The sequence below is a fragment of the Microcebus murinus genome, chromosome 5 (assembly GCF_040939455.1).
Source record: "Microcebus murinus isolate Inina chromosome 5, M.murinus_Inina_mat1.0, whole genome shotgun sequence".
In the NCBI taxonomy this organism is placed as follows: domain Eukaryota; kingdom Metazoa; phylum Chordata; class Mammalia; order Primates; family Cheirogaleidae; genus Microcebus; species Microcebus murinus.
In genome coordinates this window covers 93,474,466-93,532,468 of record NC_134108.1, presented here as the reverse complement: position 1 = coordinate 93,532,468, position 58,003 = coordinate 93,474,466, and the positions used below count along the sequence as shown (strand labels likewise).

At 37.9% G+C, this 58,003-nt stretch overlaps 1 protein-coding gene across 1 annotated transcript; it reads left to right on the top strand.

Annotated features, from left to right (window-relative positions):
- The first annotated feature begins 1,597 nt into the window (after nt 1–1,597).
- EFHC1 (EF-hand domain containing 1) lies at nt 1,598–57,745 on the top strand. Its single transcript, XM_012760851.3, has 11 exons — nt 1,598–1,778; nt 6,092–6,313; nt 15,210–15,497; nt 20,160–20,309; nt 21,524–21,716; nt 27,510–27,730; nt 33,359–33,499; nt 40,757–40,970; nt 41,371–41,518; nt 53,761–53,968; nt 57,499–57,745. The coding sequence occupies exons 1-11, from the start codon at nt 1,716–1,718 to the stop codon at nt 57,568–57,570; spliced, it is 1,920 nt and encodes a 639-aa protein (XP_012616305.1). The 5' UTR covers nt 1,598–1,715; the 3' UTR covers nt 57,571–57,745.
- Nucleotides 57,746–58,003: the final 258 nt, after the last annotated feature.

Genomic DNA, 58,003 nt, shown 5'->3' with positions numbered 1-58,003 from the left:
CCAGCCACCCATCCTAGGTTGGTGGCTAAGGTATAATGCAATGGACAGTTACTTTTAAAGTTTTCAGAAACTTCAACAATGCTAATCAATTTATTGAAGTTTTAAAAAACACATTAAATGTTGCATTAAGATAATGTACCAACAGATAATGAAAAGGAAAAAGATTTTTAAAGGTTAAAAAAAAAAGGACAAGGAAACAGAAGTAGTAAGGGGAGAGGAAGAGTTAGAAAAGAAACTTTGGGGGCAGGGTGTGGTCGACCTTCATTTATAACTGCTTCAGGTGTCACTTAGTGCATTCATGTCCTGGGCCTCCTGAGCTTCACGCCAATTTGTGAAACCTAACAGGGGGGATTTTCTCTGACAAGCAGTAATAAAAGTAGAGCTGCTGTCTGTATTGGCAGTAAACTAACTATGACACTGAGCTATGCCTTCTGTGTCAGGCTTAGTACTCTAATCATGTTCCTAAGCTGGCTTGTCAGAAACACCTGTTATAAAAATCAGATTCCTGGCCCCGACTTCAGACCTAATGAATCCAAATCTCCAGGCACCTGGGTTTTGTTTGCTTTTTGTTTTTATTTTTAAGCTCCTGGGCGCTGATGAGTTCCCAGCCCCATCCCCACCCCCAAAAATGTTTCAAAGAATAGGATTACATTTATTTCAAGAAAAAGTAATTTAAATAGGTTTTGTGAAAAGCACCAAAGGCAAGAATGCTGCCGATAACGTTTCACCACACTTATTTGATTCTTTCTCACAATTCAGTTTTTCTCTTTGAAGGAGCTGCGTTTCCCTTTGTGGTTCTCGCATCGCAGATGCAAGTATAAACGAGAGACTGAGATGAGCAGCCTCCAGCTCCTCAGTCAACAAACACTAAGTGTCTCCTGGAATGCACCGCGTCCTGCAGCAAATTTTCAAAACCTGGTCTACAAGAAGGCCTACGAGAACGGAGAGGGTGTTGAGTAGAATAAAGAAAGCTGAAGGAGGCGAGGGAGAGAATGCTGCAGTAGGAGAATTAGGGCCGAGATGGTTGCATTAGTTCACTGACCATCCCTTATTCATTGAATAATTTGCAGCCTGAATAATAATAAATCATTTGAATTGTGAATAATTCAAATCATGAATAATTTGAATTCATGAATAATTTGCAGCTCCTGCCTCTAAGAAGCACGGGTCTGGGGTAGTAACACTTTCACCCGGACCAACCATTTACACTTCCAGGACATACCTGGGCGGTAAGAGAGCCTGACCTCACAGCGCCGGCGGCGCGCAGTGAGATGGGCGAGGACTGGGGTGGAGGAAAAGAAGGAACGTCCCTTCCTTTGCAACTTATCTAACGGCTCGCTCGGACCCGGGTTATCACCGTAAGAACTAGCCCCTCACTAGCCCCTCACTAACCCTGCCCCACCCGAGGGCACCCACGTCGCATTCTCTGGGAGTGCGGAGGGGCGGGGCGAAGCGGAAGAGGCGGGGCCAGGCCCTCAGCACCCACCAACGGGGCCTGGTTGCTGCGACCACCCTACCGCGAGAGTACGGAGTCCCGCGGTTGGCGCACGCGCAGATCCGCCACGTCGGCGCCTCAGGCCCCGCCCTCCGGTAGCGGGCGCCTGGAATGTTTGGCGTTACCATGGAGCCAGGAAGGGCCAGTGAACGCGTCTCGTCGCCAGGGCAACCGGAGAGGACGAAGCTGGACCGTGGTGGCCTGGACCGTACCGGCTGCAATGGTGTCCAATCCTGTCCATGGACTACCTTTTCTCCCGGGCACGTCCTTTAAGGACTCCACGGTGAGGATATATCTACCCAACCTCAACCTGTCCCCACCTCCGGGCATCCCAGAAAGTGGTCGAGGATCAGTGCACCTGGTTTCTCCTCCACTCAAGTCTGTCCTTTCTTCCTTCAAATCCGTCCTCTTCCCTGGCCCTATTCTTTCTCCTCTGCCGGACTTTTATCATCTTTCCCCCGCCAGCCTCATTTTTTTCTCCCATCCTTTACCTTCCGCCTTATTCCTCTCATTAAGTTTTTCTGCTCCATCTTTGCAGCGTTGGTCCCCTCTTCCTTCTTATCCCTCGAGCTGCGCCACGTTCCTGCTTGCTGCTGTGCTCCTCCAGCCCCCTACCTCTTCTCCTTCTAGGTCACTGTTTCCCCCAGCCCACTCCCAGGCTCTCTAGGCCATCACCCTAGCTGATTCCCCCACACCACACACCGTCTGCCCAGCTCCATCCTTAATCCCTTTATCCTCTCTTCACCTTCATCTTCACTCCCACAGCCCCATCCTACCCACTTTCCCAAGGCCCATTAGTCTCGTCCCGCTTCTTTCCTCTTCTGAAACTTGGACCCAGGAATCTTTTCCCATTCCCACTTCCATTTCCTGTCTTGTATGTATGTTGTTTCCACTCATTCTCTTCTTCCCGCTAAATCCTTTTCCGAAGTCTCTGCTCTTTTGTGTACTTCTGCCCAACCCCATCCCTTTTCTTTCCACTTTTGTCTTTTCTACAATTTAGTCCCACCCTCTCCCCATTCTTGTTTTTGTAAACTGCAAACTTCATTGCAGTTTCTCTTTGAAACTTGCCCATCTTCCTCCCATACCATCTTTCCCTGCTTTGTAAGAGATACTCCCTTTCAGTTCCCTCAACCACAATTTAGTTGCCGTTTTCTCTTCCCCTAGCCTTATTCTTTTACTCTTAACATTTTTGTAAAAGATTCTTGATTAGATTTTATTTTGCTCCTTCCCCCAACTTTAATTATTTTTAGTCACATTTTCTAGACAAAATTGAAGCAGCAGCAGGAGCTTGGGTTCTTTTTTTTCTCCCAACATAGTTTAACTCTTAAAATCATTTAGTATTTGTTTTTAATACTAACAGTATTTGTTTTTAATACTATTTGTTTTTATTACTAATACTAACTGAAATATATATTTTGGGAAATCAATAATGAGATTCAATAGACTGATTATCACAGATGAGCTAACAATAGTTTATATATTATTTATTTAAACTCTTAAGTTCCTCTCCATGTTCATAAAGATGAAATATTTAGTCAATTTATTTTCTTTGAGAGAATGAATTGAAATTGAAATTGAAAGTTTGGTGAGAGAATTTGGATTCTGAATCTTTTCATAATTATTCCTACATTAAGATACAACATCATAGATTTTTAATTTCAGTGGACTTTTCAATTTTATGTAATTTAGAAAATGTTATAGGTACTTTCTTGCCCCATAGAGCTTAAGCGTCTGGTGTCATTGAGTATGGGTTTCCCACGAGGCAGGGTTAAGTTGATTTGGGGGATTACAGAAATGTGAATGGAAGTACCAGGCTGTAAAGACATATATTGCTGTATTACAAGTAAGAAGATGAACTGTGCATTGGACATATTTCATAGTTTAAATACACTGGCCAATCATCAACCAATTTGCCTTATTTGTAATTTGAAAAACATGGTCACTGTATCTTCAACAGTGAAGGACTAGATAGTGTAACTCTAAAGGTACTGAGAAGGTAAACCATAATGAATAAAAGAGGTGGAGAGGCCTGAGTTTGACTTGCCTGGGCTGAGTAAGAGTCATGGCCAAGTGATGGTAGAGGTATTATCAAAAATGGGGAAAGCAAATTAGTAACTGAAGTTACTAATGTTTCTTCTGTCTTTAAAGGTAGAAAAAGAGGAGTGTAGACAGCAATCGGACAAAAAAAAAAAAAGAAAAAAAAACAATAAAAAAAAAGAAAAAGAGGAGTGAAGTTACACAAATTATCCAATGAGGACATTAACTCAGCCCATTTTGTTCTACGTCATATGTGTTAGTTACTTAGAGCAGTTCCTATCTACTGACTTATGATCCTGAATACATAACCCTTAAAAATAAAAGCCTGCAGTTCATAATTATTTTAGCAAAAGAAGTTTATTCTATCATACCTTTCATGTTAGTACAAATCTTGAAAGATGGTAGGCTAGGCTCCAAAGAAATTAGGATGTAAACAAGTAAGTTTTATTTTTCATAAAAATAATATATTTTATGATTAATCCTGAAGTTTATTATATATAATTAAATACTATATATAAAATTTTGAAAGTAACTTTAAAAATAACAGAAAAAGGAAAACCATCAAATTAACATAACCTCTAATTTGCCTTTCTACTCTTTTTTAAAATGTAATCTTTTATTTTTTCTAACCATCAATATTTATTGATTCATCAGTATTCATCATAAAAAATCAACATAATTCAGAAATATATAATACAAAGGGCATTTGCCAAATTGAGTTTCTTTGTGTATATATTTTCATGCTTGTAATTGTATACATAAATTTTGTGTGTTGCTTTTGGGGTTTATTAAATCATAAACCTTTTTTCTAGGTTGCTAGATGGTCTTTATTTATTTTACTAATTTATTTATTTTGAGACAGAGTCTTGCTTTGTTGCCCAGGCTAGAGTGCCATGGCATCAGCCTAGCTCACAGCAACCTCAAACTCCTGGGCTCAAACAATCCTTCTTCAGCCTCCTGAGTAGCTGGGACTACAAGCACACGCCACCATGCCCAGCTAATTTTTTCTACAAATTTTTAGTTGTCCAGCTAATTTCTTTCTATTTTTAGTAGAGACAGGGTCTCACTTTTGCTCAGGCTGGTCTGGAACTCCTGACCACAAGCGATCCTCCAGCCTCGGCCTCCTAGAGTGCTTGGATTACAGGCGTGAGCCACCACACCTGGCCTGCAACATGGTCTTTAAAACCGATGTTTCAATGGCTGCATAATAGTTCATTGAGTGAGTTTTCCATTATTTACTCACATATTCATATGTTTGTCTCATAAGTTGTTTCCAGTGTTTATTATTGTAATAATGGGCAGCTTCAGGCATATAGTTCTTTTTTTTTTTTTTTTTTTTTTGAGACAGAGTCTCGCTTTGTTGTCCAGGCTAGAGTGAGTGCCGTGGCGTCAGCCTGACTCACAGCAACCTCAAACTCCTGGGCTGGAGCGATCCTTCTGCCTCAGCCTCCCGAGTAGCTGGGACTACAGGCATGCGCCACCATGCCCGGCTAATTTTATATATATATATATCAGTTGGCCAATTAATTTCTTTCTATTTATAGTAGAGACGGGGTCTCGCTCTTGCTCAGGCTGGTTTTGAACTCCTGACCTTGAGCAATCCGCCCGCCTCAGCCTCCCAGAGAGCTAGGATAGGCATATAGTTCTTTTCCATAATTTTGGATCATATCCTTAAAATAAATGATCAGGGATGGAATTATTAAGTTCAAGACTTTATACAGTCAGTTGCTTTCCAAAGAGTTGCATGAGTGTATCGGTGTCACTGTTAACAAGAAGAGCAGGTGAAAATAAATTCATTGTAGATAAAAATAAAATTCACAGAACCAGATCTTCTGGGTTTTGCAGATTTTATAACCACAAGATAAGATTGAAAACATGGAATGACTAGTGAAAAATTAAGAGCATAGATGAGATATTATTTTAGTCTCTCATGTAAGGTGAACCTGTAGTTTGAATTGGGCATTGCAGAACAGGGCTTTAAATTTTATTTTAAGCTCAGGTAGCACCTTCTCTCCTTGATCCTGTCCAACTGTTTTAGCTTAAAATACAGAACCTTTTTTTTTTTTTTTTTTGAGACAGAGTCTCACTTTGTTGCTCAGGCTAGAGTGAGTGCCATGGCGTCAGCCTAGCTCACAGCAACCTCAATCTCCTGGGCTCAAGCGATCCTCCTGCCTCAGCCTCCCGAGTAGCTGGGACTACAGGCATGCGCCACCATGCCCGGCTAATTTTTTCTCTCTCTCTATTTTTTTTAGTTGGTCAATTAGTTTCTTTCTATTTTTAGTAGAGACGGGGTCTCGCTCAGGCTGGTTTCGAACTCCTGATCTTGACAATCCACCTGCCTTGGCCTCCCAGAGTGCTAGGATTATAGGTGTGAGCCACCGCGCCCGGCACAGAACCTTTTTTTAAAAAAATATAGAATCTTTTAATGTAGGTAAATTTTTTGATCTAAGATTTGCGATGTTTATAAGCAAAGGTTTAAGTTATATTTTTAAAAGTTAGTTATTTTTTCTAACAAAAATTTGTATAATGTTATAATGATATACTTCTTTTCTTCTTCAGAAAACATCCTTCCATAGAAGCCAGACACTGGGCTACAGGAATGGCTATGCAATTGTTCGACGTCCAACAGTTGGAATAGGCGGGGACCGGCTCCAGGTCAACCAGCTGTCCCAGGCTGAGCTGGATGAATTGGCTAATAAAGCACCAGTTCTAACTTATGGGCAACCTAAGCAAGCCCCACCTGCAGAATTTATCCCTGCGCATGTGGCTTTTGACAAAAAGGTATCATCTGGGATTTTAGGGGTACCCCTTGAATTAAAGTGTCTGAGAGCCAACTGCTTGCAGAAAAGTTAACAGTAAACCACAGGCTTCCCAGAGTGCTCCGAGAGGAAAATTGTTCAAATGCCTCAACCCTTAGTCATAGACAGCTGAACTTGGGCTTAAAAGAGGCTTTCTTTAGTCAGGAAGCCGATTACAGAAAGTAATTCCCTGTAGACTTCACTGGAATACTTTCCAATACAGTTGAAGAAAAGTTGGATGAATTCTAAATTCTTGAGTTTGTATTGCTCTATATTTACCTGCTCTGTGTTTCCTGCCTTTTAAAAGTATTATATTCTATAACGATGACAAATCTTTAACTTCTTTAAAATGAAAAATATAATCATGAAAACAATGACTCCATGTATTGTCAGTTTTCTCCAGGCTGTATCCTTAAGTTTTTATTTTTCAAGGAACATTTCAGGTGTGATATTACATGACCAACGGGTGTTATAACAGTTTTCTTTCTCATCTATCCTTATGCTTTTGCAATGTGAGTTGCCTTATTTCTGTCTATTGATATTACTGTATCATTCTTCCTTTCTTTGACAACAAGCCTCCTCTTTTTATTAAAGTAAAATAATCCTAGCCCTGGCCATGCAGCAGAATCACTGGTGAGACTTTTAAGATAATCAGATGTAATTCCAACCCTTATCAATCCTAATTTCCAGATGATTTAATGTAGACCTACTGACTAGTTTTTATAAGTTAACTTTCTTGTTTTGTTGTTTTGTTTGTTTTGGTTTGTTTTTTTTTTTTTTTTTTTTTTTTTGAGACAGAGTCTCGCTTTGTTGCCCAGGCTAGAGTGAGTGCCGTGGCGTCCTAGCTCACAGCAACCTCAAACTCCTGGGCTCGAGTGATCCTTCTGCCTCAGCCTCCCGGGTAGCTGGGACTACAGGCATGCGCCACCATGCCCGGCTAATTTTTATATATATATATTAGTTGGCCAATTAATTTCTTTCTATTTATAGTAGAGACGGGGTCTCGCTCTTGCTCAGGCTGGTTTTGAACTCCTGACCTTGAGCAATCCGCCCGCCTCGGCCTCCCAAGAGCTAGGATTACAGGCGTGAGCCACAGCGCCCGGCCTGTTTTGGTTTGTTTTTGAGAGAGTGTCTTGCTCTGTCACCCAGCTAGAAAGTAGTGATGTCATCATAGCTCACTGCAACCTCAAACTCTTGGGTGCAAGTGATCCTTTTGCCTCAGCCTTCTGAGTAGGTGGGAGTACAGGTGTGTGCCACCATGCACAGCTAATTTTTCTATTTTTTGTAGAAACAGGGTCTTGCTTTTGCTCAGGCTGGTCTAGAACTTCTGACCTTAAGCAATTGTCCTGCCTTGGCCTCCCAGAGTGCTAGAATGATTATATTATAGGTGAGATGACCTTTTCATCTAGCTAGCCAACTTTCATTGAGAACTTATTGTAAGCTAGAAGCTAGGGAGGAACTATGCCATTTGTATTAATAATCACTTAGTTTAAAAAATGTTTAATCCACCAATCAGAATCCATATCATCTCTTCTTCCCCATTTTAGTTAACTTGTTTATAGGAACATGTTCACATAGCCATTCATAGGCTAAACCTAAATATCCACTAAATAGTATAAATTATATAATTTGGTATAGCTTTTCCTTTTGCTTTTTTCTCTTGGTTATTCACAGAGGTGATGCAAAATCAATGGATAAGGGAAAGGACTGAAAATACAAGAGAGAAGTGGGATAGACATTTAATAATTTATCAAGATATAAATCCTTTTCAATTTTTACTGAAAAGAATAGCAAACAACTATTATTAAGTAGAAAGTGATAAAGTGATATATGTTATAAGAAATATTAATGCAATTCAAAGAGGGAGAAATTGTGCCTGGCTTTCTCTTTTTATACTGTCATTATTTAATTTATAATTATTTAATATTATTAATAATTCATTTTGTTAAGGACAATGTACATGAAGAATATTGTTTATATTTTTTATTTTCTGATTTATTTTACTTGAATTGTCAGAGTCTCTAGGTAAATGATTCTTAGCATAGAGAATAAAGTAGAGTAGTTAAATGAATAGCTTTGAAATTGTTTGTTTATAATAAGGGAATTACAGTTTTTTTCTGAATTAAATTAGAGTTCAGATTTTTTTAGGAGTATCCAGAGGTTCATTTAATAGACAACATATTCGTCTATATTTTGGAAATTCTTAGTACTCTTCCTCATAGTCAGAATATAACTTCATTTCTTACTTTAGTGATAAAGACCAAGATACTCACTTAAAATCTGACTTCTCCCTACCCACAAACCCAAAACTATTAATACTTTTTCCTAGGCATCCAGTGATGTCCTTTTTGTCAGTTCTAGAGGGGATTATTTTTCTATCATTCTCTCTGACCTCCAGCATTGCTCCATCTGACAGTGTTGACCATCCCTTCCTTGAAATGCTGCTCTTCTTTTGCTTCCAGGACTCTCCACTCTCCTGCTTTTCTGCCTCCTTTCTATAATATCTGGTTGCTCTTTCTCTGGCCTCCGTTTTTTCACTTCTTTACTGTAAGCATTTTCAAAGTTCTGTTCTCATTCTTTATACAATCTTCTTGAGAGATCTTGCCCACTTTTGTGGTTTCAGCCATCACCTCAATGTGACAACTGTCACTATTTCCAACTGTGGACTCATTGACATTCCAGACCTATATCCCCCTGCCCATAGGATATCCTTACCTGGATGATCTGTTGGCACCTCAAGTTCTATATGTCTCTAACTCACCTTATTGCCTTTTTCCATAAATCCGCTCTTCCTGTATGGTTGCACGAGGTAATCCAAGCTTGAAACATGAGCCCACTTATTTGGCTTTTTCTCCTCTTGTTTCCCCACATCAGTGTGTCGACAATTCAGAGAAGTATCTCTCACTTTCATTTACTCTATCACTATCATAGTGCCATATAACCACTTAACTGTTGTGTTAGTCTCATGCTTAATTTTCATGCTCATAATAGGTCTGCTGCCTGGTTTATTTTCCAAAGCACAGCTCTGATTATGTCATTTCTTTGGGAAGATACCTTCAAACTCTCTTAACCACTACAGGAAATGTTACCACCATCTACTTAGCTTCTCTAGCCCCTAACTTCTAAGTCATCTTTGATTCTTCTTTCCCCTTACAACCCACATCTAATCTATTAGCAAACTCTGTCATTTCTGCCTCTAAAATATATACCTAATCCATCCACTTATTTCCATCTCTACTATTACTATACATTCATTATCCATAGAGCAGCCAGGCTTACTTTTTAAAAATAAGATTATATCACATACTGGCCTGAAACACTTCCATGGCACCCCTATTATATACAGAGGAAGATCTAACTGCAGTTTCCCTATGGCCCTACTGGAGATGGCACTCTTAACTTCATCGTGGGCCCCTCTTTTTGCTGTTTACTATGTTTCAACCATACTGGACTTATTTTTCCATATTTCCTTGAAATTGTACCCCTTTTTTTTCCATGTCTGGGCCTTTGTCCCTGCTGTTTCCCCTACCTGGAATAGCTTTCCCTCCATCCTTAAGTGCCCAACTCCATCTCTTCTTTCAGTGAGGCTTTTCCTGGCCACTCTACCTGGAGTTCCCTCCCTATTTTTCTGTATCACTCCCCTTTCTTTGTTTCCTTCACATCACTATATTACACTTTGTATTGCTGACTTTGTTCAGTGTTTATCTGCCCTACCTGAGTGTAAACTTCATGAGGAAAAGGATTTGTTTGATTTATTGTATAATCAGTGCTTAATAAATATTTTTAAATGAGATAATTATTTAATAAATAAAATTTCTTACCTGTGTCACTGATGAAAATTGACAAGCTGAATTTGCAACATACACATAACTGAGTAAAATAAAAAATGTGGCTAGTCTTTTTATAATTCAAATTTCAAATAATGAAAATATTTGTTCAGCATTACCCCCTTCAATCATAAACCAAATACAAATATTTTAACGTTTGTTGTGGCATTCTGAGTACTTCCTGGGAGTTAGGACACCTGGTTTCTAATTCTGGGTCTTCTACCAACTAACATTGTGACCTTGTAGAATCACAATCTCTAGTTTCCTCATCTATAAACTGCAAAGCTTAGAATGCAGGATCACCAGGAGCCTAGCCTGCTACAATGAAAAAAACCATTTTAAAACACATTATCTATATATTATTTTTTCTTGTCTACATAATCCATCAAGTTCTTATTCAACCTGGGAAAACTAATGTTATTCCAACTACTTGTTAAAGAGCTTTCCTATAGTAACTTCTTTCCCATTCTTTATGAGAGGAGCACAGAACTCTTAAGTCTATTCTTAATAAATAAATAGATAAGCACCTTTTTGATTAACATAAGTATTTTTGGAAGTTAGATTATTCTTTACCCGAGACCTTGCATATTAGCTTGGCTCTCTGTAACATGAATTACATGTTGAAAATATATCGTTTTAGCCATATGTGTAGATCATATGCCAAAGGAAACCCAAGTGTTTTATATAGCAAACTTATACATATTAAGTGATTAGAGATGAATGTACAATCAGAAAAACTTCTCAAATTTGTCTTAATAGGTAAATTTTTTACCACTTACAGTTTATGTCAGACAATGAATTCCCCAATAATTGGAGAACTTGGGAATTTCGTGCCCAAGTTAATTGAATAGTCAGTTTCTTTACCACATATACCATATATATATTACATCCTTTTCCTTACAGAATATGAACATACTATTATAAAATGCATATAAAGCAAGAACTGAGATGCAAATTATTTAGTCTTTCTTTGCTTCAAAAGGAATTTTTAGATTTTACAAAATGGTCACAATTCACTTCTATGGATGTATAAAGATAGGAGATTGGGATTAATCTATAGTGATCATATAGCAAATCTAGAAGGTTTGTTTTTAAACAAATTATTATTTAATGATTAAATTATTTGAATTAAAAAACAGAATATAAAAATTATGCCTATTTGAGCATTTCAAATATATATACACATATATCCTCCCTGTCTCCCATTCTGAGGCCAAGTTCCTACTGCCATAGACATTTTCATGTCTTCCAATATTAGAAAACTGATAGTTTAGGAACATAGCTGTGGCCCTGGACTTAGTCTTTGGTTCCCTTCTCTGTGGTTCTCTTCTCAGTCCTTTGGTGTATTGTCCAGATTCATGACTTGAAATGTCCTCTTTGTGATAATGAGTTATTCTGTGAACATATATATATGCAATTGCCTGTTTGACATCTTCTCTTGAATGTCTAAAATCTCAAACTAAACATGTCTTAAATTGAATTCCTAATTTTGTCTTCTCACTAACCAAATCTGCTCAATGGCAATCTTCCTCATATCAATGTGATGTTTTAAAATTTAATTTAATATTTTATTTTTTTAGAGACAGGGTCTTGCTCTGTCAATCAGGCCAAAGTGCAGTGGCTTAATCATAGCTCACTACAGCCTTGAACTCCTGGGCTCAAGCAATCCTCCTGCCCCAACCTCCTAGGTAGCTAAGACTACAGGTGTATACCACCATACCCAGCTAATTTGTTTATATTTTTGTTTTTGTTTGAGACAGAGTCTCACTCTGTTGCCCGGGCTAGCGTGCCGTGGCATCATCATAGCTCACAGCAACCTCAAACTCCTGGGCTCAAGTGATCCTCCTGCCTCAGCTTCCCGAGTAGCTGGGACTACAGGCATGCACCACCATGCCTGGCTAATTTATATATATATATTTATATATATAAATTTATATATATATTTATATTAAATATATTTATATATTTATATTAAATATATATTTATATTAAATATATATTTATATATTTATATTAAATATATATTTATATATTTATATTAAATATATATTTATATATATAAATTTATATATACTTATATTAAATATATATTTATATTAAATATATATTTATATATATTTATATATTATATATATATACTTTTTTTTTTAAGTTTTCTAGCTAATTTCTTTCTATTCTTTTTAGTAGAGACGGGATCTCGCTCTTGTTCAGGCTGGTCTCGAACTCCTGAGCTCAAATGATACTCCCACCTTGGCCTCCCAGAGTGCTGTGATTACAGATGTGAGCCACCACACCCAGCCCCAGCTAATTTTTAAATATTTTATAGAGATGGTAGTCTTGCTATGTTTCCCAGGCTGGTCTTGAACTCCTGGCCTCAAGTGATCCTCCTGCCTCAGCCTCCCAAAGTGCTGGGATTATAGGCGTGAACTACTGCACCTGGCCCTTCATGTTTAATTTGATAGTAATGCCATCTTTCCAGTTGCTCGAGTCAAACGTGTTTGAGTTATCCTGACTATTCTCTAATATCAACCTCTTTCCTAAAACCTAGTCTTGCATCTCAAATTACCCCCTGCAATATCAACTTGTGCTGTTGCTTAAATTCAATAAGTCTAAAATCAAGCTCACCATCTGCCCTACCAAAATTAGCTCCTTCTCCTTATGTTTTCATTCTATGGGATCACTACTATATCGCCAACACTGGATTTTTCTCAATACCTCATCTGGCTTCTATCCTCCCACTTACTACCTATCCAGTCAGCCTTCAGTTTCTCCATTGCTGGTAATTTGTGACTGCAGACCTGGTCTATTGAAGGGGCTGTTCAATCCGATTGCCATGCCTAGTACTTCCTCCTCCACCATAGCCTTTATTCTGCTGCTGGGTTTCCTTCCTTTGCTTGTTGTTACCATTGCCTAGAATCCCCTCTATCTCCTCTACTTATTTAACATTTTCCCACTCTTAAAATCTAATAAATTTCTATTTCCTCCCAGTTAAGCTTTTTCTGACCACTTTGGCCCACATAGTTTCCTTCTCTGAACCACCGTAGTACCTGTTATCTGAGAAGTAGTAAGACATATGGAGAGAACACTGGGCTGTGAGTCAGTAGACTGAGTTGGTCTCAGCTCTGGCCCTAACTCCTGGTATGGCATCAGGCAAGCCACGTTACCACCCTGAACCTCATTTTCCTCCTTGTAAAACAAGTGGGGTTGGACTAGCTGATCACTTCTAGCTTTAACATTTTGTATATTTATAAATCTGTGGTTCAAATACAGGCCACTTCACATATGAACTACTGTGATCATGTCCCCACTTGTAATTCTTTGCAGTTGATCTAAAAATGTTACTTAAAAATTATCTTGGCCTTTTACCACGTTATTTTACTCCTTTAAACATTCCACTGCACTATTCACCTTTTTATTATGAGTTCTAAGGACTTCATTCCATTGCATTCATGTATCTCCTAGGTAATTGCCAGTTCTCTTTTGTTTTTATCTTGTTCTTCCACAGTTGACATTATACTTTTTTAGCAACAGTACTCATGTATAGAATTGTTTCACCTTCCCATTCATCAAGCCATATTTGTGTCTTGATTTAAGGGTCGTCTTGACTCGTTCTCTTATTCTAGTAGAGATTTGAGTAAACTCTCTTGCTTACCTGGAACACCATTCTGCTACTTTCTCTCCATGAAAAGAAGATTAAAAATAGAATAACAGAAATATAAAAATTAATCCCAAAGCATGTCAACATAAGCTTTTTATAATAGTGTGTTTCATTTTTTAAATGTGTAATCAGTGTGCCGTTCTGACTTGATGCTGATGCTCCCTAGAGCACCAATGGTTTGCTTGATATCTTGTGTGCACAGCGAGGGTGTTTACATGCCCTACAAAGATTCTATGGTGGATTTATGATTTGAAATTCATTAATATAAAAATCTATAAGAATAAATGTTATTAATGTGCATTTACAAGGAATTCCACGTCTAAAGAAGTGAACTTGAGCCTTTGTGTTCATTTTGAAACCAAAAATCTTAGTCTTGTCCAAAATGTTTTACTCTTTCTCAGAAGTTCTGGGAGGGACTTCTGTCATGAAGGTGAAACTAGTAGGTTAAAGGTCTTTAAGCTGTCTCACCACGAAATACACACAGTAAATAGTAGTAAATAGTCTACACGCACTGTATTTAAAGCAGATGTCAGCAAACTTGGTTCTGTAAAGCATCAGGTAGTATATATTTTGGGTGTTGCAGTGGTTTTGGTTTGTTTGGGCTGTCATAACAAATACCACAGGCTGAGTGGCATAAATTATAGAAATTTATATTCTCACAGTTCTGGAGACTAGAAGTCCAAGATCAAGGTTCCAGCTGATTTGGTTTCTGGTGAGGACTCTTCCTGGCTCATAGACAGCAGCCTTCTTGCTATTAATATGTCCTCACATGGCCTTTCCTGTGTGTTGTGCATGGGTGTTGGGAGAAGGGGATCTCTCTCTCTCTCTTCTAAGTCACCAGTTCTATCGGATTAGGGCCCCACCCTTAAAACTTCATTTAACCTTAATTACCTCCTAAAGACTCTGTCTCCAAATTCAGTCACATTGGGGGGTTAGGGCTTCAACATATGAATTGGGGTGAGGGGTCACAATGTAGCCTATAGTTACAGTCTATATATCTCTATCACAACTACTCAACTCTGTTCTTGTGATGGGAGATTAGCCATTAACAAATAAGTGTTAATTATTTATATAATTACTTTGTTTATAATAATAGATACTGAAATTTAAATTTTATGTAATTACCATATGTTATGAAATAATATTATTTTAATGTTTTTATCCATTTAAATATGTAAAAAACATTCTTAGCTTACAGGTCATAAAAGAAAACATGTGGCAAGTTACATTTGTCCCACGAACCATAGTTTGCCAACTCTTGATTTAGAGGATAGGAGAGTGATAAGTATTCAAATCTCCCTGTGTAGTTTCTCTTTTCAGGAGAGTTGATACTTTTTAGAAGATAATGGAAAACTAATACTACACCATTTCTCCTTTTTTTTGGTGTGTTACAGGTGCTGAAATTTGATGCCTATTTCCAAGAAGATGTTCCTATGTCAACTGAGGAGCATTATAGGATCCGTCAGGTGAACATTTACTACTATCTAGAAGATGACAGCATGTCTATCATGGAGCCTATTGTGGAAAACTCTGGGATCCCTCAAGGCAAATTAATCAAACGCCAGCGGCTAGCCAAGAACGACCGGGGAGACCATTACCATTGGAAAGACCTAAATCGAGGAATAAACATTACAATTTATGGCAAAACTTTCCACATTGTTGACTGTGACCGATTCACGCAGGTATAGTAGATATTTTTGGAAGTTGTGGGGTCTGAGGCATCATTCTAATGTATGGAAGGATACATTTAATTTATTAGGGTAAGGTAATTTCTCCTGTGTGAATTATTATGCATGTTAACTAGGTATTTGTGTGGGTGTGTAGGTTGCTGATATATGTTAACACCATGTAGTAACATCATTTTTTTCAAAATGATATTGACACATATTCACTCAAAATCAAACTGTTATCATAGCTGAATCATTTGGTAAGAAACCAGTCTCCATGGCAGTTCAAGTAGAGAGGAAGGGAAATAGCACCCCTACTGGAATGGAAGTTTGGTAGAGCCATTGAACATTTTATCTTAAGTTTGACTTTATAAAACTAGTACTACCTCTATTAGCAGATATAAGCATAAAATTTTTTGTGCAATTCATATTTTTTTTTTTTGGTAAATGATACTTGCTCTATTTTAGTAAAAATTGCTGTCTAGAGGATTCCTGAAATAAAACCATTTTTAAATGAAAAAAAAACACTTTTTTATATGGAAAAAAGTCTTCTACTTTCTCTATTTTATAAATTTGGATTTTTAAATACAAAGATAACTTCTTAATGTTACATACATAGAGGATTTGATGACTTTTCTTTAGTACAAAGTGTAAAGAATTAAGAAATCAATCCCAATTTTTCTTAGTTTTATTAATAAAAAATTCTTCTAGCAGCAGAGTTTCTGAATTATGCCCTTTATCCCATGCTACCTAACGCCAAATGTGATTAATTTTTACCATGCACCAAACTCCTAGGAATTCATTCATTTGATTTTTTTCCTAGTAGTTTATTTAGCCAATATTTATCGAGTGCCTGCTATATACCAGGCACTGTTCTAGGTGCCATATATAAAGACTTGCCCTTATGAAGGTTACATTCTGGTTGGAGACAAACAATAGCAAATAGATATGTAATATGTCAGATAATAAGAGCTATGGAGAAAACTAAAGCTGAGTAGAGGGGATAGAAGTTGGGGGCTATTTATAAAGGCTAATCAGAGAAGGTCTCACTGATAAGATGACACATGAACAGAGACCTGAAGGGAAGGGAAGAAAGGAGCCATGGCATCAGTGCCATTCCAAATCAATGGAAAAAAATGATATAGAAAGTGGAGGTGCTAGACCATTTTTGAGATAGTGTCCCCTTCCAACATATTCTGATATCTTGCTTTTTAGGTCTCTGAGGTCGTATTTATCACAAGCAGTTTCAGAATTGTACCAACAGTGAGAATGATAAAATGTTACCTCAACTTAAAGATGTTAACAATTATTTTTACAGTGTGTCTTTATGGACAATTTGAGCATTTACAAGTTCGTCATTGAGCAGTTGATCTAATCTAGTTATAGTCGATTTTCATTAATCATAGTAGTTAAGACCTACAAAGTCACCCCAAACACTGAATTAGTGAATGCTGAACTATTGCTCTTAAGGGAAATACAGCATTATGTTCCTGCCAATCTCTGGTCACAACATTTTTGTCAACTAACTAATATATAACCTATTTTGTGCCTTTCTGTTTAAGGACACCTTATTTAATATATATTGTTGATGCATTAACACAGAATTCACACCCAGCAGAACTGTAACTCGTGTCTGAACAAAGCTTATCTAACACACATAGTTTCTCCATAAGGCACATCAAAGCCTTCTTGTGCTTAGGAACACTAAACAGTGCTACAGCACTGTGCTCTGGGACTACTTTAAATAGCAAAATCACCAACAAAAAGCACAAAAATGCAAAAATGTGGCAATAAAAGACCTCAAAAAGGACACTTGTTTACAGTGTGAGAGCTGAAATAAGAAGCCAGAACTTCATCTTGTTCAACCTCTGCTAAGAATGTGCCCATCTAGGGATTCGTGTCCCTAGAAGAAGAGGCACTAGAGAACTCACTCACTTTCTCTTTCTGTCCATGCACGTGCACTCAGAAAAGGCCATGTGTCCTTGTCCAACTCAAATTTTTTGCCACTGTGTGCATGCTTGTAAATGACTGCAAAATGTGGCGAGTATTGATTTTGGTGTTGCAAATGAATTTTAGTGAGCAGAAAAATTTACAAATAATGGAATCCATGAGTAATGAGGATCAATGTATTTTAATAACTGATGTTTGACTAGAGCTGTTTATTTCAGGCACTGATGACTAGATTGGATTATGTTCTCAACAATTGATCTGGTAGGTTGGAAGTTGCCTCCTATGAAAGTTTAAAATTTATACACACCTAATTCAATGTTCTTCAGTCATACTAGACCTACGAGTGATTAAGGAAAATAGCTGTCTTTATGGTGTCATTTGACCAGGAAGCACCTATATTGAAACGTATCACCACCACTCCTCCTTACCTCTTCCTTATTGCTCTAAATAACTGTTTGGTCCTATAGACAGAATTGACCGAACACGTTAAAAAATAAAGCTCTAGAAATCATAGATCTAGAATGTATTTTTTTTGGTTAAAATATCATTTGCTGGTGTAGCAGATGTGAATCTATCCTACAAATGCTAGTGTGTAAGAAATATTGTTTTGTTTTTCAAAATATAATGTATAACCAATCTTGAGCCCCAATCCAACTGGTCTAGTGTCTTAGCCAGTTGGAGCTGCCATAACAAAAATACCATAGACTTGGTGGCTTAAACAGCAGACATTTATTTTCTCACGGTTCTGGAGGCTGGAAGTCCGATATCAGAGTGCCAAGCATGGTCAGGTTATATTGAAGGCCCTCTCCGTGGCTTATAGACAGCCAACTCTTACTCAGTGCTCACATGGCCTTTTCTGAGTGCACGTGCATGGACAGAAAGAGAAAGTGAGTGAGTTCTCTAGTGCCTCTTCTTCTAGGGACACTAATCCTATTGGATCAGGGTCTCACCTTTATGAACTCATTTAACCTTAACTATTTCCTTTATGGTTATATCTCCCAATAGTCACGTTGGGAGTTAGGGCTTCAATATATGAATTGTGGGGGACACACAAACATTTGATCCATAACAGCTGGTGTTTCTATTCATTCTCAGCTTTGCCAAAGATTCCAAGCCCATCTTGCCTACCTTGGCAAGTGGCAGCTAAAGGGGGAAAAAAAAAGATTCTAAGCCCTATGAACGAGGAAGCAGATATACTCCCAGACCCAAAGGGATCACATAGGCAGGGCCCATAGATTATCCAGCAACAAGGGCTTTGGTGCTAGGTAAGATCCTAGAACTTGTAATGCCTGAGACTGGATGGTCCTGAATACAGCCGCACGTGTGCTCAGATCACCCTACAGCACACACGTAGGATCCTGTTCTTCTGAGACCCACCAACCTGTGTCGTTTCCAGTGTGGGGGAATTTTCCCCTTTCTCACTTCTTTCTGTCAAAGGCATTCTCTTTTTTCTCTCTTCCTTTTGGGACATTTTAGAATGATCTCTTCAAAGAGTTTAGAAGGCTTTTCTAAGAGACAGGAAAAACAGACAACTGCAAGAAGCTTCTGCATGCCTGCCAGAATCCCTAAGATAAAGTTTAGAAAGGGCCTGAATGTCTGTTGAAAGTATGAGAAGGGAGTACAACACTCATTAAATACCACAATTAGTTAATCTTGCTATACTAATCCACCATCTAAAGGGAAAATTTTATTGCTAGTCATTATTTCCAGCTCAATAGTTTAATAGAAGAGCTCAATATTTTTATATTGAAAAGACATTGGAGACTGCCTAATAAAACTTTAAATATTAAGATCATAAGCTAGTTAGCAGTGGAGCTAATACTAGAACCCACATATTTTGTCTCTGAGTTCTGTGTTTACTCTATTGAATTGTTCAAAAGCGAACCACACAATTCCCAAAAGAAACCTAAATTTTAGGTTAATTTTCACTTCCATAATGTTAACAGATATCCTGAAATTGTTCTTTTCTGATTATCATAAAGGGTACAGTTTATGGTGGTGCTTTTAAGAAGATGAAATGTCAAGTTATATTAAAAGATATGACTCTGAAAATAATATTATATCATTCATAATTAGAAAAGGAAAATTCAAGATTATGTCAAATTCAGATGCTTTCTTTAAGTTTTTCTGGTGATATTTGAGTACTTGGTTTCTCTTTCCTATTTTGCTAAAACATTTTTCTGGTTTAAAATAACCAGTGGGTATGCTTTCTTTTGTTTTTTGGTGAGGGGGAGGGACTTAATCATATACAACGCATGTTTTAAGTGAGTTGGAAAGTTGGGAATATGATTTCATCCTAACTTGGCCATTGTGCAATTTGCCTCCATACCTGATATAAATTACCTATTTGAAACCATGGTTAGGTTCCAGATGTGTGTATGTAAGCAATCCTAGAATGTACTCTGTTCTTGGGCACCTAATTAAATTTTATTGATCTAAATTCATAGTTGAATTCAGTTACTTTTTCACTGTGCCTTCCAACTAGCTTAGCTTATTACCTAGCAATTTTACAGTATAGAATATTTTAGGTAATTATCAATTATTATCTGCATTATGGAGCTGGGTTAGTTGGAGACAAAGCAGCTGAGACATACTCAAGCAGCAAACTAATGGTTAACTGGATCAATGGCATAGAAGTTAATATTATACTTATTTTTATACCATCACTTTTTTACTTACTCTAAGAAGCTCTAAGAAAAATTATCATTATTAATTTTGAATTACTAGACATTTTTGGAAAGTCAAGGAATTGAATTAAATCCAGCAGAGAAAATGGTTCTTGATCCTTACACTGAACTCCGGAAACAGCCCGTTCGCAAGTATATCACCCCATCGGACTTTGATCAGCTCAAGCAGTTTCTTACCTTTGACAAACAAGTAAGTGGCCTAAGCACCTACTGTAAGTAGAATTACTAGTTTCCAAATATGGCACGAATTTCTTGGCAAGCCATTTGGGTAGCTGTATTGGTAACTACTTTGAAACATTACATCTGTAAATTAACTGTTTGGGTACAGTGCTGTCTTTCTGTTTTCATCTAGGGTTAGAAATGTAGGAGTGCCTAAGTCTCATATTAGAGATGCAGAGAAGATTGTGGAGTTAAGTCCTGTGAATCCTACCAAATATTTAAATCTTAAAACTATTCCTGAGCTACATATGCTGCCCACTTTACATTTCCAGTTGACCATTTCTTTCCCCAAATAGTGTGAGTTAATCTTATAGAATCCTGTGGGAAACCTTAAATGAATTATTGGGAAATTTCAAAGCTATTGTATATATGTAGGTTTCTAATATTAAAATAGGTAATTTCACAGAAACTCCATTGCAGATGCTTCCCTGTTAAATGTTATATTAATGTTGGAGTACAGAATGTTCTGAGCATTTTCCAACTTTGTTCTAACCTTTGTAATCTTCCCCCTTGTGAGCTGATGTATATAAACAGATTTCAATCTTCTCCTTTTTGTAACTAAAAAGAAAGAGAAAAGGGAGAGATCACCCTCAATGCTTTTTTGGTGCTCTTTTTTTTCCAGAAATTTAACTCATTAATAGTTCAGAAAATTTAACCTAGCATTAGCACAATCGTTTAAAGATTTTCTATATGTCAGTCATACATCTGTTATTATTTTGTATTTAAAGATTGTATTGATACTATTAATAGAAGATGTATGTCAATGGGACCAAAAAAAATTCTGGTTAATAAGTGAAAATTCTTTCCATACTAATTGTATATAAACCATATTACATATACCTTTATTAATATATATAAGCCACTGTATAAAGGACCTCATGCTCTTTTAATTCAGCTTCTCTTTCACTGACTAATATTTTGGATCAAAGTGAGCTGTTTTTTCTTGGCACAAACTTATAATCCTATTACTTAATTCTTTCCAGCTGCTGACATCTGGTACATAATTTCAGATGTTTTAGTATCTTTGATGAATATTTCTTTGTTTTAATTTACCATCTGAGGTTACTTCATAGTCTTTCCAGCTAATCTTTTCATCATTGTCTGATACATAAATGCCAAAGCAGCCAACTTAAACTCTCCACTTTTAGGATTCTTACTTGAGTCACTACTTTGGATTCCTCAAAGGTTCTTCGATTCTATGCCACTTGGGATGATACAGACAGCATGTTCGGTGAATGTCGGAACTACATCATTCATTACTATCTTATGGATGACACGGTGGAAGTTCGAGAGGTCCACGAACGGAATAATGGCCGAGATCCTTTCCCACTCCTAATGAACCGGCAGCGTATGCCCAAGGTTTTAGTGGAGAATTCAAGTATGTTTGATTCAGTTTACCATTTGTTACTTGGTACATTTTTAGGATCTTAAAGAAATTACTTAATCAGCGTGGTTATTCCTTTATTCTTGGGAGGCTTTAGCTATATTTTCTTAGGTGCTCAGAAAATGGCTTTCCCACAACTTTCCTCCTTTACTTTCCTCTTGGTCCAGGCATGCCTCTGAGACAGTCTGGTAGAGATGACTGATACCCAGCTCAAGGAAACAAAATGAAAACAGAAGTGGGAGATTCATTTAAAGTGCCGTAGAGCAAGACTTCTGAACCGAAACTATTTAATATTAGATTACTAATACATTTTTCAAACAGCCCTGTTGTCATTCAAGGATATAGCTTAGCATTTCCTTATATGCTTTCCTCACTTTGCTTCTCACCTCAACGACTTTCTAAACAGGAAGTTTCTATGTGGTTTGACTTCAGATTGGAAAAAGCATGTATGTGACTCATAAGAGGTGGGGTCCATTGTGTCAACCCCTGCTTTTTCTTTGCTGGTTTAAAATAACCTGGCATGTTGGAGAGTGAGAATGCAACAAAATAGCAGTGGATACGTGTTGTTTACTGTCTCCTGAGATAAGCTGGCTTTCTTCAGTTATTGACTTAGTAGTTTAAGAATTTTCTCTTACACAGGTGTCATCTTGGCCACACATAATGACACCTATCATGTTTGGGTGGCTAACAGAATTCCATAAATACTTTCATTGATTTTTCCTTCTTACTCTATTTTTGGGAACTAGAAGGTAAGAAATTCCAAGTATTGAGTAAGAAGTTTGTCTAGATTAGAGGTGATAAACAAATTGATAGTCTGAGGCTAAATTCAACCTATCCACAGGTATTACTTGGCCAGCACAGTGTATTTGTTTAAAAAATGCAGTGTTATTTTTAAAAATGCAAGGAGTTGGAGATTTCCATCACTGGGAGAGTGGATAAACAAAATATGGTGAACATACATTTTGATTAATATATAGTAGTTAGAAGCAATGAACAAGATATACACAGAAAACAAATGGGTGTATCTTAAAAATATAGTGCTGTGTAGGAAAAAAAATAGAATGAGATATATAATATGATAACATTTACATAATGTGAAATACATGCAAAACAGCACACAAGCACACAATTAAAAAGCTGCACATTAGAATGGTTGCATATGAGGGAAAGGAGAATGAGATTTGGGGAAAAGGATAAAAGGGACTGAAAATGGTTATCATTTTAACATTAGGAGAGTTCACATTAAATATCTCTTTTTTTGAAAATTGAGAATAACTGCGAACACAGCTTATATTCTCAAATAGCAACAACTGGATCTGTGCCCTAGTTCAGCACAGTCCAGCTACTGCCTACCATGCATATTCTTATACTCAGCCTCCTATAAAACCCTCTTGGAGTTCAGTGACACTGGGACTAATATACTAATTTTGGCCTTCCAGAATGCTTAAATGAGCCAGAAATTCCTACCATCTGGAGCTAACAAATGTTAGATTTACAGTAGATAAAAAGAAAGAATAGGAATATATTCAGGGTGGTATGAAAAAAGCCTCGCTGAAACTGAATCCCTGGAAATTTCAGGTTCTAGGTTTGTCTCTGCCTTATCAATGTGACCTGTGTTTCAAACCTTCAATACATAATCATCCTCTTCTATAACTTTAAATGTTTTTTAAATTAAAAAAATTTTTATCAAAGTTGTATGGAGAGACAGATAGGGGGTCCTTTTAAGAGACAGGAAACACATCTTTTTAGTCATGAGGTAACAGTACAGAAAAGTACAGTACAGAAAAGGCTAAGCTCCCACCAGCTAAATAATTCCTTTAACTAGAATGGTGGTTTTAAAGGAATGGCATCTAATTGATGTTCAAAGGCATTTATTCAGTGGTTGATTTTTATTAAATTTAGTTAAGCAATAGTTAAATATCTGCTATGGGAACCATTTCATGTGCTAAGTGCTCTGGAGGATAAAATGAAAATGTAACTCCCAGCCCCTGAATCCTGTCTTTGAGGCACTTCTAGTGTAACTAGGGAGACTAATCATATAAAATACACAAAGCTGTTAAATAATAACAGAGTATATCAGATTATCTGATTATGTAATTAGTTTTGTCATGCAGATGGAGGTCAGAGAGAGAGATTGTGGGCCTGAAAGACTAAAGAAGTCTTTGTGGAAGAGGTGGGATTGTACCCAGATTTAGAATGGCAGAGAACAAAGAGAAAGAACATGCTAGAGAGAGGAGCAAGAGCAAAGATTGAGAATTAGGAACAAGTATGGCATGTTTAGGGATAGCCAAGAGATGGTCGCTAGGCAAAGAGTTTGTGTTGGACAGTAATAAGGAAATTATGGGAGTATCTTTTAAAAGTTCTGTCTGCCAGGGCCTTGTTTTAATGGTTAAGATTAATCAGAATTATATATTTATGATGGATGGAGTTAAAATATCAGGAATTCTGAAAGTTATTTTTTTGTTGAGGGTAATTACAGGTGACCAGTAGGTGGCAGGTAATGTCAAAATGGATATTTGTCCTAATAAAAGCCTACTCAGCTCTTAAACCCAAGGCATGAGATTCTGAAAGTCTAAATATGTGAGTTATCCTTTAAACTGGCTTTCATAATTTGTGCCATTTTATTTAGTTATTCATTTACTTTTTAGATAGGGTCTCACTCTGTCACCTAGGCTGGAGTGCAGTGGCACAGTCAACTCCTGGGTTTAAGCAATCCTCCCACCTCAGTCTTCTGAGTAGCTGGGACCACAGGCATGCACTACCATGCCTGGCTAATTTTTTTATTTTTTGTAGAGATAGACTTCCACTATGTTGCTTAGGCTGGTCTCAAACTCCTTGAGTCAAGCAACCCTCACACTTCAGCTTCACAAAGTGCTGAGCCTACAAGCATGAGCCACTACACCCAGCCTGATCTTGCCTTTTAAATGAATCTGGAACACCTCTTAGTTAGACTTTTGGTGCTCCAGAAAGTTGAATGTTTTTCCTAACTCTCTGACCATCTTTATTGCCTCATTCAATCATTTAAATAATATTAACTGAACATCCACATAGATGAAGAAAACACCATGCTAGGCAATGGAAATCTAAAACTAGTATAGGCCCATATTTCAAAGGCTTTACAGTCTGGTAAGATAGACATATACATCAATGATGCAGAATGAATTGTACAGAAATGGACCCACACATCCATAGTTGTTAGATTTTTTATAAAGATGAAAAGATGATCTGGTGGGGAAAGTGCTGGAATTGTCATCAAATAGTTAACAAATAGCCCTATTAACAAATAGTGCTGCTGGCCAGGCGTGGCTCATGCCTGTGATCCTAGCACTCTGGGAGGCTGATGAGGGAGGATAGCTTAAGGTCAGGAGTTCAAAATCAGCCTGAGCAAGAGCAAGACCCCATCTCTACTAAAAATAGAAAGAAATTAATTGGCAAACTAAAAATATATAGAAAAAATTAGCCAGGCATAGTGGTGTGTGTCTGTAGTCCCAGCTACTCGGGAAGCTGAGGCAGAAGAATTGCTTGAGCCTAGGAGTTTGAGGTTGCTGTGAGCTAGGCTGAAGCCAGGGCACTTTAGCCTGGGCAACAGAGTGGGACTCTGTCTCAAAACATACACACACACACACACACACACACACACACACACACACACACACACTAAGATAATACCTAACAACTTCCTGCCAATAAATTTGAAAACTTAGGTAAATTGAGCAAATTTTTAGGAAAATATAACTTATTCAAGAAGAAATAGAAAACCAGATGTCTTTAACCATTAAAGAAATAAATTCAGTTTAAAATTTTCCCACAAAGAAAACACCAGGTGCATATAATTTTACAGGAGTTTTGTCAAACATTTAAAGAATACGTAATTCCAAGCTTAACACAAACTTATTCAGAAAAAAAATGAAGAACTTCTTAATTCATCCATTTAAAAAAGTCAGTGAAACCAAGAACACCATGAGAAAGAAAAACTACAGCCAGCCTCACTTATGAAGATATATGCAACAATCTTAAACAAGATATCAGTAAACCAAATTCAGCAGTGTATGAAAAAAAAATAATTTATTGACCAAACAAAGGCAAATGGCTGTACAGCACACACACACATATACCAGATCTGGAATATGGTATATACTGAGGGAAACTCATGTAGTCATGAACTATGTACCCCGTTGCCCATTACTTCCTGCAGCAGCTCAAAGGGATCTTGTAGGGTTAGGCACTAGACATTGGGAGAAGGATCCTTTGGATTGTAGGGCTTTTAAGATGCACGATTAGGTAAATACCAGCCACTCCTTTCCCATAATCAAGGGCCAGAGTTCAAGCCTTTATGTATGATATAGCAGAAACTAAGCCTTCTTCCTATTTTTCAATGTTAGGAATTACCAGTTAGGAGAATAACAGGCTACTTCTTACCTCCCGTGTGATAGTGGTTCTGTGTCAAGGTTTTGTGGTTACAGCTATAAGATGTGGCACTCTGTCAGAACTAAGTGACTCGTATGATTTCCATGGAGGCCAGGCTACAGGGAATCAATCTTAAACAAGTTAACCCTTAGTTCTCATAAAACAGTATGACAAAATTGGATTTATTCCAAAAATGCAAGATTGATTCTACTTTTAAAAAATGATTCATTCCTGCACTCAAATGTTTACTGCAGCACAATTCACAATCACAAAGATGTGGAATCAACCTAAGTACTCATCAGTTAATGATTATATTAAGAAAATGTGGTATATGTATACCATGGAGTACTGCTCAGCCATAAAAAGGAATGAAATAATCTCTTTTGCAGCAATGTGGATGGAATTAGAGACCATTATCTTAAGTGAAGTACCTCAGGAATGGGAAAAAAAAAAAACAAAAAACACCACATGTACCCTTTAATAATTGGGAGCTAATTGATGGGCATAGATGAGCACAAAGAAATGAAAAGGTCATAGAAAATCAAGAAGGCGGGAGGCAGGATGGATGGGGTGTGGGTAAAAACCTACCTATCATGTATAATGAATGCTATTCAGGTGATGGCCACACTAAAAGCTCCGACTTAAGCATTATGAGAGGTATCCAATCTAACAAAAACATTTGTACCCCCTAAATATTTCAAAATTAAAAAACACGATTGATTCCCACATGAATGGATTACTGTAATCATCTTGCTGACTGTCCCTGCCCCCTGCTTCAAGGACTAGGTCACACTGTCCTAATGATTGCAATGATTGCAATTGCCATGAAACCATTCTTTGTGTAATTATTTAGTGTCTGCCACCCTAAACAGAGTATTTTCTTCATGAAGGCAGGAATTGTGTCTATACTTTTAATAGTTGTATTCCCAGTATTTAGCAGTGTACTCAGTACATGATACAGGTGGTCACTAAAAATGTTGGATGAATGGATAAATGGGTAGGAAACTGAACTAAATAACTTAGATCTCTCCCAGACCTAAGATGCTAACCTTATAGAAAAAGGGTGCTTATTCTTTCCTTCTGTAATGATTTCTTCTAAGCATTAATTCTGCTAAGATTAGTGATCTGTAGTGATAGTTTGAGCTGAATATGGGACAGAAACTTTACAAAACCCATCTGGGATATTATTTATGTGTCCTGTCAACAGATAGAAATATATAGCCTTATGGTCTGGTGGGAATGAAGGGAAGTCCCTGACCCTTGACCAGAGCAAAAGGACTCTACTCCCCCAGGTTCTCAGGAATGCCTGGTCGTTGTGTGTCAGTCTTTCTTCCCATACTCATTTCTTCTTCTTTTCTCTCTAACACCATCTTATATTAGAGAACTTCCCTCGGTGTGTGCTGGAAATCTCTGATCAAGAGGTGTTGGAATGGTATACTGCCAAAGACTTCATTGTTGGGAAACCACTGACTATCCTTGGGAGAACTTTCTTCATTTATGATTGTGATCCATTTACTCGACAGTATTACAAAGAGAAGTTTGGAATCCCTGATTTGCCACATATTGATATGAGCAAGCAGGAACCACCTCCTATAAAGCAGGTAATTGGACAGTAGCTCTTAGTGTGGTGATAAAATTCGTTTCTGAGGTAGAAATTTAAGAAAAAGGAAAAAAAGGACTTCTATGTGAATAGTGAATACCCCCCCACACACAAAATGAACAAAGTACATGTAATAGAGTAGTTTACAAAAATAAGAAATATAAATGGCCAAAAAAACTATGAAAAGGCCCCCAATCTAATTGATAATCAAAGAAATAGAATGATAACAATGAAGTTTTTAGATCTGTTCAATTTTAAAAGATTCACAGTATCCAGTGTTTACCCTATTTGAAGAAATGGGAATTTTCATAAACTGTAATGGGAAAGCAATTCAGAATAACCTTTCTGAAGGGCAATTTGTCATCATTTTAATTGTTTTCAAAATAAAATATTGCATATCTTTGATCTAGAAAATATAACTTTGGGTACTATAAAAAGATATGTAGAAGAATATGTATTGTAACATTATTTGTAATAAAACAAACTGTAAGGAGATTGACAAAATAAATTATGTCTATCCATACAATTAAAAGACTATAAGGCCTGTAAAGAAAAAAAGGCAGTAAGTCTATACATATTAACATGAAAAAATGTTCATAACATATTTTTAAGTGAATATGTATCTATATAACATGGTCCTATTTTTATAAATTTCTATATATAATATCTGCTTATATATGCTGAAGGAAAGACCTGGAAAGATAGCTACCTTACTATCTCAGGGTGTCCCAAAAGTTGCCATACATAGGGAAAATGCGAAATTGTAGCTAAAATGTACCTTTATTTACAAAATATTCATTACAAAATTCTATAAAATTTTTCCTTTGTATGGAGACTTTTGGGACACCCTGTATTAACAGTGGTTAGTTCAACATGTGAGAATGGGGAAGTAGGCAGGGAAGCAGGAGATGACAAGAGACATTTCTTTTTATACTCCTCTACATGGCTTGAATTCATACCCAGTATTCTATTAATTTTTTAGAAACTTATTTATTTTTATTTTATTTTTAATTTTAAAATTTTCTATTGTGGTCAAGTTTACATAGCATAAAATTTACCATTTCAAGCGTATAATTCAGTTATATTAAACATTCATTTAAATGCTTTAGTCTCTTAAGCTATGTAGAAAAGAACATGTAGAGTTACAAACAAGAGCTGCAACAATAATAATAAACAAGATAATAATAATAACAATAATAAACAAGATATAATAACAATAACAATATAATAACAATAATAAATAAGAGCTTTTAGATTATTTTTAAAATGTATCAGTCTCTTTTTTTATTTTCTTATTTTAAATTTTCTCTTATTTTTCTTTTAAATTTTTGAACATGGTGGTGAAGAATATCAGTCCCTTAAATCATGGAGAAAACAAAGATACAAATTATTGTTACAATAATACAATAATTTTGTAATTGTCCATGTATTTATCTTTATCAAGATTTTTATTTCTTCATGTGTCTTCAGGTTGCTGTCTAGTGTCCTTTCATTTCACCCTGCAGGGCTCCCAGGAACATTTCATGCAGGGCAGGTGTAGCGGTAACTAACTCCCTCAGCTTCTGTTTATCTGGCAATGTCTTAATTTCTCCCTAATTTTTATTTTTATTTTTTAAAATTTTATATAAATATATATGTATATTTAAATCCAGTCAAATTTAGCAGTGGGGGGTTGAATACCAACTTTAGTGACACTAGTGTTAATAAGTTTTGATAACCATCGGACCAGCCTCTCCCTCATTTTTTAAGGATATGGATATAGTATTCTTGGTTGACAGGTTTTTTTTTTCTTTTAGCAATTTGAATATATTAGCCTTCTGGCCTTCAAAGTTTCTGATAAGAAATTTGCTGGTAATTTTATTGAGAGTCCTTTGTATGCAATGAGATATTTCTTTCTTGCTGCTTTCAAGGTTTTCTCTTTGTCTTATCTTTCAAATGTTTAATTATAATGTATCTCTGAATTCATCTTACTTGGAATTTGTTAAGCTCCTTGGATATTTCTACTCATGTCTTTATCAAATTTAGGAAGTTTTCAGCCATTATCTCCTCAAATATAGTCATGTGTCACTTAATGACAGGGATGCATTCTGAGAAATGCTTCAGTAGGCAAGTGTGTTGTGTGAACATTATAGAATGTACTTACACAAACCTAGATTGTGTAGCCTAGTGCTCCTAGGCCACAAACCTGTTATTGTACTGAATACTGTAGATAATTATAACACAATGGTAAGTATTTATTTATCTAAACATAGAAAAGGCACAGTAAAAATACAGTATAAAGATTTTTAAAAGATACACCTGTTTAGGGCACTTATTGTGAGTGGAGATTTAGGACTGTAAGTTGGTCTGGGTTAGTCAGAGAGTGAGTGGTGAGTGAATGTAAAGGCCTAGAACATTACTGTCCATTACTGTAGACTTTATAAACACTGTACCCTTGGGCTACACTAATTTATAAAAAAAGTTTTTCTTCAATAATAAATTAACCTCAGCTTATTATAACTTTTTGCTTTATAAATTTTTAATTTTTTGTAACTTTTTGACTCTTTTATAATAATACTTAGCTTAAAACAGAAAACATTGTACAATTATGCAAAAATATTTTTCTTTATATCCTTATTCTAGCTCAGGCGTGGTGGCTCACGCCTGTAATCCTAGCACTCTGGAAGGTTGAGGCAGGCGGATTGCTCAAGGTCAGGAATTCGAAACCAACCTGAGCAAGAGGGAGACCCACCCCGTCTCTACTATAAATAGAAATTAATTGGCCAACTAATATATATAGAAAAAATTAGCTGGGCATGGTGGCGCATGCCTGTAGTCCCAGGTACTCAGGAAGCTGAGGCAGCAGGATTGCTTGAGCCCAGGAGTTTGAGGTTGCTGTGAGCTCAGCTGATGCCATGGCACTCTCTCTAGTCTGGGCAACAAAAGTGAGACTCTGATGCAAATAAAATAAAATAAAATAAAATAAAATAAAATAAAATAAAATAAAATAAAATAAAATAATTCTATAAGCTTTTTTCTATTTTTGAATTTTTTTTTTTTACTTTTTTATTGAAAACTGAGACACAAGTATACACATTAGCCTAGGCCTACACAGGGTCAGGATCATCAATATCACTGTCTTTCACCTCTACATCTTGCCCCACCAGAGGTCTTCAGGAGCAGTAAAACACATGGAGTTATTATCTCCCATGATAACATTGATAACATGATAACATATTATCTCCCATGATAACAATGCTGTCAAAAACAATTCTCAAATACCTCCTGAAGGACCTGTCTGAGGCTGTTTTACAGTTAACATTTTTTTTAGTAAGTAGAAGTACACCACACGTATTCACCATTAAATTGAAACTAATCAGTCAACACTTATGTGCATATATGGAAATAATACTGATCGGAAATCCAGCAGGTGGGAGGGGGGAGGAGGGGATGGGTAAATTCACACCTAACGGGTACAATGCACACTATCTGGGTGATGGACACACAACTGTGACTCACACCATACAAAAGCAATTTAGGTAACCAAAACATTTGTACCCCTATAATATTCTGAAATTAAAAATATATATAAAAATTTAAAAAGCAGCAGCAAGGTCTAGAGGGATAAAGCTAGAGCCAAGACAAAGGTCAGGGACAGAAGTAGATATGAAGTGGATATATTCAATTCGAGAATTGAATGAAACCATGGCAAACGTAAGTCAAGCTGATCTGCTAGATCAGGAATAAGTAAACATGGACCCAATGGCCAGATGTGTTTTATCTCAGGCTGGCTCCATCTGGAGGCATGCTGGCAGGGAAGAGGAAGAAGCCAGAATTAGGAGAGCTAAGCTGCTATGGGGGTGGCCCCTAAAAGTAGTATCTGAAGGATTATGGAACTCTCAGGCTCCACGTGTACTAGCTTGGCTAAGAAAGTACAGACAGAAATTCTGGTAAGTGGGTCATATGAGCAGGAATGTCTAGGAGTGATGATGTCCATATTCAGATGAACAGCTCTTCTAGTTTTTTTTTTTTTTTAGCATATACAGGACAACTTAGAAGCTCTTCTAGTTTAGAACAGGACCCAGGCAGTAGCTTAGAGGATGAGAAGCAAGGTACCAGGAACCCAGGCATATGAGTTGATATTTAGGGAGGGTCTTTATCCAAGCAAGGGAAATGAGTTGTGATTCAAGGGAAAACAGCTTTGTCCAAACACAATAGGAACTTAGGAAGAAGGCACACAGGATTATACCCCCTTATTGTAAATCTCTCTACCTCCACCTTCATTCCCCAACCAGGGTGCTCTCATTGTATGCTGGTACAGATGCAAAGCAAGTTCAGGTTTCACCACTTTGCAGTTTCTTCCTAGCTTCCAGAGGAAATTCAAATGCTTAGCATGTATGATTTCAGCCCAAGGTCCCTCTATCCATAGTGACCTGTATATTCATTGAGTAGTTTTGCAATTAAAGCAATTAAGCCATTGTCCATCTGCTGAATCTACTAGTTATATTCTAGCCATGATGATCACATTAACTGCAACCCTAGCAAGTGGGTGAGGGAGTCAGTGTTGCCAGTAGTACACCTTGGATGAATTTAGTAGAATCATTCATTATTGAGAGAATACCCTGTTATAGATGGTACTAGGGACCATATGGACAAATTTGTTAAAATGCCTACATACAATATATAAAGAGATTTGGGGAAGGTATCTATCTACAAGTGAAAAAGTGTGGTACAAGCTAAGTTTCCTTAGAAAGTATAGCAAAAAGGAGTCAGGGAAATAGAACAGTGCTGATGTTTGCCAGCATTGATAAGGAAGAGGAAAACTTAAGTTTCTGACCTAAAGTTCTTAGGGAAATTAATCTTGGCATGCTACACTGATGCTTCAAGTTCTTCATGGAGCTCGAATGAAACATATAAGCTCAATGTATACCTTCCTACCAACTCATCCAATAACCTTTGCATTTGAAACTTGATTTCCTAAATGAGCTTCTTCACTAAAAAAGGGGACTCCTGTGTGGACAAGGGGTCTGAGTACTCAGAAAAGTATAGCTGTCATCTTCTGTGATTCAAAAATCAAGAAATAAAAATATTAGAAATATGGAGATAGATAGGAGGAAAAGCAGCATAAATAAAGTCAGGCCCACTTCTTTCCCAAATGTAGTGCATGCGTGTACACACACACACACACACACACACACACTCACTCTTTGGGTGGACTAAGGAAAGTTTCCAGATCTGCCAGGGTGAAGCTCACACCCTAGAACAACAAAGTCACAGACAGATCTATGGGCCTCACCATTTTAGGATGACCACAAGGTCATCTGCATTGAGACTGAGGGTGGGATCAGGCTTTGCTTTGGTAGGAAGGGGTCAGTAGACATCAGCAATAGTTTCTATCCGGCCCTGGGAGTTACTTTGTAGCATCAATAGTTATTTCTATGATCAATGAACATGATGTAGAATCCATAAATAAAGAGTAAGGGAATAAGTGATATGTTGGTTTTTTACTATATTTTTATATATAAAAATATTCTTGAATAAGTGTTTTCCAGAATTGTTTTTTTTTTTTTTAAGAAAGTTACAGTTACCTTTAATGTAATTTTAACACAAGTAGCATCTGCCTTACTTCTTGTTTCCTGTGTGTCTCCAGGAATTACCTCCTTATAATGGTTTTGGACTCTTTGAAGATTCTGCTCAGAATTGCTTTGTTCTCATTCCAAAAGCTCCAAAAACAAATGTTCTTAAAATGCTGTTGAATGATAACAAGGTGCTTCGTTATTTGGCTGCACTGGTGAGGCTAATTTTTATGTACTAAGATCTTCTTTTGTCTCAGGACTGTGTGCAATTGTCCATTTTGTCTGTAAGCTTTAGAATAACAGCTATCAGAGTTAAATATTTCCTCAACTAACCATTGGATCTAGTACCCAGCCTTCAGGCAGGTTGGATAGTATTAAGTGTGGTGCCCCTGAACCAAGACCTAGCTTAAGTCCTATCTCCCCCAAGAATCTTCCTTGGATCATTCATCTCTCAGTCTCCTTAAATTTTGATAGACCTTTTTGCCTCTTTTATTAAGCAGTTATGAAATCCTGAGTTATATTCAAACCATTTGTGTATCTGTATGACTTTTGAGTATACTGTGATTTCCTTGAGGATAGGGACCATGTCTTACTAAATTTTAGCATTTCCTGATATCTACCTTGACAAATCTTACATTAATTAAATGTAATAAATGGAATCATACCAATTTAATAGATACTGCCTTTGAGAAGTTATTTGATGAGTAGTTAAGAGCATGAAGCTTGGAAATAGACATAAGTTCAAATCCCGCATATACCACTAATAAGCTGAATTACCTCAGACAAATTATTGATAGGAATTCAAAGGATAATGTCTTAAAGATGGAAAAAATGTAGAAATGGGAATATAAGCATTTTATTTAGAAATGTGAACATAAAATTGCAAAAGTTGAAATAAGTTATTTCTGGGAATAGGATTTGGGGGTGTGGTGTGGTGGGTCACCTGTCAGGCTCAAATGTCAGTGAGCCTGACATTTGGAGCCATTTTCCCCCTAGACATTTTTGCTGATTCCAGAAGAAGGAGGGCAAACATTGGAATCCAGGGCCTGTCAAAGGCAGAAGCACTTGGTATACCCTCTGTGCTAATTTAGTCTGTAAGTGACTAATTCTTTCCTTCTTTCTTCCTTTCTTTCTTTCTTTTCTTTCATTTTGATAGATTTAGGGGAGGACAAGTGATTTTTAGTTACATGGATGAATTGTATAGTGGTGATATCTGGGTTTTTAGTGTACCCATCCATCATCCAAGTAATGTACATTGCTCTCAATAAGTAGTTTTACTTCTCTCGCCTCTCTCCAACCCTCCCTCCTTCTGAGGCTCCAATGTCCATTGTACCACCTTTAAATACAGTGGCTAATTCTTGAAGGGCCTATTGTCTGGCTTTGAATTATTGCAGTCCCTGAATTATCTCCGTTTCACAAATCAGATTGCCTGGATTCTAATGCCCACAGGTAACTGGCAGAAGCAAATATAAATTCTCTGAAGATAGCATCATCTTAGATGTAATGTCCAGAAACAAGGCAAGATAACATAAAGAAAAATGACTAGAAACAACAGATAATAGAAATATATACAAAGGAACTTCAAATTCTAGCATTGTAAACCTCAGAACTTTAAAAAGAAAACTATGAGAATTTCACCAGAGAATGAGAAATAAGCCAAAAAAGTCTATTTTAGTTTTTAAAAATCATCACATTAATAGAATAAGACAGAAAAATTAGATTCTGAAAAGCATTTGCTAAAATTAATCCATTATGATTCTAAAACAAAACTCTTTTAAAACGGTGGTTAAAGGGGGTTTCCTTAATCCAATAAAGAGTATTTATCAAAATTCTACTGCAAACAGCTTTATTTAATGGTGAAGTCTTCAAAGTATACTTTCAGAGAGTAGGAACAAGACAGGGCTGCTTTCACCCATTCTGATCAACATGGTTCTGGAGGTCCTAGCTAGAGCAGTAAAAATAGGGAGGAAAATTTAAAAAGTATAGGAACTGAAGAGGAAGAAATAAAACTCGCATTATCCAAATTGAACAAATGTATATATAGAAAATAAAGAATCTACCTTCTACATTAGTAAAGTCAATATACAAATGGCAACAAACAAAAAATAAAGTTAAAAAATACCATTTACCATAGCATCAAAAATAATAAATTCCTATAAATAAGTCAAACAAAAGGTATGTAATACCTAAGACATTATTGAAAGAAAATTAAAGAAGACCTAAATAAATCAAGGGACATGCCATGTTCATTGGTTAGAAAATTCAATATTATAAAAATATTTACCCTAAATTGACTTATTCTTTCAAAAGCATCGCAGTCAGAATCCCAAAGTGATTTTGTTTTTGCAGAGCTTGATAAACTGATTATACAATTTATGTGGAGATGCAAAGCAACCAAGAATAGCCAAGATACTCTTGAGAAGAACAAAATTGGGAGATTTGCTCAACAAAATATCATAATATTTCATTAAGTTATAGCAATTAAAACAATATGGTATTGGTGCAAGGATAAACAAACCAATGGAAAAGAACAGACAGCCCGGAAACAGACTGATACACCTTTAAGATAAAGGACAAATATGGTACTGCAGAGGGGCTGGGAAAGGAAGGTCTTTCTAATAAATGATATCAGAACAATTTGATATTCATATGGAAAAAAAAGAAGAAGAAAATTTGACCTCCACTTCATGCCAAAAGTAGAAATCAATTCTGTATAGGTTGAAAATTTAAATGTGAAAGGCAAAACAATAATTTTTTTTTTTTTTGAGACAGTGTCTCGCTTTTTCGCAGGGCTAAAGTGCTGTGGCGTCAGCGTAGCTCACAGCAACCTCAAATTGCTGGGCTCAAGGGATCCTCCTGCCTCAGCCTCCTGAGTAGCTGAGACTACAGGCATGTGCCACCATGCCCACCTAATTTTTTTTATATATGTATTTTTTAGTTGTCCAGGTAATTTCTTTCTATTTTTTTAGTAGAGACGGGGTCTTGCTCTTGCTCAGTCTGGTCTCGAACTCCTGAGCTCAAACGATCCTCCCGCCTTGGCCTCCCAGAGTTCTCGGATTACAGGCATGTGCCACCGCGCCCAGCCTACAACTTTTTAATGATGGTATAACCTTAACCTTGTAGTAGGGAAAGATTTATTTAGTAGGGCACAAATTGCAGTGATTGTTTTTAAAAATGGATAAACTTGACTACATTAAAATGAAGAATTTCTCTTCCTCACAAAATCACCATTGGCTGGGTACGGTGGCTCACGCCTATAATACTAGCACTTAGGGAGGCAAAGTGGGAGGATTGTTTGAAGCCGACCAGGAGTTCAAGACCAGCCCTAGCAACATAGTGAGACCTGGTCTCTATAAAAAATGGAAAAATTAGCTGGATGCAGTGCATGTCTATGGTCCCAGCTACTCAGGAGACTAAGGCAGAAGGATTGCTTGCGCCCAGGAGTTTGAGGTTGCAGTGAGCTGTGATGATGCCACTGCATTCTAGCCTGGACAACAGAGTGAGACCCTGTCTCACAGGAAAAAAAAAAAAAAATACCATTAAGATAATAAAAAAGGCTAGCTCACAGTGGGAAAAGATGTTTGCCAGAAAAATCAACCAAGAACTTATATCCAGAATGTATAAAGAACACTCCCAAATCATTAAGAAAAAGGGGTAAGAAACTTGAGCAGGCATTTCACAAAAGAGGATATCCAAAAGGCCTCTGAAGATATGAAAAAGTTCTCAGCCTCGTTAGTAATCTGGGAAGTGCAAATTACAATCATAGTGAGTGCCTCGTATCCATCTACCTTAACGGTTATTATGTTGGTGAGAATATGGAACTCTCATACTTTCAATGATACTCCCACTTAGTAAAACAGATTGGCATAATCAAGTATACTAGATTGTGCCAAAATGGTACCCTATATGTGTACCAAAGGTAAAAATGTTCATAACAGCATAGTCACAGTAGCCAAAAATAGACTAAAATAACATCTACAGGAAGCTGGATAAATTATGGCATATTTATGTTAATATAATGATCTGAATTCTGAGTGAAATGAAAATTAACGAATTACAGCCACCAACAACAATGTGGATAAATCACATAAACATAATTGTGAACACAAGAAGCCAGACACAAAAAGTACATATTATGTAATTCCATTTATATGAAGATTAAAAAACAGATAAAATGACACTGTTCATTTGCCTCCTTTGTGGTAAAACTAAAGAAAACCATAAAACTTAGGATAATGGCCTCTTTGAGGGGGGAAAGATGGAATATTGACTGGAAGGGCACTTTTTAGGTTCTGTCAATGCTTTGTTTCTTGACCTGGGTGTTGATTACATGGTGTTCATTCTATGAAAATTTCTTTGAGGTGTGTATTTTGGGTTTTTATTTTCCAATTTTGTCTCTGTGTTACAGCAAAAAGATTTAAAAGAAAGCCAACAGAACTATTAGTAAAGAAATAGTGGATATCTTTGTATGGACAGGAAAAAAGAAGTGATAGTCATGGTAATTTTCGAATGTTTTTTCCTCACCTATTTGGTGAAATAGAGAATGTATTAAATGGGCTCATCAAAAAATCTCTGGAGGAAGAAAGAAAGGGTTCCTGACAATAAGGGGGAAAGGTTTAGGAGTGAGGTGGGGACTTCAGAAGAAAAGACGGAAATTCAAAAAGAAAGTAACATGCTAGAGAAATGACCAGAGACAAATACAACTAAACCCCGTGGAGTTCAGACAAAGACAGTGGATGTGTTCTGAGAAAATAAAGTATACTAAACCTGGGTAGGCGATTGGTGCCTAAGTGAAAATATGCTGGTAAACTATCTGGGCTCAGCATGGAGTGCTGGCTGAGAAATTTGGGGAAGCTTTGGGAGAACATAAGAAACTTGATTTGAGCGGTGATCTTCAAAGCAGCATGCATGCCCTCCAAGGCTTATGCAAGACAGTACCATCTACGTTGTTCGTTAAGAAAATATTACAGCCTGTACATATTTTATGTTTTATTTATTGTGAGTACATTTATTTTATAGCCCCTGATAGTTTATGTTTTGTAATGTACAAAATATATTTTACAGAAGAGCATATATTTCATTATTAATTAATTCATTCAATAAATATTAAAGGACTACTCTGAGCCTAGGTATAGTTGTAGGTACTGAGGGTATAGCAGAGAACAAGATAGACAAATCTTTGCCCTCATGGAGCTGACATTCTAGTTGACGTTCTAGTCAATAGAGAAATATATTTTATGAGGTCAGGTAGTAACACATGCTATAAAAAAATAAAGCAAGAGACAGAGAATGATGGGGAAGGGGCTCATTTATATTGGCGGATTAGGGAAAGCCTCTCTGAGAAAGTCGTAGCAGAGCAGATGGAGTGAATAACTGGGGGAGCCAGTAGGGGACTATCTGCAGGAACTGCGTGTAAGGCAGAGGAGGTGTGCTGTGAGTGGAGGGAAGAAGGGGGAAATGTCAGGTCTGAGGCCAGGTTAGGGCTCTGTACCTGTGGTTTAACAAGTCCAGAGAGCTGAGATGGTGGGAGCAGTCCAGGTAACGAGAGCATGTAGGTAACAAGCCCCAGAGAATTTAAAGATAAAACCAACAGAAAGTTGGTCTGCTTATGAATATCATGTGCTTGTAATTCTAAATGGTAACAGTGATTTATCAGTGATAAATACTCATCCCCAGAGAGACGATTGCTCCATATAGTAGAATTTTAATTAATAAATGTAGAAGAAATGTGGGAAATAGGAAAATTACCATTAGGTACATACCACAGCAATAACCGTGCAGAAAAGATCCATCAGTGGATGCTAAAATTAATGAGAAAACCTTTGAGGAGAAGCTAGCTGGATTTTCATAATCTCAAAATATCTCCCCTGAGATATTTAGTAATTGCAAAGGGAAAGATGGTAAAGGGGAGAGACCTTCTTAATTAAATGATCAACATCATCAGTAATAAGACATGGTAATATCATGAACTCCTTGATATGCACTAAGGTCATGGTATCTTTTCTGGGGTATCTTTGATGAAAATGCAAAAATGAGTTGCATGAGGAACATTCAGCAAAATAATTGATCAATAATCTTCAAAAATTTCAAGGTTATGAAAGGCAAAGGTAGGCTGAGGACCTATCACAGATTAGAGGAGACTAAAGAGAAATAACAACTAAATGCAATGTGAAATCCTGGCTAGAATCCTGAAATAGAAAAAGAACACTGTGAAGACCAGGTGAAATTTGAATAAGGACAGTAGTTTATTTAATAGTATTGTTATTTTTCTGGTTTTGATCATTGTATTATGGTTACATAAAATGTTAAGGGAAGCTTGGTGAGGGGTAGATGAGAATTCTCTGTACTATTTATGCAACCTTTTTGTAAGTGTAAAGTTAGTTCAAAATAAAAACTTAATAAAAAAATTTTTTTAACTTTTAAAATACTCCTTCCTGCCATGATGAACTGTTACCACTGTTCTCTTAACCTCTTTGGTATGTCCCTTCTTAGAACTTTGTATTTTCTTCTAAGTGTAATGGGAATCCTTTGGACATTTGAGAGCAGAAGAGTGATATGATTTGATTTTTATTAACCATATTGTAGGTATTTGTTTAAAATTTATATTTTTATTTCATGGATGTCCAATCAAAATGGTTTGGAGACTCTTAGAGTAGGGAATGGTATGACAGAATTATTTTACTAAGAGAAAATCTAATGACTTTCTTCAACAGATGAGAAATTATTACACATATAATTCCATGGTCTGAATGAGAAGATATTTGCTGAAGTTGCAAAGTGAGATTTTAATTAGGAATAAGCATGTCTATATTAAGACTTGTTTGAGCTAGAATTTATTCCTTAAGAATTATGTAATCATTCTGTGACTGATTTAGGAAAACTCTTGTTTACAAGATCGTTTTCTAAGAATCACTTTCAATTATGTGATTTATCTTACTCTTATTCCTTCCTTCTTAAATTTTATTTTTAATATTATGTATATAAATAGATTCATTTACAAAACTAAACCTCGCATAATCATTTTAGTGTCCACAAAGTTGTTAAACTAATGTCAACCAAGAGGTCTCAAACTCGCAGCCTGTAGGCAGAATGTAGCCCACATATGTACTCTAGTACTATGTGTTTTGTCTGGGCTACATGGTGTTTAAAAGAGTTGGAGTCAACACTTTAAAATCAGGGATTTTATATAATAATCCAAATTTTTATCATCTTTTGAAAAACCGAAAGACCTAGCAACATTGGGCCTACATTTTTACAAGGCAACAATCAACTGGAGTTGAGTTTAGGCAGCCTCCCTTAGAGGAGGCATGTCCTTCCCAGGCCACCAGAGTTTTCCCCCATATGTTTGTTTACATTGTATGAACACAAACTGCATCATTTATAGCCTATACTTGGATCTCTATAAGCATTTAAGTTTGGGGCATCTGGATAGATCACGAACCTTCATGGTATCCTCTTCTTCACCTTTCCAGGAATCCCCCATACCAGAAGACAAAGACCGCCGATTCGTCTTTTCTTATTTTCTAGCTACTGACATGATCAGTATCTTTGAGCCTCCTGTACGCAATTCTGGGATCATTGGGGGCAAGTACCTTGGCAGGACTAAAGTTGTTAAACCAAACTCTACGGCGGACAACCCCGTCTACTATGACCCTAGTGACTTCTACATTGGTGCTGTGATTGAGGGTAGGTCTAAACACAGTTCAGAATTTTTACAGGCTGGGCAAATGAGTTCTATTCTTAGTTGGAATTTAATTTATTTAACTCTTGTAAAAAGACAATTAGGCTATATTCCAGCTAAGACTAAAGCTAATATTCTTGTGTATATATAGTATAATGTCTTTATCTCCTTCTTTATCAATTAAACTCTAAATTGATTGCATTTTTTTGCTATATGTGTTGACAATGAGTTTCCTAAACACTGAGGAAATTACTGGATATTAGTTTATAAAGCCTATTGAAAGTTCTTTAGTCTTAGTCACAGATGCATATCTGTAAATTTATCATTGAAGGGTTAATATTATTTTACTCCTGATTGCATGAGAGAAACATAACAAAGCTAAGTATATTTCTGCCCTGTCTCCAGTGTTTGGCCACCGGTTCGTCATCCTTGACACAGATGAGTATGTTTTGAAATACATGGAGAGCAACGCTGCCCAGTATACACCAGAAGCACTCTCGTCAATACAGAACCATATCCGAAGGCAAGAAGCTCCTGCACCAAACGTGGAAAAGTATGTTTCACTGCCTGGGGTTCATTTTGCCTTTGGCACATGCAAGGTATTCAGGAAGTGGTTCTTGGCAAAATGAATGAGTAATCACATTTAGATTTTCAGATTTCCCTTACCAGGTGGGAATTATTAGACATACACAGAATGTTCCCTGGGTCTAATATAATAACTAGTAACTTAGAACTTTTCCAGCTTCATTTATTTAGCAAATACAGTTGACCCTTGAACAATAAAGGGGTTAGGGGCACCAAACCCCTGCACAGTCCAAAATCCATGTATAACTTTTTTTTTTTTTTTTTTTTGAGACAGAGTCTTGCTTTGTTGCCCAGGCTAGAGTGAGTGCCGTAGCATCAGCCTAGCTCACAGCAACCTCAATCTCCTGGGCTTAAGCAATCCTCCTGCCTCAGCCTCCCGAGTAGCTGGGACTACAGGCATGTGCCACCATACCCAGCTAATTTTTTTCTATATATTAGTTGGCCAATTAATTTCTTTCCATTTATAGTAGAGACGGGTCTCACTCTTGCTCAGGCTGGTTTTGAACTCCTGACCTCCAGTAATCCGCCCGCCTCGGCCTCCCAGAGTGCTAGGATTACAGGCGTGAGCCACCATGTATAACTTTTGACTCCCCCAGCCTTACTGTTAGTAGGCTCTTATTGACAGGAACGAAGCTTTAGCAATAACATTAACAGTCGATTGACACATATTTTGTATATTATATGTATCATATACTGTAATCTTATAATAAAGTAAGCTAGAAAAAAGAAAGTTACTAAGAAAATCATAAGGAAGAGAAAATGTATTTACTATTCATTAAGTGGAAGTGGATCATCATAAAGGTCTTCATCTTCATCATCTTTACATTGAAGGGGCTGAGGAGGAGGAGGAAGGGGAAATGTTGGTCTTGTTGTCTCAGGGCTGGCAAAGGTGGAAGAAAATCTGCATGAAATTGGACCCGAGCAGTTCAAACCCATGTTGTTCACTGGTCAGCTGTGATTATTGAACGCCTACTATGTGTCAGATACTATCACTAGGCCCTTGGGCTTATATCAGTAAACAAAATAGAAGTTGTCCTCTTAGAGTTGACCTTCTAAGCATCAGGAAATAAATAATATAAATAAGAAAATTATAGAATATTAGTGATAAGTGCTATGGAAAAATGGAGCACAATAAGTGTAATAAGAGTTTCTGAAGAGTGGCAGTAGGTTGCAATTGATCAGAGCATGTGGTTGCACCTTGAGACATTGAGAAGGTGACATTGAGCAAACAGTTGAAGGTAAGGGTGTTAGCCAAATGGATGTCTGGAGGAAGAGCTTTTCAGGAAGAGGAATGGTGAGTGCAAAGGCCCTGAGTGGTAACATGCCTAGCCTAGAGTACTCAAGGAACATTGGCAAGTAGGCGGCCAGTGAGAGTGGCTGAAATGGAATGAGAGGAAGAAGAATAGGAGATGGGATTATAAAATTAACAAGGCGCTAGATTGTGTAGCACCTACTAGGTCTTTGGAAAAGTTCTGGCTTTTCTCTGAATGAAATGGAGCCATTGGGAGGTTCTGAGTAGAGGAGTGGCAAAATTTGACATATAGTTTAACACATTGACTGCCACACAAAAAACCCAGAAACTTTTCCTTGGGACCACAGTGTTTTATTATAAAAATAGAATAAAAACTTCAAGTAAACATAAATAGAAAAATGAAATTTATTGACTTCTGTTCATTTAATCCACATTTTTATAATTAAATTGTCAATATTAATTATAACAAGAATATCAACAAGTAAGATTCTATGTATATGCTTCACATGGCCCTGGGGTCAAAACTGCAGTGAGTTAAATACAACTCCATGGCAGTTGATGTGTTAAAAGAACTACCCTGGCTGTTGTGTTAAAAATAGTTTTAAAGGGAGATTAAGCAGAATACTACAGTAAGCCATACAAGAGATGATGATGCATGGCCCAGGGTGGTCTTAGTGGGGGTGGGGAGAAGTGATCTGATTTGAATATACTTTGAAGGTAATGCCAGTAGGACTTCAGACAGATTTTATAGGGGATGTGAAAGAAAGAGGATAGTTAATGACGACACAAAGATTTTTTTGCCTGAGCAACTAGGAGGAAGGAACTGCCATTAGCTGAGATGGGGAAGATGTGGACTGTAGGTAGAGGAGGGTTTTTGTTTTGTTTTGGTTTTTGTGGGCTTTTTTTTTTTTTTTTTTACTGTAGTGGGGATTTTGGTTTTGGATATACTGTACTAGGTTTAAGATAGCAAGTAGATAGCCTAGAAGAGATAGCATATTGGCTATTGGATATGTCAATATGGAATTCAGGCAAGAGGTCTGGGCTGGAGATGTAAATGTGGGAGTTGTTGGCATATAGATGATATTTTAGGCCACAGGACTGGATGAAATCTCTAAGTTGGTATAAATAAAGAAGAGAATAGCTCCAAGGACTAAGCCCTGGGGTCCTCCATCACTAGCAGGTGAGGAAACTGAAAAGGACAACCAGTGAGAGAGGAAGAGAGCCAAGTGAATATGGTGTCATGGGAGCCTAATGAACGCACAGAATTTCTCCCTTTACATGGTGCTGTGGGACTGTAAAATAACCATGCAAAAAAAAATGTTAATAATCAATAGGAAAATTTAGTATTCTTTTTCTGTGCCCTTTACACATTTGTGTTACTACATTAAAAATTCTGATGGTTATAAATGTATACGGAAATGAAAAAATAGTAAAACTAATTTTTACTTAGCACAGTATGATTTAAAACATCGTGAACATTGAGATTTAAAATGCTTTCTTTGTTAAAAATATATAAAGAGTAGTTTGAATAGTGCTTGCCTTCTTCTCTTTGCATAACTTGTGATATAGAGTGAATGTCTTTGGTGAAGTGTCATATTCCTGTTTCAGATTGAATCAACTTCCAACATTTTATTATCTTTGTTTTCAATGTTATAAAAATATCTCCTGAGTTCCTTTAATGAGAATGAAATATCTCTGAGAGTTCTTTTAATGTGAAGTGTTTTGTGGGCATCCAGGATATCTTCATTCTTTTCATTACAATCACTTTCCTCATTAATGTTGGTAAATCCACCTTCACCAAGTTCCTCTGGCTGCATATCTAGAGTCTCTTGAAAGGTGGCTGTGTCAACATTCCCACAGCCAGCTATTTCTTCTATAAATCCATTTATGTTTGGCTTGAATTTCATTGCTAGCATCATCACTTTTTGTTTTTTTGCTGCAGTTTCATCTTTGTTAGCCAATTCCCTCTTTTAATGATCCAGTTTTGTAAAATATCATGTTGGGTGTATCACTGAGAGACCAGGAGGCAACACAGCTGCACACTTTGCTGTCTGTATGAGAACTGAAATACATACACACAGTGACGAATCACCAGCAGCCTTTGAAAGAAATGATGTGATTGTCACTATGATATGTATCTGTTTATTTATATCATGATTAGTGAACTAAAGACTTGACAGAGAGGTTTGGACTTTATGCGATCACTCTCAGTTAAAAAACTGTGATAACTGGAATTTGAACCATGTTATTGGGGGGGGGTACTGGGTTATTTTGCTATAGGGTACATCTCAAACCATGCACATTGAGAACTACCTGTATATCAAGGAAGACAGAATGACTCATTGTGTGAAAAGGGAATTTAGCATATTCGGGGAATTAGGGACCTTAATGAAGAGTTTCAGTGGAATGAGAAGGGTTGGAAAACCTGGCAGAGTGGATTTAAGAGAGAACAGGAGAGAGCAATTCTAGATCAGAAGTACAGACAACTCTTTTGAGGGGGTTTTGTACAAAGGGGAAAATGAAATGGGGTAATAGCTGGCAGAGGAAGTGGAGTCAGGAGAAGGTTTTGTTTTGTTTTGGTTTTGCTCTTGTTTTAGTATAGAAGAAATAACAGCATGTTTGTATGTTAAAGGGAATGATTCTGTAGAGAGGGAGACATTTATGAATGTGTGTGAGAGAGGAGAGGATTGCTGGAGTTTGTGAGAGGATGGGGTTTAGTACATAAGTGGAGGAATTGGTTTTAGATAGAAACACCAACCCTTCATCTAGGACAGTATTTCTCAAACGCTTTGGTCCCAGGACACCTTTATACTCTTAAAAATTATTGAAGACCCCAAAGAGTTTTTATGTGTTTATATCTATTGATATTTATTTAGCATATTAGAAATTAATATCTGAAACATTTAGAAATAGTAATTTATTTTAAAAAACAATAAACCCATTTCATTTTAACGCAAATAACATACATTTGTTTAAAATAACCATATTTTTACAAACAAAAATTGTACTGAAAAGAGTGGCACTGCTTTACATTTTTGCAAATCTCATTAATGTCTAACTTTAGTAATAGAAGACAACTGGATTTTCATTTGCTTCTGTATTCTGCTCGCTGTGACATCATTCATTGCATAACCTTTGGAAAACTCCATTATCTACTTTTGAGAAAACAAAAGACAAATAATGACTTAGCATTATTATGAGAATAGTTTTGACTGCATAGACCCTCAAAGGGTTTCGGGAACCTCTGGGGTCCTGGGATTCTTCGAATCTTTGATCTATGGTAACAATCAGAGAGGCAGAGTATGTGGGTACAGATGCTGGTAGGTGAGTAGATACAGTTGGGAGGCTCTTCTAATTGTTTCATCGTGTTTAGTCTAGTAGCACAGTAGGAAGAGCGAGGTTGGGGAGATGTTGGATGTTGGGGAGATGGTGCAGTTTTCAAGAGAGTGGAGAAGTTATGAAATCCTCTATTTTATTGACTATATAATTGACTATATAACTGACTATATTTAATTGACTAAATAAAATTAATAAAATGAATATAATAATAAAATGAAAATAAAAACAGCATAATTTTATCTATTACTAAGAAAGAAGAATATTGCCAGTTATAATCTTTATTCACTATCAATCAAAAACTGCATCCTAATTCCAGAGATGTTAAAATGTGAAAAAAAAATTTATCACAGGACTTAAATATAATAGCTGTCTAGGAGAGTAAGAATGAACTAGAGAAGCACAGTTTGGTGGCTGGACAGCATTGAAGGCCTGCTTGATACTCACGGGCATACATTTAATTCAAGTACTTTCTCAAACTATTTTTCCCATTATTGTTCCATGTTTATGCAAATACCGCAGATACTAGAAAGCTTCTTGCTTCAGCATACTACCAGGAAAATCATCCTGTTTTTGTTTTTGTTGTAGCACTGAGAAGAAGTGCTAAAAGGGCCATCACTGTGGCCCTTACAATAAGATACCAATAAAAATAAAGAGAAATTCAAGCTCTCTGGGTTAAGAGATCCATTGTTCTTCTTGTTTTGATCCTCACATTCCCTTTCTTCTCTTGTGATGGGCCAGAGAGATGAGTGAGGCAAAATAATTGCAGACTACGTGAATCTAAGTGTCATACCTTCTGTGCCTCCTGGCCATGCTGCCTTTGGCTCCTGACTCTCTTATCTGGTACTGAATCCTACTCTAAGGAAATACATATACAAATTTATTTGACTAATCACTGCTAAGAGTAATGAAAGGGAATCCTGAATACTTGTCAAGCCAAATACTTTTTATTTCAAATGTCAATTGTAGGATGATGAAATTTGGAGTCAGCCATTTGCTTTCTCTGAGCCAGAAAATTAGAATCATGTACAGGTAACTGAGTATTGACTTTAAGTTCTTAAGTTCTCTTTAAGTCTTGGGTCCTCATTGTAATATTTTGAACTCAGGCTTAAGGATAATAAGTGCACAAGCTCATAAACCCACCCTCTATAGAAAATCTACATGTGTGAAAAGCATAAACATATGCATGTGTTCATGTATATTATTCAGGTTCCATTAGCGTGCAGATTTGTGCCGTTCAGTTTCAAGAGGACCCTCCTCTCATACTCAGTGATCCTTGTAATCCTTTCTTTTTCATTTCAGCCTCTTTTCCCAGGTAGAAGTTTTCAAATATTCTCATTTCTTTTTCCATTTCCTTTAAGCCCCAAGCTCTTCCATATTTACTTTGTGGTTAGTTTCAAATGTGAGATCAAATGATCCAATGTGACTTCATCAGTTTTCCTACCTTCATCTTAGAATGTTCCTATACTATCACTCATCTTCTCTTTACCTTCTTTTGAAATAAGAAGCTTCTCTTATTTCTTCAAATTTAATTCTTCTATTTTGTGTGTGTAACCACTTTCCTCCTGACTGCTTCAGAATCCACTCTTCATAAATTGGTTTCTTAAAGGCCATTGATTGTTTGCAAGTATAATAGTCTCTTCTCATTTAGTCATTAATTCAACAGATATTTGAGTTTATACTCTATACCAGACCTTATAATAAATGCTTAGGCAAATATATGAGAGAACAGGGGTCTCATATTCTAGGGCAATATTCTAGGACAATTGACAATCCTTTTTTTTTTTTTGTAGAGGGACAGGTAGTAAATGATCTAGGCTTTGTAGAACCATACCATCTCTGTCATAACTGTGCAACTCTGCCCGTGTAGCATGAAAGCAGCCATAGATAATATGTAAATGAACAGGAATGACTGTATTCCAATAAAACTTTATGTACAAAAAATAGACAGCAGGCTGGATTTGGCCTGTGTGCTGTAGCTTGCTGACCCCTGGTCTTTTTTTGTTTAGTCTTTCTGATCTGCATACAGAATTGACTGTGTTTACCACCCCCTTTTTGAAACCTTCTCTTTTGAGTTCTAGAAAGTTAGAGTCTCTAGTACTCCTACCTCTCTAAAAGCCTATTCTGTGTGTCTTTTTCCTACTTCTGTCCTCTAGGCTGGTGTTTTTCAAGATCCTGGTTTTGGTCCTCTTGTTTGCCTTCTATAAACTCCCTTGACATCGTAGAGTGTCTGAGTTGCTCTCCATCCTGACCACTCTCCTGAATCTGCTCCTACATTCCTGCCTGCCTGTTCAGTGTATCTTTGTCTATCTGAAACACTAGTGCCTCACACTTTGTACAACTAAAAATGAAGCCATTGTCGTTTTATCTTTCCAGCACACCTGCTCTTCCTTACTCCTTCTCTTTGCTTATCTGTCTCGTACAGCTGTGATAACACTGTATTGTGATAACCAGGCAAAGCACCAGCATAGTGGCTGGCACACTGGGGGCAATCATAAATGCTGACTCCCCTCTTTCTCTTAATGACTTCAGTTTCACGTTTACCTTGACTTGAAACTTTGGAGATACCCTTGACTTCTGTTTTGCACCATATCCAATAAGTTGCTAAGCTCTTTTCCTTTATTTTACAATATCGCTTGCCTCTGAATTCTCCTTTTCATTCTTGCCACCATTTCTTAATATAGCACTCGAAATTGTGTTAGGAATTACATTTGCCTGCACATGATAACAACAAACTCACAACAGAAACAAACTCACATTAGCTTAACCCAGCGGCATTTTATGTTTCTGATGTAAGGCAATGTCTGGAGGTAAGCAGACCCAGGCTGGTGTGGTTGGTGGTTTTACAATGCCATTACCTGACTTCTCTGTCATTACTCAGACTTCCTTAGCAAGTAGCTTTTGTCCTCATGCTTATCGCTCTGTGGCCTCAACGTGAATGTTCCATCTCCATAATTGCATTTATATTCTAGACAGGCAGAGGGGAAGAATAATGGGTAAAAGACCAAAGAACTAATCTTGCCAGGTCTTTCCTATTTTTAAAGGGCTTTCCCAGAAGCCCCACCTATAAACTTCTGCTTACATCTCATTGGCCGGGCTGTATTACATGGTCACTCCTAATTGCTGCTCCAAACAAATTAAGGGCTTTATTAAGGAGAGAATGAATATTGAGCAGTGTCTGCCATCACTCCTATCACTGCTTACCTACGTTTCCATAAAACATCTACCTTATCTTCTCCACTCCCCCACTTTCTCCCTTCCTTAATTCATTTTGCACACTGTTGCCAAACCAGTCATCTTGGATATTGGCAGTGACACAATCATAGCTCACTGCAGCCTTGAACTCCTGGGCTCAAGCGTTCCTCCTTCCTCACTCTCCCAAGCAGCTAGGACTACAGGCACGTGCCACCACACCTAAGTTTTTTTTTATTTTTTTATCTTTTGTAGAGACAAGGTCTCAATATGTTGTCCAGGCTGGTCTTGAACTCCTGGCCTTAACTGATCCTCCCGCCTTGGCCTCCCAAAGTGCTGGGATTTCAGGCATCAGCTATCACACCTGGACTCACTACTGTTAACAAGTTTCTATCACGTAAAAATAAAATTTAAAAGTTCTTAGCCTAGTATCCAAGAACCTCTATAGTGTGACTCCAAATGACCGTCTGACTTAAGAGTTCGGGTTCACCTTTTCGCACACACTGCTTTCCAGACAAACAGATTTATTACATTAACTTCAAGCATTTCTTTCTTCCTGCCTTTTCCCAGGCTGTTCCAATCATCTTTAGTCCCTTTATTTCATTCTGCACGTCCAAGTTCTCACATCCTTCAAGGCTTAGGTCAAATGCCGCTTCCTCAGTTCAGCTCTTTCTGACTCTTCTATCCTCTACATCCCTCTTAAATGGTAATGTAAATTTCTCCTATCTGTAAATGATTTTAAAGTCTGTGTCTTAACCCCCCAAACAGAGAGCAAGGATACTTACTAAAGACAGGATTGCTGTCATACTCAACAGTTTACTTCTCTCCTCTGCCAGCACTTACATTCAGCCTGACATGCCCGATGATTAGTTGTTAAATGGGTGAACAAATGTTTCCACCAGGACTGCCAAAGGAACTCTGTTAAAAACTAACATTTGTTATGTATCTGCTACATCAGGCACTAAATGCTTTCTATGTAATAACTGATTTAATTATTACAACACATATGAGGTGGCTTCCTTTAAAAATTCTCATATTACAGATGATGAAACTGAGCTACAGAGCAGTTAAGTAATTTAGTCAAGATCATGCAGACTTTAAGTGGCAAAGCTGAGGTTTTGAATCCATTGAAATCTGCTTTGCTTTGCCAGAGAAAAGCACCAGGGAATCCAGGATGTTCTTATTTAGCAAAGACTCTTGACCACCTGAAGCTCTCTAGGCAAGTGGCTGCCTGTCCTGGAAGTGGGTTTGTTTTCATGGGCTCAAAGGATGGCCTTGGGTCACAGCTCAAGAGCTAAGGTTAGGCCAGGGGTTCCATGCCGAATCTTTGCAATCGAAATGGTCATTTTAAAGCTCTAACACAATGTTGGTATCAGAGTTGCCCAATACCAAAAAGAAATACTATACGTAAGGAAGAACAGAATTACAGATTGTTTGCTGTTTAAGAAAACACGTGAATTCCACTCGGTTCTTGCTAAGTGGAGGACTTTGCGAGAACACTTGCAGCAAAATATTCTAAGAGCAGACAGAAAACTGTGACGTCCCTCTCACCAAGGGAGATTAGTCACTCCATAAAACTCACATGCACTTTCATGGAAAATAAAGGCAGGGCATCGGCGAGCTTGGCACAGAGTCTTCACCCAGCATTCTGGGACCTCCAGCTGCCTCTCAGTTGGCAGTCCCTGTGCAGCATAACCTTCTGGCCCCTCTGCTCCCACGGGAACAAACCTTGTCCTGGGACTTGCAGCTCTGCTAGAGAACAGGCCCTGACTCGGGCCCTGGCAGTGAAGTGTAGGGGCTGTAACTTTAACTAGCTGTGCCTTAAACAGTACCACCTGTTGCTATCTAGCCTTGAATTTACTTCATCTTGCTCAAAGGCAGCAGATGCCACAGGTACTTTCCCTGGGGTCTGAAGGGGGAGAGGTGTCTGGCTTCTTCAGGGGAGGGAGAGTTATTTTCTCTTTCTGAAAATGATTGGATGATCACATTTTAACTTCATATGCTCTAAGACTCTAATGCTTGGGAACATGGGGAAGACTGAGGTTTGACTGTTTTCTACCACTAAAATAGACCCTTGGAGACATGCATGTCTCCCTTGGAGGTCATGCATAATTTAGTATGTATGATTGGACTTATGCTCATCAGATAAGCAGTTTCTGCTTCTATAATAAATAGTGTAAGAGAGTATTTAGATATGGGGGATTTTTATAGCAATTTTTTATTGTTTTTGTATCACTACAAAAGTAACACATGTCCAGAATAAAAAAAAAATTAGGGAATACAAATTTAGGGAATACAAATGGAAATAAACAAAAATATTAGTAAATCTTATAACTCAGAAATGACTACATCTACTTTGTTGTTTTTTTAATATGCATATAAAATGGAATAATTCTGCAATATTATTTCTCTTAGTCCATTTTGTATTGCTATAAAGGAATACTTGAGACTGGGTAATTTATTTAAACAAACAAAAAAAAGCTTTATTTGGCTCACAGTCCTACAAGACGCATGGCACCAGCATCTGCTTCTGGTGAGGGCTTCAGGGAGCTTCTAAGCAAGGTGGAAGGTAAAAGGGAAGCAGGCATGTCACATGGCAGGAGGAGGACCGAGATCGGTGGGGGCGAGCTGCCAGGCTCTTTTAAACAATCAGCTCTTTCACGAACTAATACAGGGAGAACTCCTTACTGCAGGGAGGGCACCAAGCCATTCACGAGGATCTGTCCCCATGACCCAAACACCGCCCAGTAGGCCCCACCTCCGACATTGGAAATCACATTTCAACATGAGATTTGGAGGGGACAGACACCCAAACCGTAGCACTATTTTACTGGCTTCTTTCACTTGAGAGTTTATCATGAACATTTCTGATATCCTGAAATATTTTATGGAGCATGAATAGTTTAATTTTTTGAGTAGGTATTATATTCATGTGGATCATATACACACACACACACACACACACACACATGAAGGGTCCAATGAAAGGTTTTGCTCCCACCCCATCTTCCATCTACCTACTGATTACCTTCCATTCCCCATAGCTAACTAGCTCGTTCATTTTTTAAAATATATTCCCAGAGTTTCTTTACATAATACAAGCAACTTTAAATATATACTCTTATTCCGCTACAACTTTTACACAAGAGTCAGCATCCTATACATACTTTTATGCCTTGATTTTCTCACTAAAAATATATCTTTCTACTCTTTCTGCAGCATTGTCAATGGGTGCATTATTCCATTTCTTGATTGTAGTGTAAATTATTTAACTAATTCCCTATTTTTGGATATTTAGGCTATCTCGAAACAGTCTTATAGATGTATCTTTGCATATAATCCATGGCTATTTCCTTAGGATAAATGATTTCATATTATTTGCTGGGCTTTTGCTCCATGTTTCCAAATTGCTCCTGAAAGGTTATACCACTTCATACCTTCCCCAGCAAGGGCTGCCAGCAGGTAAAAGAGGCTATTTGTAATAGTGGACTTTTTGAATATTATATAAGAAAATCACAGAAAAGCAATAGTGGATTGATAGTTTTGATGTCATGGAAGGAGAGGATTCAGTAAGAGGTGATTGGGCATACCTGAAAGAACATTTTGGATCTGTAGTGAGATGAGCGTTCTGGTCTTGCTTCTAACATGAGATCTAGGGTAAGTCACTAGGGCCTTCAGTCTGTTTTATCATCATTGAAAAAGGGAAATGCGCTTACTGAGTTTATTTGGACCCATTTTGTTCCAAAAGGATTTATGAGGATGAAATATGAAGGAGTCATTTCCAGCTCTAAACTTCATTCATTTTATAACTGTATCTTCATGTTCAGAGGAAATGAAAATTGAGCTTCTACTTATAGTGGTTGTGTTGTGAGGCAGAGACCTCTTTCTTCCTAATGCTCTGTTACTAATCTGTCTTCATATCAGTAAATACTAAGCCTATACTTTCACTCCACCACACAGAGCAGTCTCTTAACTTCCACAGATAACCTTTCCACAAAATTCACTGTGAATTGGAGAGGGAATGTTAAAACTGCAAGAGATTCCTGGCTGTGTGGTTTATATATATATATTTAAATCCTCAGGCATTTATTTTTAGATGAGGTAACATTAATCTCCAACAGCAGTAAGAGACAATCATGTGATTCCCACAAATACTGAATTTGGGATGGTGGTAGCATTAGATTTGACTCCTTGTGGTGCAGACAGTAGAAAGGGAGGCAGTTCAAAAACTGCCCCCGAGTCAGGCCTTCCGGATGTGGCAGTCAGCCATCAGCCCCCACAGGCTAGAATCCAGTTATTGGTCAGCTCAGCATCAAAGCTGTTTGTCATTGGAAGCTTCCCCAACCTCATCAAGTGAGAACTTTGGTCACTGAGATAAGATTGGTTAAGAATAAATACCACATCCAGTCATTTCCTTCCTTTCTTTACAGCAAGCAAACTGAAGAGGATCGTATGCAAGAAATGGAAGCATTAATAGACAAAATCCAGAAGCAACTGAAAGATCATCCATGCAAAGACAATATTCGTGAGGCATTTCAAGTTTATGACAAGGAAGCCTCAGGATTTGTGGACAGAGAGATGTTCTTTAAAATCTGTGAATCTCTTAATTTCCCAATTGATGACTCCTTGGTTCAGGAGGTCAGTATGAATGAATTACTTTTCCAGATCCATTACAGAAGCTGAGCATTGATCATTCTTTCCTAAAGGCAACTGCATGTATATTTCATTGTAACTGGGGCAGGTTTAGGATGTTCGAATCAGATCTCCTATTCTGTCCTGATTAGGTATTTCCCCCTGATTCTAGCATTGGCATTCTTTTCTAACTGCTGTTGCCGGGCATCTCTCTGAGTGGGCCTGGGGCCAGACAGCAGAGTGGTCAGTCAACCATGTCAGGGCTGAAGTAGAGCAACAGAGGTGATGAGGGGGGAGCGGCCAGAGGGAGACTCAAAGACAAGTCGACGGAGCAAGATGGTTGGCAGCCTTTGGTACCCTTCACGGCCAATACCTGCACTGGCCCGTCAGCAGGGCTAGCATGGAAGAGGGCCGACCACTGCCCAGAGGCAGTGCCATCTGTCAGTAGGGGGAGCATGGCCAGCTGCAAATGGAGAAAGAGCATGGAAATTTTCCTCCTAGAACTTTCACAAGCTAGTCAAAGGGGGAGTTTCGTGACTTTTCTTCATTATAAACCCCTTTAGCCAGAGTTCCCTTGAAACTCAGAACAAAATCTTTCTCACAATTGCCAAGGACTCTGACTTATTATCAAGACATTCTCACTGATGAAGAGCATTGTTCTGTAGGCCTTTTGAAGATCTTTTAGCTAAAAGAGACGTTCAGAATTTAAGAGTCATTTAGGAAAAGGTTTTGTTTAGGGCTAAAATGACTGGGTTGGAGATGAGGATTTTCATATGCAGAAACATTAACAGGGAAGAAGGGAGGGCAGATGGAAGGGTATTTGTTCGTGTGGGCCAAACACCCAGTTAGCCACCCAGACCTTAGATTGATAGCATGCTTTTAACTTTTGTTGTTGTTGTTGTTGTTCTTTTTTTTTTATTTCAGCATATTATGGGGGTACAGATTTTAAGGTTTCAATAAATGCCCATTTCCCCCCCTCCCCCAACAAGTTTGAGTCTCCAGCATGACCATCCCCCAGATGGTGCACATCTCACTCATTATATATGTATATACCCGCCCCCCTCCCCCCTGCCCAATACCCTATTACTGCAGTACCTATGTTTTATTTAGTTGGAGGGTGTTATCTTCCAGCTCTGAGATTCTTTCTTCTGTTTGATCTACCCTGTTCTTGAGACTTTCCACTGTATTTTGTAGTTCCCTGAATTGATTCTTCATTTCCAGAAGTTCGGTTAAACTTTTCTTCATTGTATCTATTTCTTTAGTGAATTTTTGTTCTAGGTCCTGGAGGCTTTTTGTGGTTTCTTTGTGTTGGTTATTGAGTTGTTGTTGCAGCTCGGTGAGTGTTCTTATGATCCACATACGAAATTCCTCTTCTGTCATTTTGGTTGCCTGATTTGGGTTGGTGTCCGTTTCTAGGGTGCTGGTGCTCCTCTTTGGGGGTGTGTTTTCCATTTGGTTCTTCATATTTCCTGAGTTCCTTCGCTGATTTCTTCCCATGTCGATCAGTTGTTGTTTCTTTCCTTTAGGTTTTTGTTTGGGTATTCACATGCCTTGTTTAGTTTCTGAGTCGTTAGGTGGTGTCTGTGGGTGAGATTCGACCACTCCCTGTATAATGAGTCAGTGGGTGCCGTGAAAAGGCTGTGCAGGATGCCGTCCCTGACAGTAGGTGGCGCTTGCTTGGAGGAACAGGCTACGCTGTTGTTTTTGTGTCCTGTTATCAGCTCTTGTTCTGGGCGGAGCCGGGTTGGGTAAGCCTGCCCTCAGGCACCACCAATGCCCTTAGCAGGGGTCAAAGTTCTGTTCTCTGCTTCCAGGAAAAGCTGTCATGGCGGGGCTGGAATGGTCCCGCTCAGCCAGAAAGTCTGCTTGTGGGGGTGGGGCTGAGACCCGCAGACTGGAGGGGGCCTCGCTTCTTTCCACCCTCCCCAACTCCGCAGCTACTCCTGGGCCTCTGCCAGCAGGCCAGACCACAGGCCACCAGGCCTCCCCAGATTGTGATGCCGGTGGGGAGGTTCCCTGCGCAGGAACGCCACCTGGGCTGGGTGCACGGCCTCCTTTTGGGAGGAGGGTTGCCCTCTAGGACGCTGATCTGCCCCTGAAGGCACACACACCTCAGTAGGCTGTTCACATATATCCCTTCTGTGCCCCGGGCAATGCTATACCTAGGTGCACAGGGATCTGGTCTGCAGGTCCGACCTCTGAGTCCTAGAGTTCAAACTGTATCCCCACCAGGGAGAGGAGTTCCGGTCCCAATTCACCCACAGGGAGCCCAAGCTGTGTCTGTGTCTCTCAGCCTCTGAGTTGGCACCGTTCTGGGAACACTGTGCCAGCAGCACCTGGGAGGGCTGGCGGGTAGGGAGCTCACAGTCTGAGTTCCCCTTAGTCAGCTGTAGGGTCCCAAAAGGGAAGGTCCCGTTCCCTGGAGGTGCCTCCGGCTGGTGGCTGTATTGTCTCTCTGGGCAGCCGCGGGTAGGGTCGGAGGAGGGGAGGAGGAGGCAATATGGCGCCTGCCGCGCGGCTCCGGTATGTGCACACAGAGGTGCCCCGAGGGATTTGGGAGTCTGGTGCCACGTCCGCTACAGGCTCACCGCTAGCTGGCGGCGGCTGTCTCTGGGCTGGTGTCCGCAGGTCTCTCCACCCACTGGGGAGCCCACCAGCAGTCCCAAATGCAGGGGAGGGGAAAGGTGATTTATCCACCTACCCTTGCCGCTGGTCTCCGGGCTGCTCCAGCGGTCTCAGCTTCCAGTTCTCCTCCACAGCCTCCTCCCGTGGAGTCTCCCGGGGTCTCAGGTACCCCTTCTTACGGCCCTCGTCTGCTGTATGCTCGCCTTCTTGCTTCTTTTTTCTAATTTCTGCTAGAATCTTTCTTTTCTGCAGAGACACTCTGTCTGGCGGTGTTTCTCGTCCACCATCTTGATCCTCCTTCCCTGCTTTTAACTTTTGATTTTCAAGTCACTCATACTGTCTGACGTGGGAACTGACATAGGAGAGAGGAATGGCAGTCATTGGCAAGTGGAACAGGGAAGGGGTGGGTGGGGCAGATTTGCACATGTCTTATAAAAATAACCAGAGCAGATCAGTCCATTACCGTCACCTGACAAGAGTTACCACTCAGTCCCCTGAGTTCCAAGGGACACAGTTTGAGCAGTGGCATAACTAGATTCTTTCATTAGGCTGTGGTAACAGAAGCCTGCTATTTTAAAAGTCTTACTCCACATCAGCTGGGCAGACACAGTCTTGCATTCAAATATAAAAACAATGAAAAGTGCTCAAAAATGGCAATGCTCTTATAAATATGAATGTTAGTCTTGAAATCTTGGGCAGGCCATTTACCCTATCCAGCTTCGGTTTCATTAAGTATAAGCTGGGGATAATGTCTGACCTACCTACCAGGTTCACAGGATCATTTGAGAATCCACTGAGGATATAAAAATTCTAAACTGCTTCACAATCATTATATATACGTACACTCTGCAGTTAAACTAAAGGAAGCCCTGCAGATCTGTCTCACCTGTTCTCTTTGCTCTCTTCTGCAGTTAATCAGGATTTGCACTCATGGAGAAGACAAGATTGACTACTATAACTTTGTCCGTGCTTTCTCAAACTGACCTGGCTGATGAGAGAATGCAATACAATTTTTTGATGTTTGGACCTATACTTTGAAATATACCTTGTACTTTTCATAGAGGCATTTACAGAGTTCCTGAACCTATATTTCTTTTTTGGTTCTTGTATTTCGCTACTACTGAAATCTAAATTATTAATAAATTGGATCGTATAGGTTCTAAGACTGGTGCCTTATTTGGGGTGATAGGGATAATAGTGATGGTTAATTTTATGTGTCAGTATGATTGGACCAGAAAGTGTCCAGATATTTCATTTAAATATTATTCTGGCTGTTTCTGTAAGGGTGTTTTTGAATGAGATTAACATTTGAATTAGTAGACTAAGTAAAGCAGATTGCCCTCCCTAATATGGGTGTGCCTCACCCAATCATTTGAAGGCCTGAAGAGAACAAAAAGCCTGACCTTCCCCCAAAGA

Coding starts and splice junctions, on each gene's coding strand:
- EFHC1 (XM_012760851.3), top strand. CDS start 1,716: ATGGTGTCCAATCCTGTCCATGGACTACCTTTTCTCCCGGGCACGTCC. Junction 27,731..33,358: donor AACCACCTCCTATAAAGCAG/GTAATTGGACAG, acceptor GTGTGTCTCCAG/GAATTACCTCCTTATAATGG. Junction 33,500..40,756: donor TTCGTTATTTGGCTGCACTG/GTGAGGCTAATT, acceptor TCACCTTTCCAG/GAATCCCCCATACCAGAAGA.